The following is a 60,948-nucleotide window of genomic DNA, read 5'->3' as shown; positions in this document are numbered from 1 at the left end:
AGGTTCATGACTGACAGGTGATATCTCACGCGGTTGACAATTTGGGATTGTTTTTTTCCCGTAATGAGTCCAACAATATTTAACTTCGATATTGAAGGGTCAAATTATCTAAGGAAGCCTTAAGAAGGACTTAAGTCGAATCTGGGTATTGTCATGCTTAAGATCGACTCCTGTCTACATGAGTCAAACTGGTCAGGTTAATACGAATCATTTAGTTTAGCGGCACAAATCGCAGGGGTAGTCGAGTCGATGGCGGGAGTCGATTACGGTCGAAGTTTGTTTTGGGTGGAGTCATTTTATGACTCTGTCGTAAGGCCAGTTGAGACAATATAAATTTCTAAAGAATGTATGTAAGTCTGGAATTAATATATTTAAAATTGTTTGATAGTTCATATAATTATGTTGCAAGTGACAACCTGAGCAAGAACACCTATTGAAGGAAATTTGGGAGCATACGAGACAATATCTTTCTATTTACACTTCAACTAACATTTATAAATCAATATTTGTAAATGTAAGTAATTTTTTTAGCTTACTAATGAAAATACTTTAAGCCAAGCCAAGGTGAATATTGAGCAATTTATGGTTATTTTATGGTTGAGACATTACTTTTTATATAGTTCTGGTATCAATTGAAATAGTTTGAAACAAATAGACAGCTTAGCTCGTATAAAAACGAACCATTAGTTTTGATAGTGTCATTGCCAAATTTTCTCCTCACTATATTTGAGAAATCAAACATTATAAACATCAAATATTAAAAAAAACACTAGATTTGAAATAAAGCAGGCATGAAAACAAGTTCATGGTGATCAAAGGATGTTTCTGAAAAACTCTTACTTATCCAGGTCTAGAAATGACCCATTCTAGTTTGCACTGTAAATACGTTGAGCACAACACTTTTGGGCAATGTTATGAAGTTACCTCATTGTTGGTTATTCGGGTATGTAGAAATTGACCAACACACTGTTGGGAAGAATGTGCCCAAGAGTGTCGGTTATTGGTGTTTACCCAAATTGGTAAAAATATAACCAACGTATTTGCCCAACATGTATGTACAGTAGGCCTATGTCAAAAAGTAATTCTGCTTCGTGTATTTGCTTCAAGCACTCTGCTTAATTGAGACACTCCATGAAATAATGACTACGTCAGGGGGAATTTGTATGGTGGTTCTAGAGGGGCATCACAAATAGTGAATATTGACGTAAAAATGCACGACAACATTCACAACTTGCCCCAATTCGCGAATAACATTGATGTCAATATTCGCGTCAAAAGTTTCACGACCTCGTTTTGGTTGCAATTTTTTTATTGACGTAAATATTAACGAACTTGCCCCAAATCGCGAATAATTGTGACATCAATATTCACGTCAAAAGTTTTACGACTTCGTTTTGGTCGCAATTTTTGTTTGCCTGCGAATGATTATTTTTTAGCAAGCTAGACATTCTGTGGGCGAGATAATTGTGTCAAGCGGCTGTATTTACCCCCCCCCCCCAAAAAAAAAAACCCCAGACGCCTGGTTAAGAACGCACACACAACACAAGTGTTAATGCTTCGTTGTGCACTCATGGTGTGCTGACTGAGCTAAGTATATAGTCCCAGTTTCGCTCGTTTTCGTACATTTTGTAAACGAGAATGGACAAAAAACATATCGGAAAACAGTCTCGATATGATACAAAGTATTAGCACAGCTCGCGAGATGTAAAGTACTTTTTAAGTTACATACTAAGTGTAAAGTATGGAGGTGGGACAATTGAGGTCAGTCACCTAAGGTTATACAGGCAACATCTGAAATAGTTCAATTGACTTACTGCATCACCATTTTCTACTGTAATCCTATAGATTAGATGCTTGGCCTTTTAATTTGTGAAGGCCAGGCACTTGATGAAGTATGGAGGAATCATGCAACATATAATAATCACCTAAAGAGTAAGGTAAACAGATCAGGGTTTTGGCATATTTTGACATTTGCATCCTGTCTTGTACACAGGTAGGCCTATACAAAAAGAAGACGACAAAACAAAAACAAATACAAAACATAAAATAAAGTTTATACATTTGCATTTAGGAAGTAATATTGATGATTTAGTTGGGTATTGTGTCCGACATTCTGGTTTATGCATATTATTGTTATTGTTTTTTGTTTGTTTTATTAACGGGTGAAACTCTCATTCAATTTTCTTACTGAAACACATATATCTTCATTCTTAATCAACTGTCACTATGATTTCAAACATGTCTTTCGTGTTATCTTGTCGCCTTTACTCATAAGGGGTTAATGAAATAGGCAATTTCTTCGGTCTACTCTTGGCATATATTTGTATTATCACACACTGAAAATAGGACAAGACCCACATGTTTACGTGAGGGGATTTCCAATTCGTTATTTCAAAATTGTCTGCAACTGCAGGGATCCCCCCTTTTTTCGAAGTTTCAGTCAATATCAATTGTAAACATTGACGGGTTTTTGCGTTATTGGCATTCCTCTGAAAACAAGTAGCCAGTTCAATGGAAAACGCAAATTCATTGTATGGGCATTTTTGGCATTTATTTACGTCAGGGAAATTCCAGTATGGTATTTCGACATTTGCAACTGGGACTTTTTCTCATGATTTTATTATGAAGTCATATTTAGAGAGACTGTAAACAACTTCCTGAGGCGTTCTGGTCGGATTGACGTTCCATTGTTAAACGGAGCATTCCGCGCCGTGGTATAATTTGCCTGACAATAGGTGCTAAGTTCAATGTGAAAGGTCATACCTGACTCAGCAATCCGGCTACCTGTGTTACTTTCTAATTCGATGTAGGGACAAACATTTTTTAATGTCAATTTATTAAAACGGTACCACAAACTGCAGTGTAGACAAAAAGATTGAAAGGCATTCTACAATGGAAGAAATATGTTAATTGAACAACATCGTAAAAAAGATTGAAAGTGCAGTTCACTGAGTAATGAGGTAACAATATAAGGTTTAGAACGTTGCTTATGATTCTATAGTTTTATTCACGGCTGGAAATATATAGTATATGTAGTAATAAAACAGATAGCTGTCGCTTCGAGATGAAATGAGCACTTGTCGCCTTTTTTTTGAACAGGTGTTTTAGATTTTGTGAATTTTCCTATGACCCAGGTCTTTATACTAACCAAATATAGACATTAAAATGTATATCCCGTGCTCTTCAAAAAATATATTTGTTTATCCTAAAGAAGTTCAATTTGTTTGTTTTGTTTAAAACACACCATACTCTATTCCCATGTTGGGGTTGTGTATAAACCCACTGACAAAGGGCTTTAATTTTTGGCACAAATGAGTCCGCCCTTCGAGAGCCGAACTATTTTTCTGTATGGCAGTGATAACTTTAATTGGGTGATGACATAAATCAATAACTAAACGTTGAGGGATTTTTTTTTCGTTCGATGTCTCATTCAAAAGTGAATAACACTATATTGCTAGGAAAATAGAAGCTAAAAAAATATTTTCGAGGTGAAACTCGATAAAAGAACGGGGAACGCATCTTTTAATTTGCGATCTCTAAATTGAATACTTCCAAGTTCCAACCCAAAACACTGTGTCCTATAAATACCTGCCGTTCATTCAAACCTCAAAACACAACTTTTGATTTCAAATGTATACAACGGATAATTCCTGCTCGGTAAGAACACCTGTCCTGGCATCAGACCGAATTCCTTTTTTTTTGGTTTGAAACAAGTCTATTTCAGAGCCTATTTCTAATGATCCTATTTTCGGGCCGCGCACCCGCCAAACAGTCGACAGTATTGTGCCCCGACTACGGCAATGTGGAATTTGTTTCTGTCAATGTCTTCGTTGCAGTTAATTTGCTTTAAGCCACAATTAAACTATTCATTACACTTGTGAATATTAACAATCATAAAGAAGCAACAAAATCGATCTGAAGCGTCTTCGAGTAAATACGTTAAGTCTGTCATGAGCTAATGTGGCCCCATCATGCCGGCGGTTATCTCCGGGTTCAACTTCAGCAGCATGAAACAACAGATAATTATTCCCCCTGGATGAGATGCCAGTCCATCGCAGTCTACTCCCCAGCAAATGCCAGTACCTATTTATATTTCTGGGTGGAGAGAGGCAAGTGTGGGTGAAGTGGCTTGCCCAAGGACGCAACATTACCAGCAGCTGTTTTCGAACCCCTGACCTATATAACATTGCCCATCCAAGGTGGACTAGGAGTTTTCCGACCAATACCATACTTATTTTCACCGTATTGTGCTACTACTAAAAACTTACCCTTTTTTAAATGATACACATCTTGCCTCTATGCCTACATTCTGACAGGGGACTTTGGGACAAGATATATCTGCATGTAAATTTGAGGATGTAACCTAAATATTCCTGTCTTGAAGAGGCCGACAAAAATCGACACAAAGGATCATCTATGAAACTTGTTAATGGAACTGCTTTATGTTAAAAAAAAAATCGGAAAGAAATTTGCAACCTGACCCCACTTCAGCGGTTGTGTACAAAGTCTATGGAGTGTCAAGACAGTATTTCCTAACAAGATTTGAAATGTTTCTCAATCCCAGATTCAGGTATTATCATCATTATTTGCAACGACTTACCTTCATTGAGATGAAATGAAGAAAATACCAACGTCAGGTTGCAACATTCTTTCAAAAATTTCAAAACTATCAATCTATTATCCGAGCACCTGTAAAAACTTAACCACCATTTCTACTCGATGACAATTAATAGGTGCATGTGTTCTTGTAACATTCCTTACGGATTGGTACTTTCAATTTTTGTTTTGACTGCTGTTCAACATTCTCTTAAAAACGTTGTTGTCCACACATTTTTCTTTCAGTAAAGTTGTCAATTTGACAGGTTTTAAAAATCGTGAAATTTCTTGCAAGAGATTTCCTTATATTGCCTATATTCCCAGTTTCGATAGTGAAGCTAAAGCAGGTTTATAACATGGAATGACTAACAGTTTTCAGTTCAAAATAAGACTTCGTGTTCCATGAAGCTTTCTACAAATAATAGGTCTGCCACTTTTACAAAAAAACTGTTCTCAAACGGTCTCAACCAAGTATGTAAACACCTTCAATCGTGGACCCCATATTGTCCTTTTGCTTGTACCACTAATTAACCTTTTAGGTCGTCAATTGTTCACCTTCGGGAACTGTGAACCCTGTTGTTCTCTATTGTTTAATGTCCCAATGCATAAACAAACCCAATGTATGAAATAAACGGGGGCTTTATAAGCAGAAAATCGTGTGCTTAGCAGCGGCTTGAAATTGGGCACTGGTAATTTCAGTTAATTTATGCATGTTGTTGCACCCATCTTGAAAGGGTCACATCGTCCAGAAATGTATCTGCCTAAGATGGTTTACTTATGGTTTTCTTCGTTGAAACCGATTACAAGGTTTTTTTTTCAGCATTATATTTCCCCCACTTGCGATTACATATTAACTTGTTCTATTTCATACACTAAATTGTTATTTTCAGAATTTGTCTTCTTTGCATTAAGTTTTTGAATACCTTCTGATTATTTTCCCAAACAATGTCATATAGCAAATCGTTGACTCGTGTGTGCATTTTTTTGCCAGTTCGTTACCTAATAGGGTAGGAATTTCCACGGAGTATTTCCTATTGCAAATGTGAAATGTGAGTTTAATCTTTAGAAACTACTTCCACTCGAGTAAAGTGAATTTTCACTCTTTGGAATATAGAGAGTATCGAGAAAGTGTCATCTGTTATTAGATGGCATTATTTGTAATGATTTTTCATGTAAACCAAATGTTACGAAATCAATAAAAATTATTCAGAATAACATATATGTCGTAAACACCAGTGTGAAATTACCATGGTTTTAATATGAATATAATTGTATGCACTGTATCAATTTAAGATGTGCTTATAGATTATATATACTTATATAGCATTTAAATAGTTTGTGTGATAAACGTAAATGACAGGTATAACTATATGTCGTATTTTATATGAAAATTAATAATAAAAGCAACCCGGCCTTCTACGTTCTCTTCAGTTTACTGGGCATTCACTCGTTAACTAGTTACGTAAATCATCCGCCGTTTTCTCAATTTATAATTGTATACAATTTCGTTTAAACTCACTTATCTATTTATTTTTAAAAAATCTTTAGACGTAAACATATAAAAACAATCCTGGTTGTACATGGGCTGTCTAGGAAATACAAAAGTTAAAAACTGTCATCCAAAGATGTGTATAACCAGACACCTGACAACATAAAATAACAATAAGGATAACAAACATAAAAACAGAAAAGAAATCAAATACAAAACCATAGGCCTATACACGATAAAAACAAGAATACATGTAAATCAAATTAGGTTTTGCCCTTCAGCGACGTTTCTTTAACGGGTAACACACTGAGTATACAGTGTTTAAAAAACGTCGGTGAAGGGCAAAACCTAATTTGATTTATATCACCCCGACGCAAAATTCCATCAGATAAGAATACATGTACATCGAAAAACATGATATAAAAAAAAATTAAAAATAAAATAATGAAAAAAGTAAAAATGAACCAGCAAATAAGCAAAATTTATTTTAAAATAATCAAATTTATAAACACAAAAAAGGAAACCAAAGGGACAAAAGAAAAAAAAAACAAGACCAGACAATACGACCCAATAAACAAAATCAGTGAACCGGGCATAAAAGGATACACATAAAGCCACCAAAAACACTAAGAGTAAGACACCCCAATGAAAAAAAAACGACATCCGATTATTACTCACATTTGATTATTACCCTCACTCTGCTTTTGATTGACTTTGAATCATAATTAAAAGTCGTGAACTTTAATTTCTATGCAAAGGAATCATTGTTTCCCCGCCTTATTAATTGGTGGCTTTTCAATATATCCCTTCCTTTTTGGCTTACTGTTTGTTCTTCCCATTTTATTTGTTTAGCTCCTGTTTGTGACGTACAAGTTTTCAGTCCGGTGTATTACACGTAACAATGTCAAAATTTGGAATGCCAGTTTTGTATGAGCTTAAAATACGGGCAATCTCAATGTGCCGTGTCATTATTACTTCTTAATACTTAAATAATATGCGTGTCCAATTTTACTTTTCTTCTCTTACGTTTTTAATAAAAAAAAGTCTTTATTCTTTTCACTCTGCATGGTAAGTTTTCTATGCAATTCTTATTTCTGGAAGTATGTTTGTTTTGTAACTGGGAAATCAGAAATTACAAAGCACAATTAAATACTATATAAAACGCGTACAAATCAACCAAGAAACCAAAGTCATGTGATGCCGCGATAAAATGAATTGCATTTTATCAAAACATCGTTTAAAGCTATAGTCCATCATTTGCAGCTATCCGAAAAGTGGCTGGCGTAATTATTGTTGAAAAACATACTTGGTTGAAAGATAGTAAGGGGTAGTAAGGGGTAGTACTAAACTCCCTGTGAAATTATTCTTTCTGGAAAGCTGTCATTTTGAAGTAATCAACGAAAGAACGCCTTTCCAACGGTGCTTCTTAAGACGCACCGTAGGAAAATTTAAATTAGTAGTTCGTTTTGTTATTCGGCGAAGCGCGCGCAAGCATTGGCACGACGCACACGCACCCCTGGTTGCTATAATTCGTCAGATCAGTGCGCGACATCGCGTAGCTGCATTCGGCTCAGCGAGAACGTGTCTCGGACGCTGAATTCAGGCGCAATTCCAAACATGATTCAGCAACTTTTGATTTGAAATTGAGATCCTAGAATGCTGTTTTTCTCATAATATACAGCTGAAGCTGAGCTGAAACTCCATCAGGTTAGTTGTTCAGCACCCCTCTTTAGATTCTGAGCACTTTTGTTGCTTCAAACGAACAAAATGCACAAATTACAAATGATGGACTATAACTTTAAATACCCACCGACCACAGAAAGCTGTTTTTAATTCAGATCAATTGATATACAATTGTAAATTACTGACAATAGAATAATATTTCTTTGAAAAACGAAAATAATTTTAAATTTACGGTTTGCAAGAATTATAACCCAAGGCTCACATACAGAAACATATACCCGCTTTATTTTAATATAGGTTTTCCCTGGCTATTTTAAAACATTAAGCATTCGAATTCACCGTTTTTGATATTCAAAGTCTTCCATCAACATCAATTTAGTGCATTTCCAATGTTTAATTTCGTCTCGTCAAACAATTTCAATTGTTGTTCAATCGGATTCAATCCACGAACACCCATTTTCGGCGAAGAGTATTCGATTTTGTCGCGTCTTTGCCGAACAGTTTTATTCAGAAATCAAATTCATCTTTTGCCACACAATGTAATGATAAGTTCGTTCAATTTCGTAACAGTTCATTGCGACATCCTCTGCAGAAAACATAAAGGTCGCAGAAGAGGATATTTTCCCCACTGTTTTTCTGTTATTTCCCTGTTATTAATAAATATATAGGCGTATTGCTTGTTTCTTTTCAATCGATTTTCTTTAAAACACATTTTTATAGTCTCATTATACAATGTAACATAGAAAAATTAGTATCATCGACTGTTTTTTTTTTTACATGGTCGTCTTTATTTTTTTACTCGTGTAATGCCCAAAGTTGCAGCCACTTGGATGTAGTCCATGGCATCGTGTTCAAAGGATTCAATAAGTTGTATCTTGTCTTGGTTTATACCCTCGGACACAAGAAACAGGGCAAATAACACACGCTTGACTAATTTACTTAACAACAGTTTTAAATTGATTGGCATAAGACGAATTTAATCTCTGAATGCTGCCATTTTGCTACAGCTTAGACGAATCTGATCTGTAATGACGACTATTTTTGACACTGTGTTTAAATGTGGTGACAAAACTTTGAAATTGAATGGTATATGATTAAATCGCTTTGGTAAAATCGTGACCAGAATTTTTTTTCTCAGACGAAATTGAATGTTAGAGTTGGTGAATTTGAATGAAAAATGTTTTAAAATAGCCGGAAAACCTGTACACAACATCAGCATTTCTGACCCTATACATTTCAAAAGTTAGCCATCGAAAGGTTCCCGTGTCATGAAACTAATTAGATATTATAGAAAGCGAGTAAGAATAATGGCATGTATATACCACATGACAGGGTAATATAGAATGAGCCAAACGCCAAAGCGAATGTATAATATCAGTCCTAAAATATTTAGATAAGGTCATATACCGGGGAATGTGTTGTAAGAAAATTCAGGGGCAACATTCAAATTGTTAGCAAAGAGCTATTTTCAATTATCAAAACGCATTCAAACAAAATTACAATTCATCGCAATAAATTTTGTTCAGGAAATTATATACAAAAAAAAAAAAAAATGAGTATTTCAAAAACATTTCTCTTCGTGGTTGTTTTGACTCGACTTCAAAATGAAAGACTGAATTCATTTCCTCTGAATACTTTGTACTCTTTAAATGAAAAACAGAAAGTTTATGGTTTAAAACGGTGGAAAGTGTATTGTACAGCATCAGACATAATAAAAACAAAACACGTTTTTATAGACTCTCTGGCCAAACAGCTGAAGAATTATGCTCAAATATGGAATCTTAATACTGAAAAAAATACAAAATACAAATCTTGTAATTTCACCTACAACACCTAGGAACCTAATACGCTGTTTACATATCGGCTTTTATAATCACTTGTTTCATGGAGATTTGGTTTTGGAATTCAGTTTATACTGCCACCTAGCCAAATTTCCACGTTCTTACTATCCATCTATAAAAATAAAAAACCTATACTATAAAAATAAAAATTAAGGTATTGAACAACGTTTGCTCACTTTCTCGCGGTTTTTAGATGTTCTTCGTGCAGGAATCACTTTATAGATAGGCCTATAAAGACTTTTCTCTTTTTTTTTTACTACTTTCAACTACAAACTAGCTAATATTCAGTAGAATTAGAATGAAATTGCATTGATACATTAAAGTATAAAGATTTCAAATTATAAGTGACTAAGTTCACGTAACAGGCATGACATTTTTCCAGACTTTTTTCTCAATTCAAACTTTTTTAATCTTAGAGGAAGATATTTTCAGCATAGCAGGAAATGCATCTTTTAGACCTTTACCCCTTAGAGCCGCAAGACCAAAAAAATTACGCAGTGGACCCACATGGAGATTTTCATACCACCCAGTTTTTTATGTCAATAGCCCCCTCCTGCAAGCCCAAAACAATTTTAATCACCATAAATGGTGAATTGGAGTTCCAGACAAGACTTAGATGGCCATTTGATGTTATCTTAGAATTTGTATGTCCGTTTATATCCGGTTTTCTATTATTCTTGGGCAATCTCATTCATGAAGAATAAGCTTAATCATAATATTCCCGATAGGTAGTATACATGCATAACGGTAACAAAATAGTTCAACATGCAATACATCATAAAATTATCTGCTCTTCTGAGAATATTTTCGTTATTTACAATATTCGCAGTTTTCCATTCTGTACAAATAGTGGCATATCGTCTATGTCGCATGGTTCCACCTTGTAGGCCCTATCGTATTTCAGAATATTTCCCTTTTAAAAAAAAGTATACATGAGTTTCGGTTTTTGGAGGTTCTGTGGAAAAACGATTGTGTATTGGTTTGTTTCTAGCACGCTGCATGTTTTCCTCGTGGTGTTAAAGGTTTGATTGCTCCTTTGCTCGAATTCAAGGATTACAAGCAAAGGTCTCATTATGTAATCACTGCATTCGTGTCCGAGCCGTTTATATAATGGTTGGCCCATTTGGGTTATCCCGTCTTATGCTTAGACCAACGCGAAGCTTCTTGAGGTGTTCCAACCCTTCCACATAGTGCAACCACGATTCTGACTCTTTAAGGCCAGTGTTCCCCAAAAGATCAAGGTTGGTCAAGTTTGGCATATTCTTTGCGCATTCTGCGAAGCATCTCACGTCGTCCGACTCAAGTGAGCATCTGCTCATGTCAAGACTCTGAATCTGATTCATTAAACACAGGTGGCGGTGCCAGAACTGACCTGATCCACCCAATGCCTGATTGCCACAAAGGGTCAAGTCAGTCAAACTTGTCATAGCAGCTAAGGCCGGCGCAATGTGTTCAACATCTTCACATTGCAGTGAGCAATCTTTCAAGGTCAGCCTATGTACCTGTAGTATTTGTGAAAAGTGATGGGACCACAACTTGGCCGACCCACCCAGTGCTTCATTACCGAATAGGTTAAGGTCAGTCAGACTAGGCATGTCACTTACTGAGGAGGCAATGTGTCCAATGTCTGAGGCTTGCAGGTTACAGATCGCTATGCTAAGTTTTTGGATGTGTTTCAGGGATTTTAGATGAGGCGCCCACTGCACAGCTTGACCACCCAGCTTTTCAGAGCGATATATGAATAGTTCAACTAAACCCACGTTGCTATTCAGTGACAGTAACATTCTGCTCAGATTAGAATGATCCAAGGGGCAGCTGCACAGAAACAGTCGTGTGAGATGTTTCATGTGGCTCAGAGCAAAATCCAAGGAATTCACCGAATGAATCTGATTAAGAAGAATGCATTTGACGTGCGCCAGCAATTCCTCACATTTCTCTGACCCACAGACGATCTGCAGAAGGTAAACTAGGCTATGAAAATCTTCGGTGTTACTTATTTTGGTGTTTGACGGGATCATTTTTGTTATATCGGGTACATGTGGCATTTTATTTGAGTTACTGTCGAACAAACAACTTCGACTGAGTGCTGCAATTGCATCAAAAACTGGGTACTCTTTCAAAGAATTATCCAGCTGTTTCAAGACTGAGGCCAAACACTGCTCATTGTCAACGGAACAAAAACGAAGTAGGTATTTCAGGGAGTTAATGCTCTCAACTGATGCGCACACGAGCTTTAATGACTCTGTCAACTCATTCTGCCGATTTGAAGCTTGTAGACTCTTCAAGTATGCTGCTGCACAATATTCCTGAATTACCTTATGCACGAATTGTGTATTGTTGTGAGTCCTCAGGGTTTTGAAAACTCGATATTGTGTTAGGATGCCTGCCTGTAGTGCGACGTTTAGCGCATTTGGTTCAAACTCATCTTCTTGAAATGACAGTTTCAGGTCGTGATCGAGGAGACCACGCAGAGCAGTTTTTCCTATTTCGAGCAAAACGCCTTTTTTTGTTAGAACTGGTAAGTCTAATACAGCTAACCTTCTCGTGAGCATGTACTCAACTGCCTGTTCAAAGAGGCGTGGCGTTGTTTCTGGAAGTTTTTTATTCTTCCTCCACAACATACACATTAGCAGCAGCAGCAATGGTTTTTTCGCCAAATCACGCAGCTCGGAGGAATTGTCAATGATTATCATGAGTTGCTTTCCAATGTTGGGATTCATATGGAAAAATCTCTTGACATACTCCTGTACTTTGTCTATAGCAAAGCCCATAACCTCGACATGTATGCAAGGATTTTGTATCAACGATCCTGTCGTAAGTCTGTGCAGATGAGAGGGGCGGGTTGTAACACCAAAGAAACATCCCCGATATTTTGAATTATTAAGTGCTCGTAGGATTGAACCAAACCGAGCCCTTTCAAGGGTTTGCGTTCCTAACTCGTCAAAACCGTCCAAAAGGACCAGTACTTCGCTTTCGTTGTCTTTTATAATTCTGTCCAGTTCATCGCTTGATACCCCCGAATCACCAAGGAGCTGATCATGTATCGAATCCACCAAGTCTGAACTTTGGTCAAGGGCACCCATCCTTAGTACAAAGACAAGTTTGAACCTAGTGAGAACCACACTTGACCCTTCGGCCCAATCATAAGCTATCTTATCAATAATAGTTGACTTCCCTGCACCGCCCTCGCCGATGAAAATAACGCGCCTAATGATAACTGCCTCACTTGTCTCTGCTTGGAATATTCTGTTATACTCAGTTGAATTTATAATTTCTTCCTTTTGCTTATCAGTGGCACATCCATTTACTTCCGCTGCAGTGTCTTTTATGATCAATTGTAATATTGTGTGTATGCGCTTCGTATGCATGGTATCATCGTCAACCTGCGGCATCAATTGAACATAACCACAATGATTCTTGTACCATTCCACTAAAACCTTTCTAATCTTGTCTAAGGCTTCCTTCGAATTTGGAGGACGCTGTAATTGCTCTTCTATGGATATAAAACAAAAGATGTGAACGTTAATAAACAATTGCAGTTGCCGCTTGTAGTGAAAAGAAGTTTGGTATTTCGTGAGGAAATGAGGAAATGCGATTCACTATGCGTTGGTAACGCATTATAATTTGTTTGTGGCAAGCGAACCGAATCCTACAAATAGTTTTGTCCGTGCATTTTATAAAATCTTATCAACTAAGCCCTCATACTTAAACATTGCAGTCGAAATAAACAGTATGCAATGTGAGTGCCTACCTGTGGTTCTTGGATTGAAATTCGAATGGTCCACTGGTCCGACAAAAACTGGACCGCTTGGATAGTGGACAACCACTGTTGAATAAATATAAAATGAACAAGCAGTGGCATATGCCGAAGTAATAAACAAAACAATTAGACAATCAAATTAACCCCATCTCAATCAGTTTTAGTGCCTTACATGAAGCGGAGTAATAATTGTGTTGCTTTAAATGAAAACAAAAAATGCACAGAAAGCAAACAATTATTTACCTTGACTGACACCTGGAGATAAGGGTTCTGGACTTGCGGCTTGGTTAGCAGTGTTGCCACTGCTCTGATCTCCGTTGTCGGCTGGATAATTATAAGGTGAACAACTCTTACTGATAGTATAAACAAGCTGCTAAGTTTTTGGTTTACACTGTCGCGAACGGCGCAGACTGGTATGCGTGTCTATGGACCTTAGTCAAGCTGCCACCATTTCAGTCATATTCCTTGTATCCAAAAACCGAACTGAATTTAATTTTTTTTTGTGCAAAAAGAACCAGACTCTTTTCCTTCCAGATCCAGCCTTGCTTTGGTTACATTGATTTGAATGGCAAAAGACTTAAGATGGCCGCTACATGTTGTCGGTCTAATCTTCATCAGAACAATATGTTGTGTAGAAAATAGTGTGAATGTGCGTGACCCACTTGGTAACCAGTGGCGTATCCAGCTTTTGGTGTCGGGGAGGGGCGGGGCGGTTGGCAACCGCAACCGCACATCTGTGTCAAAATGTAGACATTTTGTTTCTCCGGACACTTAACTAGCCTCCGTAAAATAAAAAAGCCGGGTTCCCATTTTCCAAATAGGGGCGCCCTTCAAAACTGACCATTATTATGCATATTGGAAAATATACGCCAATTTTCACGGCGCATTGCAATGCTTTAATAATATAAGGAGCTTTTTTCCGTGTCAGAACTCCCTAACATTTTATGAAAATAGTTACTGAAAAAAAAATCTTTTAAAAAAATCCTCAAGGGGATACGCCACTGAGGGTGACAGCTTAAGTCATGCGCTGCCTTAGCTTGCCTGGTGTGAAGTAGATTTGGTTTGCTCGCCTCGTTTGATATAGTAAGCCCAATAGTGGAAATTAAAAAAGGGATCTTCACATGATGCAATAATTACCTGGTTCAAATACCCGGCATGCCTGATCGTAGCTACTACGCGGTATGTTCACCTGGATGGCCAAGGTGCTGCGGTTCTCTGGTGTCAATTCTTCAGTGATGAACGTTTGTGTCAGTGTATTTGCCAGGTCGTTGGAGGTGTACGAAGCCCATAGCTTGTCCAAACCCTCACGGCTGTTAACACGCGCGATAAATTTGATACATCCATCCTCGACGCCGTCAACCTTTACAATAGTTAGCCCTAAACATTCCTGGGATATAGACTTCAGATATCCTTCTTCGTCTCTTACCAACTTTAAATCCACAATAGCCCTTAAAATCCGTGTCAAGCGAACGTCTTCCTTTTCATCTCTTGTTACACGTGCTAACACTGGTACCTCTGCAGAAGAAAAAGTCCCCCGAGACAACCAAAACATAATTCCACTGAAAAAAGAATCATCTTTGACCTCACAACGGTTACGTACGTGTTTTTTCCTATTGCATCTATATCACATAACGCATGTTGTTGCTGGTATTGTATTTGCACATTTCGCTGTACTAATAGTGAAATTGAAAATAATGATGCTATTTTTTTTCTACGTAATTCGAGAATGGGGGAGGGATTGGGATGACATAAATCAAAATTCGAAAGCAGGACGGGATGGGGGATCGGAAGGAGGGGGAGGAAGGGTGGGGGGGGGGAGGATTTGCTGGACACCAAATGACACTGGGGCGCTGTTCATGGTGATTCGTTGTTATGTCCCCTAATCTGAACAGTATCTTCCTGAAATGATATCACAGCAACAACGCCCTCAGTTGTCCGGAAAAACACGGACATTCAAATGTTTAAAAAAGTGCACTTTTCAATAACATTAAGCAAAAAGTTTTTAAAAAATAGTTTTCATACATTTATAAGTAAAATTGTTGAACAAAATGTGTTCCTGAGAAAAAGTCATCACTTGGACCCTTGAAATGTACTTACCACGTTCCCTAACACCTCCCATCAGACCAGAAACAAGACGTAGCTCTATGTTGGTATCTTGCTGAATCCCACATTCCTCAAGGGAGACGGCATCAGAAAGCTGATAAAAGAGATAAGACAGAAAAGTAGCCAAGACTTATCAGCCCTTCGGAGAACACATTTTATCACATGATTGATAAAAGTCATTATACTCAACGCAAACATAATTATTGGTTTGAGTATGTAACATTTATAATGTTGCATTCTTTGTTGATTGATTGTGTGGATAGTGGTCATTGGTATCACTATATAGTGGTTATTGTTATCACTGCTCATTGTGGAGTTATTATGGTGAACAGGGGTATCGCCTAAGGTTTGCCCTACTTTTTTGGTATTCCGGTAAACTTGTAACTTGTATGTGCACAAACCTCCAACGACCGTTGTATTACAAGTTTACCGGAATACATGGTCATGGGCTTATCACTGAATATATGTAGTGGTCATAGGTATCACTATCTGAATACATGTAGTGGTCATGAATCATTATCTGAATACATGTTGTGGTCTTAAATTAAACATGAAGCTGTGTTACACAACCACTCAACTTAAGTGTCTGTCTACCTTAATTGGAGTTTGAGTATAAGCACTGAGATTGGTGCAAGTGACATGAAGCATTTTATTTCTAAAGGAAACATGATTCTTTAAATTAACCTACTTCAATGTTTCGCATGGTGAAAAGATGCTGGTTCTTCAGGTTGACTCCCATTTTGTCTTGCAGTAATTCTTTTAAAGTAGAGATAGTGGTTGATGGATGCAGTTGCAGACATAAAGGGGATCGCAACGGACTATTCACAAAAACCTGGATCGGGCGTCCTCCCTTCTCTTCACTGTAGAAGTAGAAGAATAGGGAGGTATTTCATCCATTAAAAGACATCGTGTTTGAAAACATTGTCAAAAGATATTTTACTCCTAGCGTGTGTTTGGTCTATGTATTCTGTGGGCAACAAGATGGGGGTATTACTTAAGAACGTTACTTCTAGTTAGAGCTAGAGATAAACTTACTTAGACATTTCATTTAGATGAGGTAACAGTAATTGAGATAATAGAGGCATTTCATTAACGTTTTCTCAAAGAGACGTAACCTGTGATAAGCTATAAAATAATGACTATAGAAGGGCTAGGAAAGCCTGCTAAAACACTTCAACAAACACTTTACGTGGGAAGTTCTTTTCACATGCCAGAGAGAAGTTCTAACAGAACAAAAGAGATCCGTTCACACCTGTCTCTCTGGTCTGTTGATACTGAGGAGGTTCGAGAGTTCGAAGCATTAGCAGATTTCCCTTGCCTCAAACTGTCTGTGCTTCTCTCTCCCTTGGGGTGATTGAACTTAGCGGCAGCCTCCTCCTTTCTTCTTCCTATCAAAATAATAGTATATAAACGAAATGATTACAAGTTGAAAATGTAAAAAGTTGCTTAATTTTATTACCTATGATTTCATCAGTGTTTGTTTATTTGTTTGTTTGCAGACCATTCTCATTTCGCTTTACCAAATCGAATTGATAATTCAAATATTCGGTATTTTATTTCCAAATTGATCTAAAGTAGATATTTGAATATAAGATGTCTCATGCCATTGTGAATTTGACAACATAACTTCCAACATCCTAAAGCTATTTGTGCTATTTACCTTTTGCATTCGAGACATCAGGAACCTTAGCCTCTTGGTGCTTCTCGCTAGATTCATTACGGATAGGTTGATCAATTTGGAGATTCTTAACACTGGTCTCTTCTTCGGAATGTCCTGTATTGAGATATGTTATTGATTCATTACAAATATTTTTTTAACCATGAATCAGCAGACATTACTTATTTAACCTCTTTGTTTCTACTTTTCGAAAGCTCGTTGAAGAAAAATCTCTCAGTCCATATGAACAGATGTTTTCCACAATCGTGGGAGTTTGTACATAATGTCAAGGTGTGTCGGTGTGAAAGAAACATCTGTCTGTAATTTTGGTGGTAAAGTTTAATACTGAGTGGGGGTGTTTAACATGTTTCAACATTGTTAAAAACGAGTGTCTTGGTCAGCGCCTAGCTATTAGTCTTTACAACAAAGTGAAATATATGCCATCTTATTAAACATTGCAGCATGCTTGGCAGTTATAATGTCAACTAATTTTACCAGCGTATCATGAAAAGAGCATTACAACTTTTCTTGTGTAACCGTACTTCTTTTGATTGTCGTTGCATGTCGCTGCAGGATTTTGTTCTTTCATCTCGGTCATCAGATTGTGGTGTCATTACTCCTTCACTGTCTTGTGTATTTTTATTTTTTTTTTGACAAGAGAGTGAAGAAACAATTTTGCGAGACACAATTTCATATACTAAACTTAACGTCCGCATGAGCGTCTTCTTGCCTGTGTCGAGCTTGAGGATGCAGCCCATCTTATTCTCACTGATAAACGATTGAAGTAAATAACAGGAAATATTTTGCTTGCGAAACTGCACACTATTTCGTATTTAACCGAAATGTGAACTTTTATTGATATTCGTACCTTTAACAGTAGACGAATGAGATTGCCCAGATTTTTCGGGGTATTCAGAATCGTCTTGTCTGTCACAATCAGCTGTTTGGGAGTCTGATCTGCTTTCTTGATTAGCATGTTGAGATGTGGTGTCAGGCATGTTTCGTTTTTGCCCTACACAATATTGAAAGACACTCGGTATTTTAATAGTCATTCAAAAAATAACTTGTTTTTTTACACCATTTCAAATCAACATAATGTATTTATTTCTAAATTCAATTAATGAAACATTCTTTATATATTTATTCCTCGACCTTATAATACAGGGTGAGTAAAAAGAACCCGAAACCCAAATGTCAGGATTATTGCTTTAGTGAAGTTCTGCATGTAGCACTTTCAAAATTAAGAATATGAAAGACCAATTCATAAGCTTTCTTTTAGTAAAAGTATCATTCAAATCACTCATGTAAGTTTTAAGTTACGGAATATTAAACACAACAACCGATTTGAATTAGGCCTTCTTGTACTAAAAGCAAGCTTATGAATTGGGCTTTCATATCTAAGAATTTAAAAGTGATGCATGCAGAACTGAACTTAAACAATAGTCCCGACATTTGGGTTTCGATATTTGTGACTCTTCCTGTAGAGTCTTTGTGCGTTCTTTTAACAGGAAGAGCAAATGTGGAGTTGGGCGTCTTTTGTCAGTACTTTAGTAAGACAATGTTGCTTTTAATCTACGGTTACCCAACTATTGCCTTGGAATGATTTACCAAGTAAGACTAGCATGCCTCGCAATGCAGTACCGTTTTACACTGTGCCACATTGTCGCTAAAATTAAGAGTTCTTAAAGGTCAGGTGATTAAGTATTCCTTTGAAGGATACTAAACATCATAAGTCTTACAATAACTATTTGTAAACAGAAATGATCTTTCGATATCTATTAATAAAGGGGAGATGGTCAGGGCTATAACATCCATGGCGACTTCATCCCAAGGTTCCAATTTTTTTTTTAGAAAAGTTCCTGAAATGTGCTTTCGTTCTGCTGCTCAAATTTCTTTACAGTTAAGAACAAAATTCAATGCACCGAAATGTCTAATTACTTTTCTTCCTGCTTCTTCTATTGCTCCCGGTTTTCTTCTGTGGTATTTCCTCTGTGTATTGAAAAAAAAATTTGGTATACGTTACAAGTTATAAGATTATAATACCATAGCAAAATGTCACAATATCAATTTATTATGTAACATGAAATAATATATTCGGCTTTCAATATTATTTGAAATGTTTCAATATCATCTTCTGACCAAAATAAGAGTGTCTAACTTTAACACAAAATACAGAACTGACGGTACTACTTTTAAATTAAATCTAAAAAAGTAAGGCGGCCTGATGTTACGATCTCAACAAGATCTTCTTCAGTGGCCCAAAAAGTAAACTAATTTATTTATAATTGTTTTGGTAAATTCTAGTTATATATTTTTCAATTCAGGGTTTATTGTTTACGTGTCATGACAAATATGGAAATAATAATAATAATAATAATAACGAAGTTTTATAAAGCGCACATATCCACCAAGGTGCTCAGGGCGCTATTACAATGAAAACGAAACAAAACAAAATCAGTTTAATTACGAAAAAACGGATCTTTCAACATGAGGTGTAATATATACCAGGTGGTTCTTCCACAATACTCTAAGAACCTATATAGGAAGGTTAGTTTGGAAAAAGGAAGCACTATCTTTAATTTTATTAGTAAAATTTAATGCAGAGGTGAAGGGGTGTAACTTAGTTCGATATTGTTCAAACAAGCGTCTTGGTTATCGCCAAGCTATTTCTCATTAAAAAAAGAGGTATTTTAGGTAATAGGTATGCCATCTGCTTCAGAGTTGTTGTAAGTTTGGTAAATGTATTTACCAGCACAAACGATGAGGCAGAGAGCATCGTCCGACCCAGAGGTTTTTGTTTTTTCATATCGATCATCACTTTGTGGAGTATTCACTCCTTCGCTCTCTTGTCCAGTATAGGTTTGTCCTGTTAAAGAAAAGAAATAATTCCGAGGTAGGTTCTAACACTTACTTAAACAAAGTTATGGTGTATATCTGTCCGTTGGCATGTAGTGTCATCTATCATAAATTTGTACCTAACGTGGTAGCTCAAGGGGAGTACAGAAGCCGACGATGACTAATACATGTATGGAAAATAACAGGGAAATATTTTTTCTTTTCAAACAGCATGCCGGACGTAGAATATGCAATCATCATGGACAATAATTTATAGCTATGTGGTTTGAAAGATACGTCTTCCCACCTTATTAATGATACATCAAACGTTTTTTTATTTTTTTTTTACAGATTACGAGTAATTTTTCTAGAGAGGTCAAATTGACCATGGGTCTAAGTTTTGAATTTCAGGCACTGGGACAAAGGTTGCCTAATTGCTTTTGTGGATATAAAACTGGCCTAAAAAAACTGTCTTTAGTGAGTAAACACAATTCTAAACACTTTCTTGCTAACACATCATATTAAACATGTTTAGCTTGTCAATATGTTTACAAAATGATAGCAAGATAGTGTTAAGAATTGTGTTTATTTGCTTAACACAATTTTTTTGTAGGCCGGGCAATCATCCACACAGAGGCAATTAGGATACCTCCGTCCCAATGCCTAAAATCGAAAACTTGGTCCCATGGTCAATTTGACCTCTCTTGGAAAATTACTCATAACTCTATCAAACATTATCAGATTTGGACGTTTGATGTTTCATTTGAAGGAGGAAAGACCTATGTTTTAAAGCATACATATATTATCTATTTTGATTAACGATTTCACGTCTGGCATTCCGTTATATTTTGTTTGCATTTTTGTACCCACTGTATAGAAGCGAGCTATGAACTTATTGATATTCATAAATTACACAGAAGACGAATGAGATTGTCATTTTTTTGGAATGTTCAGATTCGTCGTCTCTCACGATAAGCTTTTCGGGAATAGGCTATGTTCTGCTTTTTTCGTCAGCATTATTAGGTGTTGTGTTAGCCATGTTTCGATTTTTTTCCACAAAGTATAATAAAACCACATTTACTTAGAGCGACAAACACAATTTTGTTATTCCTCAATTACGTTTCAAGTTTCAATGCAACGTTCAATTCTCTTTAAGAATTCACACAAAATTATACGTTTCATGCGTGAGCTTCTAAATTTGAAAAGAAAAGTTGAAAAGGACTTACCACAAACTGTTTGATGTTTAGCAGTCGAAGCAGTTGAGGTATAAATGCAAAACACCTGTACACCTGTTAAAGGTGAAACCAGATGAATATAGCTTTAATTAAAAACGGTTCAACGACATGACCTACGACTGGTTATCACAATCTGAGTGAAAGATTTCCAACCTTCAACAATCATAGAAACAAAAAAGGGTGAAAAAAATCCCCAAAGTTTTGGCATGAAATGTGAAGAAATATACTTAAAAACAATTGGTTATCCTAATGACTCCAAATATCCCTCTGGCGTATTCCCTAATGTCCCTGAAACACTAACATTGTGTGAAGAGGGTATATGCGCAGTATCTGTTAAGCGCATGCCGCCAATTGTTCATGACGTTTAGAAATGTGCGATTGTCTCCCATACCTTTTTATTATGAGATTATGTCACAATGCATGTATTTTGACAAAATCCTTTATACAGGTCTGCAATTTCTCATAGTTAAAAGTAAGTTTATTCTACAAGCTACACTGTCATGTGTAGTAACTGTTGCTGTCTCCAACAGCTTTTATAATTGTTGGCATATTTGCTCTGTTTTTTTCCATTCAATCAGCCCCCCTCTGTGGCAATTAAAACACTTAAAAACTTGGGGTATTGCAAAAGTTGGGATCCTGAGCAGGATCCTAGCACTAATTATTCATAGATTGGACCAATCACATCCAAGAGTTTAGACTAATCAGCAGACAGCTTGAAGCACTAATGATATGTAACAGTGACACAATGCATGCACATGTACTGCATGTACTATATGTGGGTCATTCTGTCACAGCATTTTGAGCAAGCTGGATCAATTTGCCCACCACCACCCTTGCTCCTGCCTTCTCTTAAAGGTTTCATTAAAAGTGGCGTTTTAACAGGATTCGAAGACAGCCATCTCCTAATACATACATGTACATGATTGGACATGTATCATTATTGTTATGGTTATTGTCACCAGTTGATATTGTCACGGATATTGATGTGTGTTATAACACATTGTGATGTTAACTTTGTAAGGGGTCAGCCATTCTCTCTTATGTACCCACGGGTTTGGGTGTGCTGTATCTTCCATAACACAACCATGGCTGTCCCCAAAATGATGACCAGATCATTTGGTTCTGGCATGATTACTTCTGGGCCTGGGTGACCATGCATTCATTAATAATTGGCCTGGGTGCCAAATGGTAATTGATGTACATGTACATTGGACCTGGGTGTCCCTTGATTAATGAGGTTGATATGCTTGGGCCTGGTAGCCCATATATATTATTCCTGAGGCCAGCTTGCCCAAACACATTCGGTATATGGCAAATAGGTTTCAATAAATTGTTTGAAGCTGTGGCAAGACACACAAATAGTTATGTTTTGGGTTTCATTTATTAGTGAGTCCGAGTATAATATTATTATTATTATTTTTTTTTTTTTTAGATTTTGCCATCACAAGACCGTGAAGGGCTACTCAAAGTTAGGGTTTCATCATAAAGGGATAAAAAACAAAATCAAAGAATAAACGTTGGGACAGAACAAATTCAAATGAAAAAAACAAACCACAGATAAGGAGTTCAATATCTTGCTGTTTTTTCTGATACTTGTCAAATACTCTACTTACAGTTCTTCATCCTCCTTGGCTTCTTCCCTGTTTAGAAAAAAAATCATCCAAACTTGTTAGGACAATTTTACTCACAAATTTCGTAAAACCGATCGTCGTTATACCCCACAGTATTGTTTACATACAAATACTCGAGGTTGTCTATTTTGGTGTGCCAATTTAAAGTTGTATGAACTCTAATTTGATTAAGTGTTATCCGCTTAAAGAGTGATAAAAAACCCACTTGTTTCATAATTAAGGCTTACACCTTTGGACTCGCCTGTTGAAGAGTAGGTAATAAAACTGAGTATACACAATATTAACTGTATATCTTATGTGCAACGAAACAGTCTATAATATTTTCCATGGTGGGCATAATGAAAACCCCACCCCTTTTATCTAATATGGTTGCCACGCCCCTAAAAGGGTGTGTTCAAGATGGCTCTACATCAGGATTTTTTCTCTTCATAAATATTAAAGTCTGTGAGATGTTTTATTCGTTCATAAATTATGGGCAAAGTTTTTCCGAAGGTGGGCATAATAATTACCCCCTTTTTTTTTTAAATGGCTGCCATACCCCCAAAAAGGTACTTTTGTGGTGGCTCCAAATCTGGAAAACACTTATAATCGATATAATTATGTCTTTGTGAAATTTCCTTCTCTTGTGACAAGTGGGAACAACCGTTTTCACTGCGGTCACGACAAGTCCAGCCCCCCCCTTTAAAATTAATGCCACGCCCCTAAAAGGGTAAATTTGCGATAGCTCCACATCTAAAACATTTGCTCGCATGATTATGAACATCTGCGCCAAGTTTCATGCTTTTATGCAAAAGTGCACACTTTTTCAAATATTCGCTGGACTATAACTGAAATTATTAGAAATAACAAAGAGACGACTTTACAATTAATTCAACTGTGGGTTACAATTTCGTTTGACTGTGCATTGTTTTTTTTTATAGATGGTCGGGGATATACAATGCATGTCGACTCAATCCATGGGATACCTTTCATTGAGATGACTTTCAATTCTTAGGGATTATCAAGTGAATGGTCCTTTTGTTCCTCACACTGAGATAGATTTTGTTTTGGAATTCAGACAATAGTATGAGCTGCAAAACTCTACTCACTTTTCTTCCTCTTTGTCGTATTGTTCCTGGTCATCCTCTCTGGCCTTTTTTCTGCGTACATTGAAAAGGACATTTACAAAATAATTGAAGGTACACTGAAGTTATATTATTGCTTCAGTAGTATACTATCAACGTACTATAAAAAAACAGATCGGGCATTCAATATTATTTGATTTTTTTCAGACTAAAAGTGATAGTGTCTCTCTCACTGAATGCTATCATAGGGCGACCTTCCCATAGACTTGTGCACAAATATATAATGACAATATTACCCAAGTTTACCTTATCTTGCCTCCACGAATTTCGGTATAGTTATTTTTTTTGGACCACGAGGAATCGATCTAGACGGTTTGCGACAATACATTCCTAAAAGTGCGTTTGAACAAACGGGCGACAACATTAGTTATCGCCCAAGCCATGTCGCTATAATACTGACACGACAATCTATAGATCACGAGTTATGTATCACGAATTGACTTCAACGCCTCATCGACACCCCTCCCTCTCCTCTTAGAAAATCGTTGACCTGAACACCCAAGCACACGTCCCCCTTCCATGTTTGGAAAATGCTTGATCCATTACTGGAACTCGCTCCTTACGTTTCCTCTTCATTCTTCTTTTGTTCCTGAACTTTTTATGTGGCCTTTTCCCTGTGAATTGGAAAGGACATTAACGAGTAAGTGACAAATATTAGTTGTACAATATATATATAATTATATAAGGATAATATAATATATATAATATATAAGGATAAAAAAAAGAGCTGAATGGGCTTACATTATTTGAATATCCACGGACTAAAAGTGTTATTGTCTTTTTATTTTGCCACAAAACACATAGTAGATAGGTGGTACATTTTAGTGTTCAGTTTTATTTTTTTGTTTTAATTGGTGAACTTTATCCAATACCCCCGGGGGGGGGGGGGGGGGGGTGATTGGGGTAGGTAACCCCGTCCCTTCGCTAAATCACTGTTTGCAATGTAATTTACAGTTTTTTTAACAGCGTGTGATCAGACAACAAGATAGTGTTACCGTAGTTCTCTTGCTTCTCATCGTCAGGGCCTAAGGATTCTGCTCTTTCATCTCGGTCATCAGATTTTGGAGTTGTTACTCCTTCGCTCTCTTGTCCAGTGTTGGTTTGTTCTGTTAGAGATAAGATATTACGAGGTAACACTTCTTGATTCAAACATGACGAACATATCTATCGAATAGGGCTGTTTACCTTAACTTCGCAGACCTACCTAACGTTTTAGCTCCTGGAGAGCACAGTTGTAAACCGATAACCAATACATGTATTGAAAATAACAGAGGGAACATTTTGCTTTCCAAACAACACGATTTTTCGTTTTTAAGCGAACTATGCACTGTTATTGATATTCGTACCTTCTACAGAAGAAGAATGAGAGTCCCCCGATTGGTCGGAGTATTCAGAATTACCCTGTCCTTCAGCCGTTGGGGAATCTGTTCTGCTTTCTTCCCCAGTTTGAGTTGAGGTGTGAGACCAATTTCGTTTTGGGCCTACATGGAAAAACTTTGGGCCTAGTATGGAAAAACAACTGATATTAGGCCATGCAAGAAAATACTCTGCTTTAAATTTACACTCAACCAAAAAAAAGAAAGTCCCCCCTTTCAATACTTTGTTGTCTAACTCAAAACTACTGAGCACCTCTCGCTCAAATAACGACTGATTAGGACAGAAATTCCTTAGCAATCCAGCCATACTCTTCATTTTGCCCAAAACAGTGATAATGTGTTCTAATGTATGCAATTTAGGACAGATGATACCGAAAATAGTGGCACTTGAATACGTGCAAGTTGTGCATGTGGTTCACACTCACCTTGCATGTATACAATAGTGCAACTGTTTTTGGTACCATTTGTCATCAATTGCGTAAATTCGTACACATTATCACTGTTTTGGGCAAAATAAAGAGTATGGCTGGATTGCTAAGGAATTTCTAAACTGATTGGTTGTTATTTGAGCAAGCAGTACTCAGTAGGTTTTGAGTTAGACAAAAAATAATTGGAAGGGGGAATTACTTTTAGGGGTGAGTGTAGCTTATGATAGTTCTTTTTGTCCTGGGCTGCAAAGGTGACTTACATTTTCTCTTCCTCCCGCTTTTCTTTGTAGTTTTCATCTTCTTTGTCTTCCTCTTTGGCCTTGCGTCTGCATTAGGGTTGAAAGAATGATAAAACAATTTGAAAAATTTCCAAGAACAATTGTTCAACATCGTGATAACAACTTTGTTTTTAAAAAAGAAAGTAAGGATCTTTTGATATAATTTAATCATATTTTGTTTCAAGGTAACATGGGAAGATTGTGTTTATATTCATTTCCAACGATTCTTTGTAATATTCCTTGCATTTAAGTCAAATGATATACAACCAGGCGCGGATGTGCAGTGGGGCCGGGGGGAGGGGGGCTAGGGGGTATTAGCCCCCCCCCCCCCCAAAAAAAAAAAACCCAACCACATGTTGTTTAGCGCCCCCCCCCCCCCAAGCTGCCAAACAAAAATGAAACGGCAGTAGTGAATGTTAGAAGATGACGTCAAATTTGTATTTGTACACTATTAGGTAATAAGTAATATACTGCTTTAGGTCTACATTACGTCGCTTCGTGAATTGGAAAAGTCCAGATTTTATCTTGCGATAACATTTCTCCCATTTCACTCTGAGCCACTCAACATGTGTGTACTATTAATCTATATGGTTGTTTATGTCTACCTTAACTTCGTAGGCTTACCTAACGTTTTAGCTCCAGAAGTGCACAGTTGCAAACCGATTACCAATAGATGTACTGAAAATAACAGAGGGGACATTTTGCTTTCCAAATAACACGTTAGGCTATATCTCGTTTATAAGCGAACTGCGCAGTTATTGATATTCGTACCTTCTACATCAGAAGAATGTGATTCCCCAGATCGGTCAGAGTATTCGGAATTACCCTGTCTGTCACTTTCAGCTGTTGGGGAATCTGTTCTGCTTTCTTCCCCAGTCTGAGTTGAGGTGTGAGACATATTTTGTGTTGGGCCTACAGATGGAAATACAACATATACATGTTATAAGACCTTGCAAGAAATTAAACATTTCAAAACAATTACTTTGAGCACTGGCACACCTGTGTGAAGTGAACATCGACCAAAACAAATCCATTTAACTCAAAATGCCATTCACTCTTTTCAAAACTAACTCTTCTCTCTGACAAAATCAAGATTCAAGAATCAATCGATCAATTATTTTATATGATATTTTTGTTGTTTGCTTTAGATGTACATTGTTAAAATTGTAAACGAAGACCAATTTAGAAAATACGCGATCAGCCTTCTCCCTACAGTGCTTACAGTGAGCATTGCCCCCCCCCCCCCCTTTCAGAAACGGGGGAGGTTCTCAATCCTTAAACAATTCTCAATAAAAAAAAATATATTATAAGATCACCTTTTGGCGTGAATATGTACAGAACTAGACAGTAAAATAATGGCTCATCTTAATGACTGTCAATACCGCAATATATATATTCCAAAATGTCCCCAAAACTGCACGAACCATAATTGTCTTTAACTTTGATGTCTTTGTCGTTTAAATATGCACATAATCTTCAGCCGATCGGAGTCGGGGTCATTATGTACAACGAAAGCCTCGGTAAAAACTGGGAGACGCTGACAAATATTCGTTGCGTTAAAAAATAGTTCATTATCTTAAATAGTATTCTGCTTTTTTTCTGTCTGTTGTCGAATGCTCTAATTACCTTTCTTCATCCGCCTTGGCTTTAACCCTGTGTAGAATAAAAAAAGAATGGAATTTTTTTTATTGCAGTCCAACTCACAAAATATTTAAATAAGTAAACATTGAAGTATAATTAAGAATGTATTGATCCGTACAGAATTGAACTGAAATACAAATATTTCAGGTTGTTTATTTTCAATTTAAATAAGAATAAACTGGACAGGAGTATATAATAGGATGGTTGTGTGTTAATTTGTTTTGTTAAACTGTGTTTAATTTTGTCTGAACTGTATGCAAGGGGATTCTCTTTCTTGAATCAAAACAAGATTTTGATCTCCAAAGCTCTCCAACATTGTATTTTTGTTGGAATTGTGTGGAATTAGACTGAGCAATAACACATCTTATTCTCATTGGCTTTCGTTACATGTCAGGCCAACACTGCAGTAAATTTAAATGAAAGAAATTCTCACCATGACTCACTTCTACACTCAACCAAAACAGAAAGAAGCCCCCCCCCCCCCCTTCCAATATATTTTTGTCTAACTCAGAAACTACTTAGCTCCTTTCGCTCGTTTTTGGAAGTTGTGGTTCACACTCGCCTTGCAAGTATACACAAGTGCAATTTTTTTCGGTTCCATTTGTCATAAATTGCATATTAAATTTTGTACACATTATCACTGTTTTGGGCCAAACAAAGAGTATGGCTGGATTGCTGAGGTAATTCTATACTGATCATTCGTATTTTTTAGCAAGATGTACCAAGTATAGTTTTTGAGTTGGACAAAAAAAGTATAAATGGGAGACTTTCTTTTTTGGATGAGTGTAGCTTATGATACTTCTTTTTGTCCTGGGCTGCAAAGCTGACTTACATTTTCTCTTCCTCCTTTTCTGTGTAGTTTTCCTCTTCTCTGTCTTCCTCTTTGGCCTTGTGTCTGCATCCGAGTTGAAAGTAATATCAAACGATGTGACAAATTGATTTACCTGACCAGTTGCGAAACGACATACGTTCAAAGTTGTAACGAGTCACTGATTTTTGTGACTCGAGTCAAGTCGAGGCATTTTAAAGGAGTAACTCGAGTCAAGTTGAGTCACTAGGGCAAGAAGGTCGAGTCGAGTCACAGTGTGTAGTCGAGTCGAGTCGAGTCCAGTCCAGTATTTAGTCAATTCGAGTCATAAATACTTGAACACTATAGGCCTACAATAAATAAAACACAAGACAGAAAGTCATTTTTTGTGCTTTTTAATTTTACATTCGGGCTACTACATGTGGTGACACCACCTTTGACTTGTAATGAAAACTATTGGAGACACTGCACCAAACCACGTAATGTATACATCATTCGCGAACATACTAACGTGACGTGAACAAAACTGGGCACCGGCGTATAAAGTCATTGCGAATATTTTTCGCAAACGTTTGCTCTTTTTTTTTTTTGGGGGGGGGGGCCTCGAGTCTTATTAGCCTTCCTCGAGTCGAGTCGTGTCATTCTGATGAGGCACTCGAGTCGAGTCGAGTCACCAAACTTGTGACTCGAGTCGGACTCGAGTCGAGTCATTGACTCGAGTCATTACAACTCTGCATACGTCTTACAATAACAATTTTATTTTAAAAAAAAAAGTAAGGAACCTTTGATATAATTTACTCTTTTTTTTCCAGAAAAACAAGGTAGACCTTCATTTCCAACGGGGGGGGGGGGGGGGGGGGGGGGGGGGAGGGGGGGGATAGGGGGGATGTACACACCCCCCCCCCAAATAAAAATATAAATGGCAGTAGCGAATGTTACAAGATGACGTCACACGTGAACGGTCTAACCCCCCACCACCCCAAAGAATATTCGTGAAAAGGGGGCATTTGTACACTATTAGGAAATATAGTGCATGATGTGTGGTCTGGTGGTAAAGCACATGATTAAGGATCGTGAGGTTGTGGGTTCGAGCCCTGCCGTGGCCATGCGTGTTGTGCCCTTGAGTAAGGTGCTTTACCTCAATTACTCCTCTCAACCTAGGTGTTAAATGGGTACCGCCATTATTCAATGCTGGGAAAGCAACAGACTTGCTGTGGAGGAGGTGTGGCGATCCCCCCACGGCAGCATATTACGAGTCTGGCCCAAGCGGTTGACCCCCCCCCCCCCCCCCCCCCCCGGCCGGACAAGCAAACAAATTGAAAAATTAAAAGGCGCAGAGTCATATTGCTGTTAATCAAATGGCTAAGGGGAGGGGGAGGCAAATGTCCATTTTTTTTTCAAGTTCAGACATTTTTTTATAATATCTGGACTTGCTTCTAGAGTTCTAGCGGCTTGCGCTCTGTTCTTCTTAAATTCAAAGAATGTCTTACCCTTTTTCACTCTTAGCACCATATTTGTCCTCCGTTGCTGTACTGTGTTTAAATAAGTGATACCAAAAAAAAGAGACAAAGACGATTATTTTTTTTAAAATACCAAAAAAAGTGAAATGATAAGCTTATCTGGAAATTAAAGAACAGGATATATTTTGAAAAGTGTTGTCAACTTGTGAATTATTGGAATGCAATGGGACAACACTATCGAAAAAAATTTAAAAAAAAGGATAGTTCAGGCAATAACATGGTATTTGAGAGAGATATGGGATCCTTAAAACAGAAACAATTAATCACTCAATTCGTCCATACTGGAGGAGTAAAAAATGAATTAAAAAAACAATAAATGACTATCATGAATTTTTGCATAGTTTTAGTTCATGTCTAAGGGGCCATTCAGAATTTTCAATGTTTTAATATTTCGATCTTTTTTCCAAATTGTGGGTGGGTGGGTCAAGCTAAATAATTGAAAATCGAAATTCTCTTTCCATGGAAAAAAGATAAAAAACAAAGAAAGATAGATCTTTTGACTTGCCTGAACTACTACGCGCAAACATTCCGATATCGCGATGCGTGTTTCTTTTCCAACTTCGTCCCCTGTATGTACTGTCAGTGGCGTAGCCAGGAATTTTTCAGTTGGGGGGGGGGGGGGGGGCGCTGGGGGGGGGGGGCTGGAACATTTCATGGGGGGGGGGCGTCATGTAGATCAATGATAATTTTTTTAGAAACTCAAAATCTCAGTGGGGGAGGCGACTGGGGGACGACAAGGCTGTCGCCCCCCCCCCCAACACCCCCCCCCCCCCCCCCCCCCCCCCCCCCCGTGGCTACGCCACTGCAGGTCATACAGTTAAAGTTTATGTAAACTTGTATGAAAAGTCAAAGAAAAGTAACTCCCATGATCTATTTATGAAATATCTAAACAGCGTCGTTGTGTTGTGAACACATAAAGGCATTCAAGTCGCGTTCTTGCACACTTTTTGCACGTCGACATGGATATCCTTGAACCACTGCCCCTGCTTTGCATAACAAGTGCACCTGAATGAACGATTCAAGTTTTATTCAAAGAAATTTCTATGTACAGTCACCAGACTCTATTCAGTACAGTCCCTGTCAAAACGAAAGTAAACAATCCACGTGCATGACGCACGGCTACACCATCGTCCAGTGTGGCAGGGACACCAACAAGTAATACAACTAAACATTTTTAAAAAAAAATTTGATAAATATTCTGATTGAATTTCGTTAAAAGATACTTGTTGGTGAGGTATCACATATTTTATCACATAAAAGAGGAAGAACGCAAACTTCACGCCGTCACTGAACTAGACACACATGTACATGGTGTTCAAGTACATGTACATGTTCAGTTTTTTATTAATCGAAATTAGGGGTGGGTGGGTGGGTCAAAATAATTTGGAAAAAAAGTCGAAATTTTAAAACATTGAAAATTCTGAATGGCCCCTAAGCAGGCCTATTTTGTTTTCGTCAGCTTTAGGAGGCTATTCTTACACGTCTTTTTCCAACTCCTTCTCCTCATATTCTTCTTCCTCTTTCGCTTTTCCACTGTGCATAAGATGGAAAAGAAAGGGTTGTTTTAATACCTTTAGACCATCTGTACTAAAAAAAAAAATGAAAATGCTTCAAAATTGCTGAGACTCAACATTGTAGGTTTTTCTATTGCCTCCAGGTGGTCCGTTATAATGTTGCAATGACAGTTGAAAGTCATGCGGCAATTTAATTTTACCTTCACAACAAAATGATGAGGGCACAAATCGAATGTTTCAACAACATGCACAAAGTCATAAAAGAACAGACGCAGTTGTACATAAGACATTATTATTTCGAAACTAACCGAATACTTAATTTAGGTCATACAATATTTTTTTTTCGAGTCTCTTTTTTTTATACCAAATAAAAAAGGTTAATACGAGGGGGACCGAAATGCCTCCACAATTATACGATGAAGCTTTAGATTATACGGGCACAATTTACCAATGCATCTCCATGCTGATGCAGAAGTGTCTCTCGTCTGCTCTTGCTTCTCATTAATGCCGTTTGAGGTATCAGGAGTACTTTCTTGGTCAGCGTCTTCAGCCTTATGACTTTCGTCAATTCTGTTTTTCCTTAATCCTTCCCCTGGGAAGAGGAAAGTCATATACGACAGAAACAAAAAACACATTAACTTTTTCTTTAATTATTACATTTGTCCCCAACATTGGATGAGAATGATTTAGTGACACTTCTTTGAAATCCGAAATCGTAGCTTAAATTTGTGTTAACTCAAACATGACTATTTTGCTCAGCGCCGTGTGACGTTGAAGTATCTTCCAAAAAAAATGAAATTGACAATTTTCGAAAGTAACTATTGACAAAATTCATGGACAGGAGAACATTATTCGGGTGAGTCGATAACTCGAATGACGAAATGCAAAACTACATTTTAACTCAGCCAACGGATACCTGAAGCTCTTTCTCCCTCAACCCATATATATTAACATTAATCGAAGAAAAAAACAATGACACTATTTGACCACAAGTGCCTCACATCTTTATTATTGAAGGGCAGATCAATGAAAAGGACGATAAATGAAAGTTTTAGCAACAAAAACACTGCATCAGGCAATATGTACGCATGAATTCCGAATGTAAAATACTGGCATACGAACCTGCCACAGTGCACAAATGAGATTCCTCCGACTTTTCCAAATCTGCACAAACATCTTGTTTCTCGCGAACAGGGGAATCCATAGTAGTATTTAGCTGTTTAGTCCTGTAGTTAGTACCTATAGTTTGTTAAAGGGAGACAAATTGTAAAGCTCTTGAGTTTTTTTTTTCCAATGTCCTTAGCGACTATTTTAGCGAGGTTTTCAAAGAGCCCCTGCAACACCCAAGGTGGCCTTTTTCATGAAATTGCTAATGCCTTTCATCTAATAAAAAAAAAACAATGTTCTTTTATAAATTGAATTTCATCGTAAAATTGTTTTCTTTTCGTCTGTCCAAACTTTCTTTCAAGACGGGTTGAATTTACCATTATGGTTGTGATAAAAGAACTTTCGATGCCCCAAAAAAGACGAGATTCCAAAATATTTGCCCTTGTTATCACCGAAACGAATTGATGGAAAGAACTGTTTTATTGTTTTTTTTTTCAGCAGAAGAAGTAATTTAACAAGAATATCTTGCTTCTCAAATTTTGACAGAATTATGAGAATTCTTTTACGTTAATTTCTACTACAGCCATTTTCAGACCCCCCTAATTGTTGGTTCTGATGATTTCTCAAATCTACTGGTGTGGACCGACCAGTCCACACATATTTTTTGGGCCATGCAATTTAGGATTTGTAAAACAAAAATGGAATCCGCAAACAGGACTGTAAGCTTATTTGGATGAAATTCGGCCCTATTAATGCTGTATTTTTCAAAATAGCGCAGGCATCATTTTTCGAAATGTCCATGGGCTTTTGGACTACCGTTAGGGGTGATTACTTTGGATGGAAATTTCTACAAAACGTCATCGGATTGTCCCCTCCCCCCAAAAAAGTAAATAAATAAAAAGAAAAATTAACAGATAATAAAATATGAAATCAGCTTTAATTTGATGTGTCTCAAACAACTCCGAGAGTTGTGGGTATTTTGTCCTGATTTTTGGAAGTGGGATATTTATCACTGGACTATTTATCACTTATATACCAGCCTCGACTCCAGGGGCGCGTGCTCGTTCCTTACACTAACCCCTGGCTGTGATGATGACGCAAATGACGCTGAATGGCTATTCACAGTGTACTGCGCGCGAATTTCGAAGATTGCACGCCGGGCGCGCCCATAATGCGCTCGCGCTCGCGTGCTTAGCTTTGCAAGTAACGTCACGTACGAAAAAAAAATTATGATTCAAAAGTCGCGATGCCTGTACGATATGGATTATGTCAGCCGCGTTTTTCGCTAAAAAAACCCCCTGTATCTGTGGTTGTTCAGGCACGAAAGGGGTACGTACATTTAATACAAATCTTTGCTAATTAACTTAACGTCCAAACGTTGTGTTTCAAAGGATTGATTCTTCAAAATCACAACTTTTAACATTTTAAAGATGGCGTCTGCACGTAAAACGGATAAACTGCAGCCTTAATTATAATGAACCGTATTTTGGCACATTTAAATTACACAATTCCAGGGGTTACGATCGCGCAAGGCCTGATGGGGAAACAACATGGCGCTGCAAGATCGTACCCACGGGGAACGAGGTTGCTTAATTATTTACTGGACTGCAACGGTTTACTGCGCAGCAAAGCAACACATTTGGTTGCATGAAGCCGTATGTCCCTGTGCGCGCGTTTTATTCCATTACGCATTTGTTGCGAATGCGTTGCGTATGATTCCCTCGAAATCGCTTCATGGAGCAATTCTGCTGACATACGATACGACCCAAAGATTTCTACTCCAATCTCATCATATTGCGTCTGCCAATAAAACAAGGAGAAAAGAGGTCAAGGGTCACCTCAAATTGTTTGTGGGGTCTGAATCCTAACATGACTGTAAACCTATAGGTACAATACCGTTCGTTGGCACTATTGAGGCTTGGGTAAAAATGGGTTTTGACTAATAAATTTGATAAAATAACGACAGTAAGATTTACAACGTTAATTGACCTATCCGAGGGTATCACTACGTCAAATATGATGTCGCCACATCTGAAAATTCTTTTCAGGGCAAAATGAGTTCAGATTTATTCTTGGGTCATAAAAAAGTAACATTTTTAATTGTGTAAATCTTATTGTTATCCATAGGTAGGCTAAAGTTTTACTAAGGTCATGACCTCTCGTAAGGTCACCAGAGGAAGAATATGAAATGGCTTATATCTGAAAATTCTCTTTATAACATGAACACCTTTCATTTAAACACAAATCGTGAAAAAGATGGGGTTTGGAGAATAAATCTTACAAATAGCTATAAACAGGTTACAAAGCTCATTTATCTCTCAAAGGTCACCAGAGGTCAGACATGAATTGTTCCCACATCTGAACATTATTTTCGTTGTATGAAGACCTATGACATAGACTTGGGTAATTTTGCGACATCACTTTAAAAAAAACCAATTTGGTCAGTCGGTTTTGGGGAGGATGGGGTGGCCCCTTTTCCCCCTTCACGGATCCGCCGTTAAGCAAATTCATCATAATATTCGGCAAACTCATCACACCTTTCGACAGTCATATTTCATTTGGCAGTGTTACCATTCCGTGTTGCCAACTCACCATTTCATTCGGAAAAATTAGTCTCGCACAATGTTCGGTGAGTTCACAATTTATTTAGCGAATTCCCCATTTCGTCTGGCGAATTCATCAGAATGAATTCACAGGATAAAATGATGACATTGCTGATAGGAATGACAAATTTGCCGAAGGACTTTTGCAGATCAGAATGGTGAAATTGTAGAATGAAATGGGAATTCGCAGTAAAGAATGAGGCATTCGGCAATTTAATGATAAACTTGCCGAGTGGAATGGCACTTTAACGAAAATCGGAGAAACATTGGAAGCAGCTTTGGCGTTCCATAGAAAAATACACAAGTGATTTTTATTTTTAAATGTGAGTAAGCATTTTTATTATAATCCATATCAATACAGTCACTGAAGCGAGGCATATTGTGGGAGTAGTTTCTAAAGATTGAATCCCTGCGCAATTCACATTTGCAATGGGAAATACCCCATAGAAGTTCCTTACCTTATTTGGAAACAAACTGGCAAAAAGGTGCACACAAGAGTCAACGATAAGACATATAAAGTTGTTTGGAAAATAATAATAAGGTATTCAAAAACTTAACGCAAAGAAGATAAATCCTGAAAATTAACTATTAAGTGTATAGAAAAGAACAAGTTAACATGTAAACACAATTGGGGGAATAGAGGTCATTTCGTGGAAGAAGTTTCTAAACATTAAATCCTTGCGCAATTCACATTTGTAATGGGAAATACCCCTCAGAATTTCTTAACCTTATTAAAAAAAAACTTGCAAAAAAGTGCGCAAAGAGTCAACGATTGGAATATAACGGTGTTTAGAAAATGATCAGAGGGAATTGAAAAACTTAATGCAAAGAAGACAAATCGTGCAAAATAAACATTTAAGTGTATGAAATAGAACAAGTTAACATGTAAACACAAGTGGGGTAAAATTAAATGCTGAAAAAAATATTGTAATCGTTTTAAACGAAAACCATAGGTAAACTACCTTAGGCATAAAAACATGTTAGGACGATTTCAAGATGGGTGCAACAACATGCATGCATAACTGTAAACTTATCAGGCCCAATTTGAAGGCGCTGCTAAAGCAAACGATTTCTGCTAATTAAGCCCCGTCTATTCCGTGGGGTTTGTTTATGCATTCAATAAGGGATATTAATCTATAGAGGACAACAGGGTTGACGATCGTGTACATAACGTATGTGACGTCTTCCTAAAAGGTTAGTTACGTAGTACAAACAAATGAGGGACAATAGTGGGGTCCATTGAAGGTGTCTACAAAAACTTGGTTGAGACCGTTTGAGCACAGAGAAAGCACACTTTCTAACCCCAGAGTAAAAATTCACGCGCGGATCCAGGGGAGGGGTCCAAAACCTTCCCCTCCCCGCGCTCTGACCCCCCAAAATATAATAATTAAAGTAATAATAAACTGATGACATTCTTCCTGTCCGCAACAATTGGACATAAGAAAATATAACGGGCCTGCCCCCCCCCCGCAAAAAAATCCTGGTTACGCCCCTGAAAGTTGCTTTAAGAAATGACTTATGGAAATCTCTTTGCAATGCGTGCTACAGTTGGTACATCATGGTTTCCATATCGACGTTATAGCTTATGCAGACTGCTCCAACAGTGTGCTGAATCGTCGGCGAAATCTCCGGATGAAATGTGTCCGTATGTCTGCGTCGCAGTTTGCATAGGCGTAGCCAGCTGGAGGGGGGGGGGTACTTCCCCCCCCCCCCAATATTTTGTGAAGATGCCCTTTTCTATTCAAAGGCTCTTTTTTCACCAGCGGTTACCTACCCCTCCCCCCAATAATTTGTAAAGAGTGGCCTTTTTTTAAGAATTGCGCTTTTTTTTTTTGAACAAGTGGCTTTTTTAAAAAGAAGTAGTGCCCTTGTTTGTGCCATCGGCTATTCTGTGTGCCCTTTTTTAATTTCACGCGTGTATCGCCCTGAAAAGTACCATATATGAACAGAGCCCCCATCGACGGATGGTACCCCCCCCCCATGATCGAAAACGCGTCCTCGATTTAATACTCATCATGTCCTCAATTACGCAAGGATGCTTCATATGTGTGTCCTCGATTTACACCATCATTCACAGTGTAGACCCATGGGTTGTAAATTGTTTTTAAAAGAGCAAAATGAAATGACTACCTGTTGCAATGGTGACCCAGTGAAACTGGCAACCTTAAAAATATCATCAACAGGTAAACCTTAACAGTCATGTATGAACACGACAACGAATACAACGCGTAAAACACAAAATCGTAAACAGGAAAGCTTAAAAAAAACGTAATGAAATAAAACTGCAAAATATACGATCGCAAAATAAAACTAAGGGGCCATTCAACATTTCCAAATTAATTTGATTCACCCATCCACCCAATTTTCGATCTTAAAATATTGATTTTCCATTCAATGAAAACATAACGAATGTCCAGTTTAGTGGCGGCGGAATGCAGCTGCAGTCAGTATACAGTGCCTTTGCAACAACACGGCCCACTGGTATTCCCGTACGTATAGGGAATCCACCTGGAAACACGTACAACTAGCCCATTCTAGGTAATACAAAGTATCAGCTCCCTCTAAAAAAAAAATCAACTTTTGTCTTGGTGTAAAGAGGTGTAATGAATCCCATTATTCATGAAGTTTATTTAGAAATTCCACTGAGTCGTTTTTGATAGAAAAAAAAAGAACTCTCAACTCGCGCTTTCCAGACGTGTGGCATGGGCGCTGCCATGTTCACTGCACGCAGATATACCATGCGCATGCGTGCAGGTTGTCTAAGTAGTCTTGAACACAAGTAGGTTTATTTTGTTGTCACGATTCGTACCCAACACTCTTGGCGTGTATTAAGACACAATGAACCTGGTATCCCCCTCCATTTACACGGTGCACTGATTGTACGCATGCTTTAAGTCTAACTTCACTTGTCCCTATGCATAATGGTGCTCCGATGGACGTATACACAATACACGGTACATTGTACATGTACCGGATGCACTGTACCCGTACGGTACGCCGGCATGTAAAGGGTTTACGAATCGGAATGCAGAGAGTTGGCAAGTCAAAAGAAATATTTTCTATCCTTTTAATTAAAAAAAAATAGTGAATTTCGGTTGACAAAAATTTCAATAAATGAATTAGGTCCACCCACCCACATTTTCGAACAAAAATTGAAATTTAGAAACATTGAAAAATTTGAATGGCCCCTTAAAACAGCCGAATTTAAATCCGATGATTTAGAAAGCCATACCGTTATTCAACTTCAACACAACGGTATGAAAACCTTGGTTTTTGAAACGTGGCAGACCTATTAGTTGTAGTAAACTTTATGAAACACTAAGTTTTATTTTCAAATGAAAACTCTGAGTAATTCCATGTTATTACTCATAAACCTGCTATAGCTTCATTATAGAAACTGGGAATAAAAACAAACCACATTATTGCTATGGTATGAGTAGCAAAGTCACGTAAAAGGCAATATAAGAAAAGCTCTTACGATATATTTCACGATTTTTAAAACCAGTCAAATTGAACTCTCGTAATAGTTTGATGAAAGGATAATTACTTTGGGCCTTATTGTAAATTTCGCGTAGCTGCAAAATGCAATATCCAAACCTGACTGAAAGAAAATGTGTGGACAACAACGTCTATAAGAGAATGTTTTACTGTGGTGGTCTACCCTACTATAATTCTAGGGCTGGGGTCCGTCCTTGATTAAACACGGATGAAAGCTGGACACCAATCAATCACTTCTCGATCACTACGGTTTATTACCGATCGGATGCTTGGTCATATCATGGAGGTAGGAATAGAAAACCCCCACAACAAAACCCTAATATGAAAAATAGGTAGTGCCTATTTAACATTTAATAATACACAAGGCTTGATACTCATAATGGTTCTAGACATTAACAAAGTGTAAGTTGTCTTGAGGAATAATCAATATACATAAAACCTTACCCAGGGTCAGTCAAGTCTATAAAAGTTATGATGTCTCATGCATACATGGAGTGAGGTGACTGTACACTCGTCTGCATTCCTGGAACTTTAAACTCCCAAAATTGTACAATTTCGTCCCATTAGGATGCACGGTTTTAATTTACTCCCGAGTTCCTGACATACATGTACATAATAGGCCTCTTCGCATGCATGTGTCCGTATTTCTCATCGCCCAGTTTACGCGAAAGTATTGCTCGTTGAGGGCAAGTCGGTGCGCACGCAATAGCGCGCGGTTTCATAGAGAAAGCCCTCTCACGACACACACACCACACGCAACGACGGTGTCATATAATATCGGGACTCCCACATTACAGCAGTCAAAACAAAAATGAAAAGTACCAATTCTTAAGGAATATTACAGGAACACATGCACCTATTAATTATCATCGAGTATAAATGGTGGTTATAAGTGCTCGGATAGTAGATAGATCCAAATTTTGAAATTTTTGAAAGAATGTTGCAACCTGAGCTATTTTTATATCATCTTCATATCATCTCAATGAAGGTCAGTCGTTGCAAAAATAATGATGATAATACAAGGATCTGGCGTCAGGTTGCAACATTCTTTCCAATTTTTTTTTTTAACATAAAGCCGAATAAAAAAAACCTTGTTTCTCGTCCGGGTTTTTGGAAAAAAAGGAGGAAGAAGGGCTTTTTATTTTGTATTTTGTATTTTTTTCAAGATGGTCGCCATTAAAAAAAATTCTGCAACCGCTGGTGTTTCCACTGTTTAAAGACACTTTTAAAAAAGTTGGACAAGAAAACTGAACATATTTACAGTGTCATTTAGAGTTGTATTGGTCACATATTTCGCAAGTATTTTTTTACAATGAGTTTGTGGAGTTTTCGGTGTTTTTTATTGCATTTTTCAAAAGTAATAATAAAAAATCCAGGCGGCTTCCAAAAAAAGAAGTGGGCGGGGACGAGAAACGTGCTTGTTTGTTTTTTACTTCGCTTGAAGCAATTGAGTTAACAAGTATATAGTGACCCTTTGTGTCGATTTTTTCGGCCTCTTCAAGACAGGAATATTGAGGTTGCATCCTCACATTAACATGCAGATATATCTTGTCCCAAAGTCCCCTGTCAGAGTGTAGGCATAGAGGCAAGATGTGTATCATTTCAAAAAGGGCAATTTTTTTCCCTCAGTGCGTTTGGATGGCTTGTATTTTTGAACGGTAGTATTACGGTATATGAAAAGGATGGACTTATCTAGCCTTGACCAAGTCTGTCAAGCCAAGCTTTTTCCCTGAACAAACGGTCCGGCAGCCGCTTTACCGTACTTGTCACGGCACACGTACGCCGCGCGCTTTAATTTGCCGGAACGTATACAGTACGTACTACGTGCACCCCGTGCATTAATGTATGTATGTACATTATGTATACAGTACATGTACATTAACGTGTACGTCCGTGTACATTGCAGTGCGGGTTTGTGTCTGGGGCGCGTCGCACATGCAGTACGGGCCACGTATGTTTCAGCCGCTCATTTAGTTTGCGCGCATGCGCACTCAAAATATGAAATACTGATAATCAGCAAACATGGATACCTGCAATCGCAGTTTGACCCACTGAAGTATCGGTCAACATCACGCTCGAAGTACTTTGATAAATTTTTATTTCCACGTGGACAGGAATATAAGGCAATCATAGTCACTTTTGCAAACCTTAGCGCAAAAAACCCAGAGAGTATTTGATTCATTTTAGTTTGTTTTTCCGTGTCGTGTAGTACAGTATTGGGTCACAAATTCAAAACAGGCGACAGTTTACGGGATAATTTTCAGTTTTGCCGAGTAATTGTAAACTTGTCTTCACTGAAAAATGGTAAAGGATGCCACGGAAAGTACGACGTGTAAATATCAAAAGTAAGTAAGGTCTCGTTGAATGCAACGTTAGTGTGCACGCACCTGTACACAGACCCAGGAATCTGGCCCGTAAACATGGCTAGCCACGCGCCACGCGCCACGGCGCTCCGTTTGTAATCTTTCGACGCGTTGGAAATGTATACATTTAACTGAAACGATTTACAACTGACTGGTTCCTGGCCCTGAAATGCAGTTAAATACGATCACGGAGGGCACTGGAACCAGTGTATTTGTGCACGAAGCTTTCAAAATGGGTTTACTCGAAAAATGATGATTTTTATAAGCTACGGGTTTCCTTCTTACATCAAATCAACTGTAAAATGAAAATAATCTATCATCCTTTCCAATGGTACTACGGCTGATCTAAGGTAGACCCGGCAAATTCTCCAGGTGTAATCCAAACTCAAAAGCGAAGATGTTTTTCCTTTTCAATTTGTACGTTTTTTGTCCATAATCATTGTTTTTTTCCTATATATTTGAGAAGGTTTTTAGCGCCGTTACCACACTGTAGAGACAATTTATATCTTTGTTCACTTGGTCTACTGATAATTTTTGGTTTGAATAATCTTTTAAGTACGTTTGAGAAGGATACATTTTAAGACATGAAAACCAGACATTCGTTCAGTCTGTCGTTTGCTACCGCTGTTTGCAAGCCGACGACGAGGAAGAAACCATTGCGCATGCGTGAGAAGACAACTAAATGCACGCACGGTCTATGGGGCTGAAACATACGTGGGCAAGCGGAGCTAGCTAGCCAGGGGGCTGCGAGAGGCGTATACATGTACATTGCCGTGACAAGTAGCGTAAAACGGCTGCCGGACAGTTCAGTGAAAAAGCTTGGCTTGACAGACTTGGTCAAGGCTAGGACTTACCTGAAACATGCGTTACATATTCTCCCATTTTCTGTCATTGCTATGCCATTTATCTTAAATCCTCCAGTTGAGTTTGAAATGCTTGCAGAAAAGGTGTTCTACGTGGTTGATGACTGATGCTTAGACCACGAACGGAGAAAGTAACCTGACGCATTCCAGGTCCGACGAAAAACGAAACAAAGATCTTGAATGCAAATGCCACATTTTCCTGGTTCTGGCTGTGAACTTTATCACACTCAATCAGGCAATCCGAGCCCAAATCAGAATTAGTCTACCCCGTATACAGTGTTAGAACTAGCAAATGTCTGCAGCAATACAGTAATGGCATGTATACTGAACTTGAACACTTTGAGTGTGACGACCTGTTTATTATGGAACGCCAAAGAGGCATTTAATGTGATTACCGAATCGGTGATGCACTTTTACAAACGGTTATGCATATTCACGACCGGTGATGAACTTTTGCGACCAGTGATCAACTTTTACTGGTGTTGCATATTCTCGAGCGGTGATGGACTTTCGGGATATTCTCAGTCGTGTTATGCTACTGAAACCGAAGATGAACGCCGGTCTAATGGGGCCACATTGGCTCCTGAGGGATTTAACGTATTTACTTTGAATATGAACTATTATGCGTTGGTTACTTATTGTAAGAAGAACTCGAATGCTGCTTCAGAGAGACTTTGTTGCTTTTTTATTCATCCTGACATCCTGACCAGACCATCCAGCACATCGTGAATGACTGCCCACTGATTCTTTTTCCTGGCGGCATCGAAGCCATTCACACCATAACTGATGATGCCCTGGCCTGGATGTCTACCCTTGACCTACAACAGTAGGATGTGTACGCCGTACGAAAGAAGAAGAAGAAGTATATTTTAAAGATCCGGGTCATAGGAAATTCACAAAATCTCCAACACCTGTAGAAAAAAACCTCGACAAGTGCTGATTACATCTCCAAGCGGCAGTTATCAGTTTACTACATAAAATATATCTTTCCAGCCGTGAATAAAACTATCGAATCATAAGCAAAGTTCTAAACCTTATACTGGCATCTCACACTCACTGAACTGCACTTTCAATGTTTTAAGGGGTTGTTGAGTTAACGTATTTCTTGCATTGTACAGCGCCTTCTGGTGTTCTTGTCTAGACTGAAGTTTATATTTAATAAATTGACATGTAAAGACATTTTTCTCCCTACTCCGAATTACAGAGTAACACTGGTAACATGATTGCTGATTCAGACCTGTATGACCTTTCACATTGAACTTATCACCTATTTGTCAGGCAAATTGTACCACGGCGCGGATCTATGCCCCGTTTTCAATGGAACGTCAATCCGACCAGAACGCCTCAGGAAGTGCCATTGTTGTTTACAGATTCCCTAAATATGACTTAAGCCTCAAAATATGAGAAAAAGTCCCGGTTACAATGTTGAAATATACTGGAATTTCACTGCTGCTGATAGCCGCTGGTGGTCCGATGGCGGTTTTGGAGCGGCAGGCCACTGGTGGTATGCTGCTGATCCACTGCTGGTCCGCTGGCGGTTTTTGAGCGGCAGGCCACTGGTGGTATGCCGCTGACTGCCGCTGCTGGAGCGGTAGACCGCCGGTGGTATGCCGCTGATTGCCGCTGCTGGTCCGCTGGCGGTTTTGGAGCGGCAGGCCACTGGAGGCATGCTACTAGCCTACCACTGGCGGACCGCTGATGGTTTGGGTCGGCGTGCCGATGCCGACAAGCCGCTCCCCAGCCACCGGTGGTCCGACGGTTGCTTGCGGACTGAGGACTTCTACGGTTTTCACCATTAATATATTTATAACTATTTTAACAACAAGCGGGTGGTTGGAGTTGACTGTTTTGTATCGTAAACTATAATATGTACAGTGAAATCTCGATAAGTCAAACTCGGATAACTTAAAACAACTGTTAAGTCAAATAAACAATCAGACTGTTAGTACATTCTCCATTGTAAATAAAGTCCCACGGCTCTCTATTCCATTCACATCATGTTGCGTCTGCCAATAAAAAAAGGCAAATGGAGGTCAGATGTCACCCCAGTTGTTTTAGTGGGGTTTGAATTTAATTATAATATGATAATATGACTGATGAATAGTAGGTGCATATCTTTCTTTTGCACTCAGCTTGGGTCACGAAAAATTGACAAATAGGGCATTTTGACAAATAGGGCATACAAATTTCGTTCATCTCTTGAAGGTTGTCCACCATGGTCTTTGAGTCAAACAAAGCCAGTGTGGCTGTGGCCTGTGTTTCTGGCTGAGTGCAACACAATGAAATGCAGTGTTGTAGTTAGTAAACTCAAGCATTCTAGGAACAGCACTCCTTATTATGCCAACACCACAGCATGCTTCAACATCATACTAGCCGGTGACATTGAAGTCAACCCAGGGCCAGAATCTTCAGGGCCATCAATTCCTACAGAGAAACCCACTGGTGATACCTGCCTTCAAGTTTATCTACAGAATGTGAGAAGTTTGAAGAATAAACTCGATGTCCTGCACAGCTCACTGGTTGCTCACCTTCAGCCAGGCGGTATGTTCAATTTCTTCGCTCTAACTGAAACTTGGCTTACCGATGCTGTGTTAGATGCTGAGATTAACATCCCAAACTACACCGTGTTCCGGAATGACAGAAGTAACCGACGTGGTGGTGGTGTACTCTTAGGTTGCCACAATGCCTTTGAATGCCGTAGAAGATCAGACCTTGAACATGACGACCTTGAACTGTTATGGGTAGAGGTTCGGCTTTCCAATCGTAGCAAGATGTTATTTGGTGTGTTCTATAGACCTCCTGACAGTGGTGTTCAACCACTAGAGAATCTTGCTGACACATTGACCAATGCTTCCCGTCACTTCAACACCATCTACATTGCTGGTGACTTCAACTTACCCTCACTACAGTGGGACTCGGACAGTGGACTTGCAGTATCAAGTGGTTCCACCATCGAGGACGTGTTCGTTGATGCAGTAATGGCTGCTCACAGCCTGCAGCAAGTGAATTTTTCCCCAACGAGAGGTGACAACATCCTCGACCTCGTCCTCTGCTCTGCCCTGCAGCAAGTCTCCTGTGAAACTGGTGACGACATATTTGCCTCTGACCATAATTCTGTGAGAATTAGCATTCAAGTAACTGCTAAAACCAAGCCATATGATGCAAGTCGTCCAATCTTCAACTATCGCAAAGCTGACTTATACGACCTCCAGAGAACAATTGAATGCATCCCCTGGTGTCTTTTAGAAGCCACCGACGATTGTGATGAAGCTACTTCACTTTTCTATGACTTCATCGAAGCGGCTGTGATTGATGTTGTACCAGTTGTCCGTCCACGGCGTCCATCTCCGCCATGGTTTGATGGTGAAGTTCGCCACGCCCTGAAAGCCAAGGAGCGTACATTTCGCAGGAAGAAGAAGAGTCCAACTCCTGCCAATTTAGAACTCTTTAAAGAAGCTCGATCTAACTTCAAGCAAATTGTGAGGGGGAAATATGCCAATTATTTATCCTCTGTTGCTGCAGACATTGGTAAAAATCCAAAGCGTTTTTGGAGTTTTATCAAGACTCGATCTTGCTCCCGTCAACACGCCTTGCCTTCAGTTCTCCGCAATGAAACGTCAGGATTTGAAGCAGCAGATTCAGCTGGTAAGGCAGATCTCCTGAAGGATTGTTTCCAGTCTGTCTATGTGCCAGCATCCTCTGATGAATCCGACGCCACCATGCCTGTGCTTCAATCTTCGAACTTGGATGCTATGCCAGCCATTAGCATCACCAAATCTGATGTCATCTCCAAATTGTCTGATATTGATGTCTCCAAAGCCATTGGACCAGACAATTTATCAGGCTTTGTGCTTAAATCTTGTGCCAATGTACTTGGTGGTCCCTTAACATGTTTGTTTAATAGGGCTACCCTTGAGGGTTGCTTTCCCTCTCGTTGGAAAGCTGCTAATATTGTTCCTATCCATAAATCTGGCAAAAAACACAATGTTGCTAACTACAGACCAATTTCCTTGCTCCCTCAGGTATCCAAGGTTTTTGAAAAGATCTTAAGTGAGCATATCATGTGTCACGTCCAACCAGCCATCTCCGAGCAGCAGCATGGTTTCATCTCTGGCAGAGATTGCTCCACCAATCTAACATCATGATTGCAGGAGGCTTACCATGCTGTTGAGCGGAGGGACCAGTTGGATGTTATCTACACTGATTTCTCTAAGGCCTTTGATCGTGTCAACCATGATTTTCTCTTGTATAAACTCTCATCCTACAATGTTCATCCAGGTATTCTTCTATTGCTACGTAGCTACCATTTCTGGAAGAAAACATAGAGTTATTGTTGATGGGCATTGTTCTAAGTGGAATACCGTGCCCTCTGGTGTTCCCCAAGGCTCTATTTTAGGGCCTATTCTATTCACGTTATTCGTTAATGATATCACTCAACGCTTAAGCAATAAGTGTTTACTTTTTGCTGATGACTTGAAGGTTTTCCGCAGGATTGGTTGTCCTGAGGATGCATTCTCATTACAGGGTGACTTAGACAGAATCATGTCTTGGTCTTCAACTTGGAAGCTATCCCTCAACATCAATAAATGTTGTGTTTTATCCCTGTCACTTAAGAAGAAACCCATCATTGTCACTTACACTCTAGGGGATAACATGCTTAATAGAGTCCCTGTGCAGAAGGATCTTGGAATTGTTATCGACAACAGGCTGACCTTTGTTCCCCACATTGATTCAGTTATTAAAAAGGCTAATCGCATGTGTGGTTTAGTTTGGCGTAACTTCCGCTCACTGAAGAATGAGCATGTTTTGCGTACCATGTATTGTTCACTTATCAGGCCCCATCTAGAGTATTGTACAGTAGTGTTTAACTCCATATCTGCTTATCAGGCTCACAGGATTGAAAGAGTCCAACAACGCTTTCTTAAGTTCATGTACAAGAATCTCAACAATAACAATGATGTTAATAACCTGGATTATCCTGATTTATGCGACCTGTATAGACTCCCTACCCTAAAGCACAGAAGAGATGTCAATGATTGTATGTTTCTATATAAACATTTCCATAACTGTTATAATATTACAGATGCCAACCCATACAAGTTACATGCTCCAGCACGACGGACAAGGCATGCACACGAACACATCTTCCATGTCCCATGGAGTCGCGTTGAAGTGACAAAGCGTGGATTTGTTTCTAGGATCTCTACCACCTACAATGGGCTCCATGGGAAATGCGATGTGTTCGGTGCACCGTCTCTTCATTCTTTCCGTAGACAGGTGTCCCGTGCTCTTTCAAGTGGTTAATGTATGAATTTTTTACTTTTTTAATGCATTGTTGCTTTCATTTTTAACTCACTTGAATGAATCGTCATCGATTACTTCAAATATATGTATTACCATCCGTTTTTTGCAACTCCTTTTAATATTTTTATATCGTCATCACTTCTCTCCAAATTTATTTTCTTTCATGTGATTTGTTTTTATTATTTTTATTTCTGTAACAAAACTCTTGCTATCTTGTTTTTTCTTAGATAGTGTATTTTTTTCTTACTTTTTTGTTCTGTTTTCCTTTGTTCAGTTTTGTTTTGTTTTGCTTGGTTCGGATTGTTGTTTTGTTTTGTTCTGTCTTGCTCTGTTTGTTTTTGTTTTACTTTGTTTTCCTTGTCTTGTCTTGTTTTTGTTTTGTTTAGTTACGTTTGTTGTTTTGTTTTACTCTCCTTTTTTTTCTCTTCTTTTTGTTGTTTTGTTTTGTTTGTTTTGTTGTCTTTGTGTATGTCTCAAGTATATGTGCGTTGTGTCTTCTGGTTTTTTTTTAATTTTTTTTTTATCCATTACTTTTTAGCATTTTATATATCTATATATGCATATCCAATGAAATCGTCTCCTATCACATAATTCACAGTGCTCGTTTCATCCCTATATACATATAATTTGTTTTTTAGTTTGTTTTTATATCATCAATATATATTTTTTATAATGATTCTTTTTGATCATATTTGTGTATATATATATATATATATATTTTTTTTTTTAATAATTGTATAATATTTTTTAACCAGTCCTGTAATTGGCGGTTTGTTCTGCTGTTGGATGTGGATAATAAATAAATAAATAAATAAATAAATAAAGGTCACCAGAGGTCAGATATAAAATGCCCTCCGTATATTCTTTGCATAGCCGGAACACCTAACATTTAGACTTGGTCTTGAAAAAGTTGGGGTATGAAGGGTAAATCATATAGGCCTAACGAACAAATATGGCATACAAAGGTCATTGACCTCTGGAAGGTCGCCAGAGGTCGAATGTAATTTGTTACTTCACATCTGATCATTATTTTCATGGCCTGAAGACCTATGACATGGACAAGGGTCACATGAAAGTGGTGTTTTCAAGAACAGTTGTTATAAGTAGAGTATGTAAAGCTAAATGACCTCTCAAATGTCACAAGAGGTCCAATATGAAATGCCTCTACATCTGAAAAATGTTTATATGGCATAAAGCAAACATGCGAAGTTTCATGCTTTAGTCACAAGTGCACAATTATTGTTTCAGATATTTGACCTTAACAGCGCCATTACACGACCATTTTTTCTGGTTAAATAGACATCTTTTAAACCCCTAGACTTGCATGACGTGAGCATAATTATTTCCAAACCATTAAGTTAACGCACAATGCAGGTGTATCAACAATTGAGTGTTGGCGTAACATGGCAGTCACGTGACAGCGTTTTGCATCCAGAATTAAACAATGTAATATCATAGGCGGGTATAGGTTTTCGTTTAGGATGTCCATGGTTAATATGGAACAAATTATCCCCCAAATAGCAGTGTGACTAAAAAAATGGGTAAAACATTGGTACAATGCCTCCGTGCGTAAGACGTAGTGCTACCCGAAGAGGTCATCGGCTAGCAAACATTATGCCAAAATGGCCTTCAAATACGAAAATTATAACGGTGGTACTGGTACTGGTATTTTGCAAAATGGCTGCCAGGCCTTCAAAAGGGGGAGTTTGCGTTGGCTCCATATCTGGAAATATTTGTCTCATACTAAACATTCTGTTTAAAGTTTCATGTCTTTATGAAAGCGGGCGGGGTGGGGGGGGGGGGGGGGGTGGCTGGGCTGGACACCACATGACACTAAGGGGCGCTGTTGATGCAAAAACTTGCACGCTTGCTTTACGTCTCTTAACTTTACATCAAAACGTTTAATTTTAAAGTCTGTGTACTGTTTGTTCTCCGCTTTCAGAACTATTTCAATTCATTTTGAATAATGGAAAATTAAAAGATAACCTTAAAATCGCCACTTTTTGTTTCTCGTAACGAATATGGCGGAGACAATTTAATGGCCCATCTACCCTGGTCATTCAGTTATTTACGCCAATTGAAAAAAAACGAATGAGGGCGCGCTCTCTTATTCTTCTCACGTGATTGACTTTTTACACATCTTTTTTATAAGCGAGTTGTAGGTCGAGCTGTTGCATCTTCAAAAGGTAAGTCATCCAAAAATATCTGTTTTCAGACCTCAAAATTAACTTTTTTTGATAGGAAATTTGGTTTTTAAAACCTTCATCATAATGAGAATCGATAAATTTGACTCAACTGGTTAAATAAAGTATGAATTTAGGTCTACGAAACCCACAGGCATAATGGCGTGTAATTCCAATGGCGGGGAATTCCCCCAAGATAAAATACATTTGTTAAAGTGTACAAAGTACCATAAAGGTCAGTTGTTGCACTGTTATTAATGCAACAACTTGACAAGTAAGGGAAGCACTCATGTTTAATAGCAGAAACTGTTCGGTCCAATAAACATTGTTAAAGGCCTTAGGAAACAGTTCCTAAGGCAGAATTCCGAATAGAGCTGTCTAAGTGGGCTTTGGTGATGCAGATCACATCAGCTTTGTGCTCTTCAATCAGTGCTTGAAATGCCCGTACCTTCCAACGTAAACTGACAGACTTCACACTCAAAAGCATCGGAGGAATATCTTCGTTTTTGCAAAGGTTGCAAGGTGAGGGGTACAGCCGGCAGGTTTAGTTTGCTGGATGGGCTGGCAACTTAATTAAGGGACTTTAAATGTCCGTTCAGATTGACCTTCAGCTCTCTCTAGGCATAACGGTCAGTAAGCTGAAGAGCAGACTGTTTTCTCGAGGCTCAATTTTTATAAGAAGTAATTGCAAAAGGAGGTCAGGTCATGTTTAACCTTGGCTCGAAATAGTGATTGGAGATGGACTTGAAAGAGTGATTAGAGAAGTCGAGGCACAGTCGTCCGCGTTGAGGTACTCCTGGAGGCAGTGTCGGGCATGTCGGCTGTGTAGATACTAAATATAATCTGAGCGTGGACCGATCACTGTGACAGTACGTTTTGAAGCATAACAAGTAGTTATACAAAGAGAGAGCCTCTGCAACCAAAGTAAATCTGATACAGGTGAAGTAGGCCTAATCACTGGATTTCAGTGTTGATTTCAAAGCAAAGGAAACATGAAATATGCACTTTATTTGTTGAAAACAGAAAAAGTAATTAAAAAAACAAGGACAATAAAAGATGATGCCGAAATGCTAATGCTAAATTTGACTTGTGAATATTTTGCTGTTGCAATACAACACTTTTACATATAACTTGTTAATAGTTCTATTAAAAACAATGCAGCGGTTCTTTTTAAATGAAACTACTTGCCCCACGTTGTAGCAATATCAACCGTAGCTGTAACTTTTTTTTAATTAGAAATCCATCAAACGTGGAGCCCCTAAACACTGAGATATCACTACCTACTTAAAAGGAAAACAAAAATATGGTGCAAATAAAGCTCTCGAAATGGATTTATTAGCTATACCGTTAGGCAACCAATTAAGCTTTCTAAGCATTCGAATGCACAAGGAAACAATAAACAAATACACATTTCCTAATCTAGATGTTGATATTGACAGACAGCATGATTTTATCACTACAGATATTAAAATTAATATCGTGGTTTTATAAGCAAATAGACCTAGGAAGCTTTTATAATATGCTTGTTTGTTTGTTTATGTCAACGACTCAAAATTATAATTATTTGCAGCGAGTGCCTACCGTGTTTATGTATCATGAACAATTAGCATACACAACCAACTGTTCGCGCAAAATACGTACAAAGGAACTTTGCCCCCGAATCCTAGTAGAGTGTATCAAGGCATCTTCAATGTACGTTACCTACTATTGTGTGCTTAACCCCGCAGTCAAATGTCTATTGTACAATCATTAATTTTTGGACCGCTACAATTTATCCCTTGGCAGAACTATGCATTGCCAAACACCTACAACTATAGATCCGTATTGATTGGAATAAAAAAAAGAAGTTTTGAACTTATCAAGTACACAACCAAAAATGACACTTATAACGGCATGAGCATTTGAATATCGTCGACTGCTAATGATAAATAACATGCACCTTCTGACCTGTGTGGTACTTTGTTTGCTTTTCACAATAGTCTGCTACATGTTGGGAAATCCCAAATGTATTTATGTACCAGGAAGCATGTGGTTGTTTGTTTGGTATTCTTTATACCGATGCACGGGATGAAAATAATCCCAGCTTCTTGGAATTTGTGTAAATACAATTACCACGATTGTTGACTGTATTTGGTTACAATCGATTCTGTACCATTTAAACCTCATTTTTTTTACCGTGTTCGAATAATTATTGTTATGTATGCGTACCATACCGAAACACGTTTAAATAAAAACATACCAACTGACTTCCAATCGAAGTAGGTTTGTGGATTACGGAAACAATCTATAACTTCCAGTAGACTGTATGTGGGTGTTTTATGTAACTATCTTTGTTAACGATTAACAAATTACCAATCCAACAAATCATTGTTTGAAGTTATGTTTTCGTTGATATATAAAGGAGTCTGATGAGGATGTATATTGAAGACCGAATCACAAACCGATTCGTGTATAGTTCCAGTAAAGTGGTTATAAGTGCCACTTTTGAGGCAGTGTGCTTGAAATGTCGTTAAGGCCGAGTAAAAAAAAGTTTCTCGTCCGGATTTTTGAAAAATAGGAGGAAGAGGGGCTTTTAATTTTTAATTTTTTTTTTCAAAATGGCCACCATTTTAAAATTTCCTACAACCGTTGGTGTTTCCACTGTTCAAAGACACTTTTAAAATGAAAGACAAGTTGGACAAGAGAACTGAACATATTTACAGTGTCCGTTAGAGTTGTATTGGTCTACCAAGAACAGTTTTAGATGCATTTGCTTTAACCGCCAAAAGTCGCGAGCAAATTCTTTAAACACATGCTCCAGCGTGAGCTAGTCTCATACCGGTTGCATTCTGGCTTTGAAGTCAGCACTTACCGCATACAGTACGGCAGACAGATTCCGGTTGAATTTTCAAACGACTGTATTCTAAATCTATCAATAGACATACATGTACGTAGTCTGGTTCCATAGACCTGACAATTATTCCTGATGCTCACGTCTCAGCCTCGACTCCATGGGCGCGTAGATTCATCACGAATAGTTCTGGGAACCAAATGGGTGAGTTGTTGTGAACTCGCCATGCTTGCACTGTCGCAGGGGTAGCGATCACACATCGATATTATGTGGTGTACAAAGTGACCGACAGAGTTTATACTGAAAACTTCGACTCACATATTTCGCAAGTATTTATTTTCCGATGAATTTGTGGACTTTTTCAGTGTTTTACTGCATTTTTCAAAAATAAAAAATAATAAAAAAATCCAGGCGGCCTCCAAAAAGGAAGCGGGTGGGGACGAGAAACTTGGTTGTTTTTTTTACTTTGCCTAATAAATACGTCTGCTTTATACAAAATGCACGTTTTGGGGAGTCCAAGAGCTCTTTTTTTTTGGTGCTAATATGGTTTTGTATTTGCTTACGCATAGCAGTTTTGCTCATTCTGTTTGTCTTTCAGTGGTCTTTGGTTGAAAATGTATACAAAGAGTAAAATGTTTTACCTTTACTTACAGGGCTTGTTAAGGAGTGATAAAAAAAAAGAACCATGAGTGGACATTGTGAGAAGGGGCAGACGGACGATGACAAGAAGAAAGAGGAGCCCAAGGCACCCCAGATACCAGAAGGTGGGTAATGCCGAGGATCCAAGAAAGAAGATCGAACTACGACTTCTTTGGGAGTGTACTGATGTCACTAGCGGAGGGGGGGGGGGGGGTTGAGAGGAGGGGAACTTGCCTTTTGTTATTGTTTTTATGTGACTTGACAGCGTCAGCACTTTACAGCCGCAACGAATATAAGTACATTCTCTCTGGCACGGCAAAAAAAGGCCACTGAGTGTTGTACTACCCCAGACTTAGCTGAGTGCATTAAGCTATTAAATCGTATAGTTGCCATAAAAGCGTCATCTTGGGGATATTACATAATGTGTATTTACAAACCCATGGTTTGATCAAAGTGTCAAGTCTCAGCGTTGCTCCCATGGCTTTTAAACAGTAAACTGTCACTGAATCTGCCAAAGATTACTGACTAAAATGCTGTGCGCAGATCCAGAAAATGTATTGTTTTGTACAACTTCTTACAGTTTTGGTAGTCATACACATGTCAGGCTCAGGTACAGGCACATATTGACTACAATAAAATAGAAAATAAAGTGTCTGTGTTACAAGAAATTAGCAAGAGTTTGTGTAACCTAATTAACAGAATCAGCTCAAATTACATATCACTTACAAGTAAATGTACTATATATACATGCACACAAATTTCCAAACTAAAAGCAATGTTGATGAAAATACGCATGTAGAAAATACAACTTTTAGGCTTACAAAATATCACTAAATATCACACTAGTCACAGAATCATAAATTATTTAAGAGTAACCAACCGTTTAATAAACCTTGGCCAGATTAATGCTTTGGGCGAAGAATAACACAAGTTGCAACTCTATCGAGATCGAGCTGAGGCCATGTTGCTTTTTTGCTTAGCTGCCGTCTTTCCGGTACAGCGCCCTCACTTGGCAAAAAATAACAAATCTGTCCAAGTTTGGCCGCTACAGTCACTACAAGTAAAGGTATTTGCCCTCTCATCTTGATATTAGATCATTCGCAAATAGACCTCCACTAACATGGTTTTGGGCAAATTAAAACAGAGAATTGTTTTAGAAATACCAATGAGCACACGTAACAAATGAATATCAAAAATTGCACGGTACGAAAATAATAAACACAAGTGGAAAGAAAATAATTAACACAAGTGGAACCGCTCTTTGTGAAAATTACGGCATGCTGTCTGGAGGCAAGTGTGTTTCCAAGCCAAAAAGTAAACATTTTGCGATGTACTTTATTTAACGGCGAGCACTCAGCCGTTTTTCAGGTCGGAGATGTCTTTACAGATTTCCTTGAGCATAATTATGTCGCGTAACCACGATTGTGTGAGCCCGTTGCAGTGTGGCGTATGCAAAGGTCATTTTGACCGGACACCCAGTAAAATCAAAACGTGGTAGTGGTGGTGGTGGTGGTAGCGGTGATGGCGGGAGCGGGGGTGGTGATGGTAGTGGTGGAGGTCCATGGTAGAAGCGGAAGCGTTGTTCAAACCGGAAACCTTTGGACAACACGTAGCGCTCTTCAAGGCGGCGCAATCCTAAACAAGGGCACTCGTGATGATGTAAGAGTGCTCGTGAAAAAATGGGGCTCGTAACAAAAGGGCAATTGTGAGAAAATATTCCGTTGCAAAATAGAATTGTCGTCCCGTTACTCATTTTCACCTTCCCAATTTTGTTTCTATCAGCGTCCCGATTTTGCTTTTAAAATCTCCATCCCGTTGCAATCTGTCTCTCTGCACCCCCGTCTGTTTAAGCAACTGATTCTGTTTACACTACTGATGAAAAGTGCTTTTATTTGAGGCGATATTATTACCGTGCTGATCATTTAATTAATTTTATTTTAGGTGCTCAACAACCACGTGGAAACATCACGGGAAACACCGGCACTGTTACCGGCGCTTACAGCCCTGTCATTACTGGTACATCAGGTCCAATTAACCTTACTTTCGGTGCGCCGCCAGAGAGGGCAGGTAAATACGAATTTTCACTGCGTTACTTATGGGCCCTGTTTAGTTTTATTTTTCAAATAATACCACTGAGTGATAGTGGGCAATTTTAGCGTAATGTAATGTCTGTGACAAAGCTTTATTGCATTTGTCACAATGTCATCACTGTCGCACACTACAGAGTTTAAGTATAGCAATCATGGTTATTTGGCTCTGTCTCGGACATAACATTTCCTTTCTTAACGATGAAATTACCACAGGGCAATTCTAATTCTAATTTAGAACTAGACATTTGCGTTTATTGAGTTAAAAACGCAGGGTGCTCGGGCTGGCAAATAATTATTGCAATGGACATGAGGTTTGAATATTAACATGCCTGAAAAAAAAAATAAAAATAAGGACACTCAGCCTTTTCAAGTGGAACCATTTTTCTCAATATAGAAACAATGCTTAAACACGGTTCGGGTGATGGACTTGAATAATAAAAAAAATGACCGTTTTAACATTTTCTTACAATAATATCCGGTCGGATGACGTCATGATTTCGAAACCTCGAAAAGTCATTTTTTTTGCGGTTGCAAACTTTGACGAATGGGTTTAAATCCTAAAGTTCAACTATATCTTTGACGTGCCGCGAGAGGACGCCGTTTCAAATGATGACATTGTGCTTTTTTTGGGTATTTTGCACTCCTCACTGATCACATGCATTATTTATAACTGTAGGAAAGTTCTTCCGTTTTCAAGTTATATTCAATCTTCCCTGCACTTCCAGTAACAATGGAAATAAAAGTCAAATGGCTCTGTGCCCGGGAATCAAAAATATTGCCAGAGGCAATGTCTTCATGTATCTTACGAACATTCTTCAAGTACATCATAAAAAGTGAAAATGCTACTCCATTCCTTCGTAAAGTTATACTTTAAAGTTATTTTTCAAAGTTTGACACTACATCGCTTATAATTTGATACCTGATAACGTCCGATGAGCTCTTGAAATTGGGCACATTTTTTTGACCAGGGTTCAAGTTCATACTAGGTGTCATCGTCATCCTGTAAAATGTTTGGAAGAAATTCCGGTATGTCTTGATTTTAAGCTTCTGTTTGCAATTTTACCTAAAAAAATTCCATCATTGTCTATCAGATTACAAAGTACGAACATGGTTGCTAATTGTGTTTGTGAGTTATTGATGAATGAACATTTTCATTTTTAAAATTAAAATTGGGTATAAATTGATACCCGATGACGTCATCATGAAGTCAGAATAATATGCACACCTCGGGAGTTGATAATGTTGAAAGTTCAAAAGCCGCCGAGAATGATCGGACGGGAAAAAAGAGGGGTGGGGTAGAAGGGGGAGAAGATTCTTACCATTTCACAACGGTGATTCGTACCTGATCACATAATAAGCCGGCTATCTAATTCCAAATTGAAATGTAAATGCTCAGGCAATTCTAGCAATTTACTTTTTTTGGATTCATGATGGTCATTCAATTCTGTTTTGGGTAATCCGGTACGACCCGGTGACCCTTTTACAATGGTAAGAATTAATCTGTTGATTCCGGACAGTAGGTTTCCGAGACTTTTCTTCTAAACGGTACATAGTATTAATTTGTAACTTCTAACATATATCGACGCTCAGTGGTGCATAATACTCCGACTTCATGATATAACACCATCTCTTTTCACCTATAACTCTTGAACAAAATGATCGATCATTCATACTTTGTAATCATACAATTTTTGTTGTGTACACTCACGGGTCTAGCGGAAGGTCAAAGTAAGGTGAATTTATTACTACTATTACTGTAATAGGGCGACAGGTTTTGCGAACTCCGTCCACAATAGGGCGATACACCTTATTGAGGCGACAAAAAAACTGTCGCCCTTTTATGAAAACGACCCTTAGGACAAGAAATTTTGCTGTCGCTAACCATCTAGATCGATTCCTCATGGTCCAATTAGTATTAATACTAAATTTCGTGGGAAAAAAACATATGGTAAGCATGGGTTAGGTGACAGTTTAGGTTTGTGCACAAGTCTATGGGAAAGTCGCCCTATTGGGGCGAAAAGAGTAATTATTAAAATTATTATTTTTATTATTATTATTATTGTTTATTTAGCCATTCTCACAACATTATAAAGAAAGGCAAGGAACAACAAAAGTACTAGTACTGTTAGTCCGAGGACCTGCTGCACCGTTAAAACAAGCTAAAATAGATATATGAAAATAAATAAATATATAAAAAGTCAAAAAATATATAAAAAGCCATATATAAAAAGCCATAAAAAAGTATATTAATACATCAAAAGCAAGTACATTATATATACATATGGGTCATTCCATGTCAGACCAACGCACTTTTTTACCTCATGTCTTCCAATTTTGATAAAAATTGCTGTGCTTGTAGGTCCCGATGAGCAATGAATGCCCACCAGTTTTTAGCCCGATCCGACCTACCATGTGGTCAGGGCAGAAACCACAAAAAACGGACTTTTAGAGTAAAATATCACCCTTTTGGTAGAAATATGTCAAAACCGTGTCAATCTTCATCGAATATATGCGAATTTGGTATTAAAATAATAAGAATTGCATGCTCAAATCAACTCTTTTGTCAAACTTAAATTTTGTGAAAAGGAGGTCATGTGACCTTTAATATGTTATTGTGATCTTTGACCCAATTTATGTAATAATGTATTATTCCGAAAATCAACAAAATAAAAATGACTTGATAGAGCATGTCTTCCTCTATCAGAATCCACTAAAAATCAATTGGGGTCTTTAAAATTCACAACTTTATGACTATTTTTGTACAGTTGGTAGGTTACAAATTAGTCAATTTATAGACTTTACATTAGAAATCCACCCACACAACTTACTATTCTGTTTCAAAAGGTACTTAAATTAAACTTGGTTTGGGAATTTCTCATGTTTAGGGCTGATGAGGTATAACCAGACTAATAATATAAATTATCAGCACTGGCGCAATTTGCAAGGTTTCCGAATCGTGACGTCATCAGACTGGAAGTTATTGTGGGGAGAATGAACAGATGATAAGTTTTGTTTCCTTAAAATTCAAATTCGTTATTTGATCCGTTTCTAATGACTATGTTCGTACCTCATAACATACATAATTATATTCGGTACAATGATGACATTGGGTGTTCAAACATTGTGAAGACATCAAACTGGAAGTGTAAAATACATACACATAAAATGTTCATTACCATTTCAATATTTTCAAAGTTTGTTTTAACTTCATAATGATTTTTTATCCTGTCTGAACTGAATCAATATTCAGTTTAACTGATGACGTCATCAAACCGAAAGTTACGTTTAACTGTGAATAAAATGTATACTGAAAAAAAAAACCAAGAGGGTGCAATTTTGTTCAAGTTAAAACGAATTGTTTCACTGAGGAAAGATGAAATGTGAATTTGTTTTAGCTATGACAATAATCACAACTAAAGTGGATAATGTGTAACTCAACAAACGCCAATCTTTGTACTTGTTCTTTTTTTCTGATGCAGGAGCTCATGGACGTGGGGACAACGCCCCAGCTCCACAAAATCCTTAGTCTGGAAATCCCATTTAAGGTATTCTTTAAGAATTGACAAATTACTGTCATGAATAATGAAATAAATACCCATGGTTGGTTGCACTTTATAATTCCTCTTTAGAAAGAGATCTCCTTTTTACAATCGTCATTTTTTTCAATTATTGAACTTATGGTACATATAAAAAGTGTGTGTATTAGCAACGGTTTTAGTCCATTTATTTTCGTTAAGCAAAACACGTTTCCCGTTTTTCGCCAATTATACTGGTACTGCGTCAAGGTTATAGATAAAAACCAAATAATTTTGTTGACATCCAGTTGGTGGGTGAGGGTGAGGGGCATAAGTCTGCGACTTGCGCAACAAACTATCGCGTAATTTGCGCAATCATTTCAGGTGGAGTAAGTTGTGGTGTAGCGACTGATTTACCATCGTATGGGAAGGTGTTATTTTTTTCCATTTTGTGTATTAGTATTTTCAAGTGACGACCAAAGTACCCCGTAATTGTCTTGCAAAGCTGTGGCGTGCACAAATAGTTATAGTGGCTGACTAATATTTCAATCATAAAAGTGGTCACTTTTCTTCACAATAGTTCCATTAACAAGGTTGGGCAGTAAATTGCTTACTTCAGTCTCATTGGCAATAATTCGAAATACTATTATACGTATTTTGTTTTACCTGCATGAATAAAAGATACTGATCGTTACTTGGAATGATGGTTATGTTATACCTGGTTTGCGTAGAAATGTTCAATTGCAATGAAGAATTCCATAACAGGCAGTATAGAAGACAGTTACGATTGTCCTTATAATACCAGAGACCGTGAAGTGCCCTATTATAATTTTATGATATGTAAATCGTCATCTTTCCTATACTTTTTATTTCAGATTAAAACCAACTGTTTGAATTCAGATATTTTATGAAACCGAAAGAAGCGAATACAGGACAGATGAATTTCAAGTAGTTTTAATAACGAAAATACGGAAGCGTAGAAGGGCCAGTGGCAATAAAAAAATCCTAATTAGTATCTCGCCGCGGCGCGACTCCCATCTCACCGCGGCGACTCGCCATCTTGAGCTACTTTTTCCGAGATGGAAGCTCCCGGCTGCGAGGTAGTAAGTCGCCTCAGCGAGATATAATTTGTTTTTTTTAATTGCTTGTTGCCCAAACGCCTCCACACGTAGCATTAAATTCCATTAAAAGATAGAGATGGGTACTTTCTGACCTTGATAGATAGTAGCAATTAACAATGTGATTAACACTTTCCGGGATGATTAGATAATACTCACTTTGGAATACTTTGATTTAGTTTTTTACCTAAAAGTTAGGAGAGCCTTTGCATTAGCTTTTGTTTGTATATTAATCCATCAGATGTAAATCCATCATGTATAACTGTATACGTGGTTGCTTTGTTTAACCCTAGCCCTATCGGATCAGTGGGGTGGGCTGTATGTGTCCCCCTCAAGAAACTTTTTTGTAATAGCTCTAGAACGATTATGTTGATCCACATGAAATTTACTGACTTTTCCTTACCTTCGTCGGTGATGAATATGGTGCCAAAAACAAAGCCTGTAGGATGTCAATGGTTGCCCTTGCCAACCGTTGCAAAAACACTAGTGTTTGTAGCATTTTTAGTAATGTTTTGTATAAACACATGGAAAAAGGCACTTTTGTGAGTAAAACCTTTCTGTGACCGAACAAACCAACCAACTGTCCACTTAAGACAAAATAACAAAGTCACGTGACCACATACAATGCATGATGGGAATCCAATTTCGCATGAAAAGCCGCGTAAACATATTTGTCACTTTTTTTGCAAAGGTCTGCTACTTTTTGGTAGTTCTTGCATAATTAAATATTGTGCATGTCTGACAATACCAAAGTACTTTAATAGAGCCGATTTTGATAGACAAATATTCAAATTTACGACAAAGTGGGTATATTTGCATGCCAAAGTTTTGTAATTGGATGGACATTGACCGATAGGATTTTTTTAACAACCTTGATATAGTTTGTATGTTAAAATCATGCCATATAAGTACCGTTTTAGACCAATTAATAGGCTACAGACAGTAAAACGCCCTCTTTTGGTCACTGAGGCGCGTCCAGACAAGGTCACCTAGTAAATAATATGCCAACTAACATTCCTGCAAAAATGTATGAAAATAGGCTGTCGAATATGGAAATAAAAATGGGGACACAGTTTGCCCTCGTGCCGGTCCAGAAAGGATCCATAAGAAATACCCCGGTACTAGTAGTTTAAATGCATGAACCCTTTTCAGATTTTAGAATCCTGATGTATCAAGTACAAGTGATGTTGAAGCATAGCAGCATTACTACTCTATCCAGTACATGACTGTGGTTTGACAATAGTTCTTGTTTGACATTTTTGAAGCAGTTGTACTTGGTTTTAGGAAATCGTTTTGTCCTAACCATCGGCACCTCT

The 60,948-nt window shown here is 38.0% G+C and overlaps 2 protein-coding genes across 2 annotated transcripts; one reads left to right on the top strand and one right to left on the bottom strand.

Moving 5' to 3' along the window:
* Positions 1-6,211: 6,211 nt before the first annotated feature.
* Positions 6,212-32,723, bottom strand: LOC119720443 (splicing regulatory glutamine/lysine-rich protein 1-like). The gene is made up of 16 exons (XM_038190106.1): positions 32,642-32,723; positions 31,955-32,111; positions 31,485-31,538; positions 29,976-30,017; positions 28,510-28,572; positions 27,663-27,689; positions 26,019-26,084; positions 25,756-25,778; positions 24,950-25,060; positions 17,133-17,246; positions 16,725-16,860; positions 16,161-16,332; positions 15,467-15,566; positions 13,613-13,693; positions 13,033-13,102; positions 6,212-6,239 (listed from the first exon to the last, which is right to left on the bottom strand). Exons 1-16 carry the CDS (start codon positions 32,721-32,723, stop codon positions 6,212-6,214), a joined length of 1,326 nt encoding a protein of 441 aa, XP_038046034.1.
* Positions 32,724-44,232: 11,509 nt separating this feature from the next.
* On the top strand, positions 44,233-46,098 carry LOC119720442. The gene is made up of 2 exons (XM_038190105.1): positions 44,233-45,822; positions 45,976-46,098. The coding sequence occupies exons 1-2, from the start codon at positions 44,233-44,235 to the stop codon at positions 46,096-46,098; spliced, it is 1,713 nt and encodes a 570-aa protein (XP_038046033.1).
* Positions 46,099-60,948: the final 14,850 nt, after the last annotated feature.

This window comes from Patiria miniata, unplaced genomic scaffold, assembly GCF_015706575.1.
Source record: "Patiria miniata isolate m_02_andy unplaced genomic scaffold, ASM1570657v1 HiC_scaffold_9, whole genome shotgun sequence".
Lineage (NCBI taxonomy): Eukaryota > Metazoa > Echinodermata > Asteroidea > Valvatida > Asterinidae > Patiria > Patiria miniata.
This window is presented reverse-complemented; position numbering and strand designations above follow the sequence as displayed.

Coding starts and splice junctions, on each gene's coding strand:
- LOC119720443 (XM_038190106.1), bottom strand. CDS start 32,723: ATGGATTCCCCTGTTCGCGAGAAACAAGATGTTTGTGCAGATTTGGAA. Junction 31,539..31,954: donor TGCATTGGTAAATTGTGCCC/GTATAATCTAAA, acceptor TCTTATGCACAG/TGGAAAAGCGAAAGAGGAAG. Junction 16,333..16,724: donor TCAACAGACCAGAGAGACAG/GTGTGAACGGAT, acceptor CTACTTCTACAG/TGAAGAGAAGGGAGGACGCC.
- LOC119720442 (XM_038190105.1), top strand. CDS start 44,233: ATGAAATGCAGTGTTGTAGTTAGTAAACTCAAGCATTCTAGGAACAGC. Junction 45,823..45,975: donor TGCTTAAATCTTGTGCCAAT/GTACTTGGTGGT, acceptor TTGCTCCCTCAG/GTATCCAAGGTTTTTGAAAA.